This window comes from Phragmites australis, chromosome 8 (genome assembly GCF_958298935.1).
Source record: "Phragmites australis chromosome 8, lpPhrAust1.1, whole genome shotgun sequence".
In the NCBI taxonomy this organism is placed as follows: domain Eukaryota; kingdom Viridiplantae; phylum Streptophyta; class Magnoliopsida; order Poales; family Poaceae; genus Phragmites; species Phragmites australis.
The window spans coordinates 4,804,614-4,876,109 of NC_084928.1; the positions used below are offsets into that span (position 1 = coordinate 4,804,614).

General features: G+C 45.5%; 4 protein-coding genes across 8 annotated transcripts in view; all 4 read right to left on the minus strand.

Annotated features, from left to right (window-relative positions):
* Window positions 1-16,739: 16,739 nt before the first annotated feature.
* LOC133927548 (putative leucine-rich repeat receptor-like serine/threonine-protein kinase At2g24130) lies at window positions 16,740-21,250 on the minus strand. The gene is made up of 2 exons (XM_062374016.1): window positions 18,534-21,250; window positions 16,740-18,349 (listed from the first exon to the last, which is right to left on the minus strand). Exons 1-2 carry the CDS (start codon window positions 21,211-21,213, stop codon window positions 16,740-16,742), a joined length of 4,290 nt encoding a protein of 1,429 aa, XP_062230000.1. The 5' UTR covers window positions 21,214-21,250.
* A 13,567-nt stretch (window positions 21,251-34,817) lies between these two features.
* Window positions 34,818-35,342, minus strand: LOC133927549 (uncharacterized). Its single transcript, XM_062374017.1, has one exon. The coding sequence runs from the start codon at window positions 35,340-35,342 to the stop codon at window positions 34,818-34,820; it is 525 nt and encodes a 174-aa protein (XP_062230001.1).
* An 11,629-nt stretch (window positions 35,343-46,971) lies between these two features.
* Window positions 46,972-55,183, minus strand: LOC133926379 (serine carboxypeptidase II-2-like). 3 transcript variants are annotated; one of them, XM_062372304.1, is made up of 10 exons: window positions 54,804-55,182; window positions 54,039-54,146; window positions 52,653-52,748; window positions 52,469-52,561; window positions 52,281-52,366; window positions 50,579-50,845; window positions 49,823-49,956; window positions 49,264-49,359; window positions 48,745-48,853; window positions 46,972-47,506 (listed from the first exon to the last, which is right to left on the minus strand). In XM_062372304.1, exons 1-10 carry the CDS (start codon window positions 55,069-55,071, stop codon window positions 47,342-47,344), a joined length of 1,422 nt encoding a protein of 473 aa, XP_062228288.1. In that variant the 5' UTR covers window positions 55,072-55,182; the 3' UTR covers window positions 46,972-47,341. The 3 variants fall into 3 exon arrangements, with proteins under 3 accessions (XP_062228288.1, XP_062228291.1, XP_062228290.1); XM_062372307.1 differs by lacking the exon at window positions 54,039-54,146 and having other exon boundaries at window positions 54,804-55,183; XM_062372306.1 differs by lacking the exon at window positions 49,264-49,359 and having other exon boundaries at window positions 54,804-55,183.
* A 14,668-nt stretch (window positions 55,184-69,851) lies between these two features.
* The window catches only part of LOC133926380 (serine carboxypeptidase II-2-like), an 8,210-nt gene continuing 6,565 nt past the window's right edge, over window positions 69,852-71,496 (minus strand). For all 3 annotated transcript variants that reach the window (XM_062372309.1, XM_062372310.1, XM_062372308.1), the window contains one exon: window positions 69,852-70,422. In XM_062372309.1, the coding sequence (XP_062228293.1) occupies window positions 70,258-70,422 (165 nt within the window). In that variant the 3' untranslated portion in view covers window positions 69,852-70,257. The remainder of the gene's footprint in view (window positions 70,423-71,496) is intronic.

Below are 71,496 nucleotides of genomic sequence, written 5' to 3' on the forward strand. Positions count from 1 at the left end.
TCTATGAAACTATTTAGGAAGACACTCTTGATATCCATTTGGTACAACTTAAAACCTTAGGATGTCGTAAATTCTAGAATGATCCTAATGGCTTCTAGTCTAGCTATTGGAGCAAAGGTCTCTCCAAAATCTATCCCCTCTATTTGGGTGAAACCTTGAGCCACAAGTCTAGCCTTGTTTCTCACTACAGACCCGTTCTTCCCCTGTTTGTTTTTGAAAACCCGTTTAGTGCCTATGGTTTGAACACCCGTGGGTGGCCCTACAAGGACCCAAACTTGGTTTCTCTAAAAAAAGTTGATTCTTCATGCACAGTATTGACATAATTTAAATCAGAAAGAGTGTGTCCAACATCATTGGGCTCAAAAGAAGTAATGAATGTAGAATCAGTAAAATAAGCATAATGAGTAGATTTGGATCCTGTTACCCTCTCACCAAGTGCGTCGATCATCTGTTGAGGAGGATGTATCTGCTGAATGTGCCAAGGGGCCTCACGTTGTGAGACCATCTCCCCCTCTACATCTGCAGGTGCAAGCTCGAATGCAGCTAATGTAGATGTAGAGGTTGTAGGGCCCTCTGCCGGTGTCGAGGAAGCAGGAGCCAGCTCAGAAGAAGGTGTGATGATAGAAAGTAGTGGATCATCCTCATCATCCCTGAGAGCTAGAAGGTCACCATCTACGAAGATGCTTTCACTCATCTCTTGTTCACCTGCATACTCAAGAACAGTGCTAGCACAAGGGGTTAATTCATCAAAGGTCACATCACAGGATTCCATAATGGTATTAGTGTTAAGATTATAAATACTGTAAGAATGATCATGAAGCAAATAGAATGATCATGAAGCGAATAACCTAAAAAGATCCCATCAGAAGAATGCAACTCAAACTTTTTAAGATTGCCAGGCTTCAGGATGAAGCAACGACATCCAAAAACTCAAATGAGAAACCTTTGACTTCCTCCCAAAACACAGCTCATAAGAAGTCACATTCAAGATCAAACACGAGAAAATCCAATTGGAGATGTAGCAAGCGGTGCTAATAGCCTCAGATCAAAACTTTCTAGGAGTCCTATGCTCATCGAGCATTGTCCTAGCCATCTCCACCAAAGTCTAATTCGTACTTTCAACCACACCATTCTACTGAGGAACGTATGGGGAAGAAAATTGATGTTCAATGCCATGTTCAAGACAGAAAGTATCAAAGAGATAGTTCTTGAACTCGGTGCCATTATCACTGTGAATAGCTCTCAATGCACTAGAGAGTTCCTTAGACAATGTTAATGCTAAGCTCTGAAAGTGCGAGAACACTTCATCCTTGCTCACAAGAAAGAACAGCCAAGAGTAGCGCAAGAGGTCATCAACAATGACAAGTACATACCACTTCCTACCCGCCGAACGAACTTGGGAAGGACCAACAATGTCCATATGGAGAAGTTCTCCTAATCATTCATTCATCACCAGATTGACTGGTGGATGAGAAGCGGTAACCATCTTGTCATGCCGATATGGAGTACAAATCAGGTTCTTCTCAAATTTGAGCTTAGGCAATTCTCGAATCAGGCCTAGGGCACTCAAATGAGAAAGCAAATCAAAACTCATGTACCCTAGTCTCCTATGCCGCATCCAAAGTTCAGAAAAGGGTTGAGCAATTAAGCATTGAGAAAACCAAAAGACTCAGAAAAATTAGCACCAAAGACTCTCTCTACTCGAGAAATTTAGCAAATCAAAGCGTTCAAGGAATCAAGAACTCTAGAAGTATCATGCCTGAAGCGCACTTCTAAGTCCTCATCCAGCAACTGAGATATAGAAAGCAAATTGTATCTCAGATGTTCCACCAAAGCCACATCCTTGACAATGAAACTCTCACTCACTCTTAGCATATCTTTGGCCTTCACTCTACATTTTTTGTCATCCCCGAATGTGATGTATTCGTGTCACTTCATCGGGGTGAGGCTGAAGAACCATATTGCATCTCCGATCATATGGCGCAAACAACTGGACTTGATAAGCCACTTGTTCTCCAGGCCTCTGTCTGCCACCTACATATGAGAGGAATAATAGGTGGATGACTCAGTACTGGGGTTAGCAAAAAACCTCTTGGAAATCCAGTACTGGGTCATCTGCCCTGAAGCAGTAAAGTAGGTGCAGGAAAATCAACACTAGTACGCCTGGGGGCGTGTACCACAATGAGGAAGACGTGGACCACCAAAGCGCTGTGACTCAAAGCCTACGATACGCGAACAAAAACCATATGAATCATGGTATGATCCACACTGGCTGACACCTCTAGGAGGAAACTGAAGAGCACCTGAATCCTGTGAGTAAGAGTGAGGAAAAGGCATATGTACACCAAAGGATGGGTGGTACATGTTCCGAGTACTCCACTCCCACTCACGCTTCTCATCTCTCCAATGGCAAAAGCAAAACCCAACTAGGTGACCCTCTCTCTCACAGTAGGTGCAGTGATAGCGTCTCTCAAGAACTGGACTGCTAGTCACTCTAGGCTCTCTCACAGAGGCTTTCATCTTTTGGTTGTAGAGCTTTCTTAGATTGTGCTGTGAATTTCTTCTTTGTGAGTTGTGGTGTGGGTTTCTTCTTTGTGGGTTGTGGTGGGGTATTGCTCTTGGATTTCTCAGTCTCAAGGGTAGTAGGTGTGGTGAAAACAGTCTTACCATCTCTATTGTAAGCTACCCTCTCAAAACCCAACCCCAAAGCTAAACCTGCCTTTCTACGCACATTTTGGTCTTGGCCAAAATCAAGTTCATCTTGCCCTTGCCTTCTGAGCATTTCTCCACAAGAGAAAGGAGATAATCATTCTCGGCCCTTTCCCACTTGCTCTCTAACCTAGCTGATTTTGTCCTTAAGGTCAATCCAGGCAGAACAGTTCGACTGCACATCCTTAGAGCTCTCAGCACTCTCCAATCTAGATTCTAACTCCTTGACGTGCTTGTCTTTCATCTCAATATCCTTTGCAAGCAAAGGGCAATTCTTGAAAGCACCCAAGAGAGTAGACCTAGACTCCTCCTTAAGTAGCTTCTTCTCAGCAATCTGAAGCCGACTGGTGTGAGCATGCAAAGTCTAAAGCTCAGTAAGCTCACTCATGACCACAAGTCAACTCTCATACTCTTCATCTTTTGCCCTAGACTTAAACAAGACAAACTCACTTTTCACATACTCATATCTAGACTTGACCTCCTTCAACTCACGAACCGCTTTCTTAAGGTTCATTCAAGTTATCGACCTGAATAGAAAACTGGTCATTGGAAGGGGATACATCAGAAGGATCATGCTTGGGGTAGCTGTCGTTGTCATCCATCGTGAAGCAGAGACCGGTGAAGTCCTTGTTCCTTTTCTTGTGCTTTACGGTCTGTTCCTCCTCCTCCGAGCTCTCCTCCTCACTTAAGGAGGTGTCAACATAGCTGAGCACCACCACGAAAGCTCAAGATGCCATCTTGGCTGCATTCTTGGTCAACTTGTAGCAGTTCTTGAAGAAGGGCATGTTGGACTTCTTGTGCTTGTCATGGTCGTGGCCATGATCTTCCTTCTTCTTGAGCTTTGGGCAATCTGTCTTGAAATGAGTTGTATCACCACACTCATAACAAGCCTGAAAGCCACCACTCTTCTAGTCTTTTCTGTTGTTGTAGAATTGGGTAAACTTTTTTACAATCAAAGAAAGATCCTCATCATCGTATGTGTCCACCAGCTCCTCTATGATAGAAACCAAGGAAGACAAAGCAAAGCCACTGGGTGAAAGGTTAGCACAAGAAAAACTAACTCTAGCAGGACTACCACCACTAGCTCCTGAAACCATCACCATGTTCTGAGACAGGGGGTTTCTTAGGTCTATTCTAGCCGCCTTGGCTATCTCGATGGATTTGAGCTTACTAAAGAGTTCCTTATATGTCAATATGTCACAACTGGATGACTCTTCAATGCTCGAGATCTTCACTTCTCATATGCTATGCTTAAGAGCATAGAGAAGCTTAATCGTCCTCTCATGGTCAGAGTAGGGAAAAACTCCAGTTGATCTAAGATTGCTAACAATCCTATCGAATCGAGCAAACATGGCATCCAAAGACTCTCCAGGGCCTTGCACAAACATCTGATATTCTTGGTTATACATGCTTTGGCACCGAGCCTTGATTTGGTTAGTGCCCTCATGAAAGACACTAAGAGTGGACAAAATATCACAAGCGGTACGAATGTGCTAAACTTTGTAAAACTCATTATGACTCAGACTGATGAATAATATATTTTGAGCCTTGTTGTTGGTTTCATATTGTTCAATTTAGACCTGCGAAGTACGAGCAACATGAATCTCATAGTTGGAGTCTATAGTCTTCCATATTGTACTTCCTTGGCTTAGAAGATAAGCCTCCATATGCACCTTCTAATAAGAAAAGTCATGACCTTCAAAGAGTGGGATCTTTCCATGTCTCTCCATTGTCGCCTACGGATCACAAAGCTGGTTAAGGTCAACAAGTGATCAAACCAACTTCGATAGCAATTGTAGGACCGAGATATGCGACTAAAGGGAGGTGAATATGTGCCTTAAAAAATTAAAATTGATGATCTTCTCCTATTCTGGAACCCAACCCACCTCAAAATCACTTGCGGGAGCAAGAGAGATAAGAACAAATGCAAAACTTCCAAAACCAACGCTCCTCTTAGATGAATGTGAACACTAGGTTCCTATTAAGACCATATTAAGAGTCGTAGCGTAAGGAAATCAAGCAACTTGACGAAAAAAATCCTAAACACAAGAGAATTAGCCGCTGGAAGAAAGGATTCTTCAAGTTGAAGGATCTAGAGGGTTAGGAAGGTTCAAGACCAACTCATATGAGATGATTAATCCTCTAGAAACAAGAAGAACACCCCTTACACGACCTAAAAGGAGTAGCTCTCTAGGAAAATAAAAATCAACTTGAAAACACTAAGAACTTGCACAAAAACATGAGATCCAAAAGCAGGAGACTAGAAGGAGATGAACTCAAGCATATGCAAAAACATTCTCTTCATTAAGCTCAGAGGAACACCCTCATTTGGCAAAATACAAAGTGTTTTTCTTCACAAAAGCTCTCACTTAAATATAGGCTAAGCACTCATCTCTCTCTCTTCACACAACACAAGTGAAAACTCTCAAAACTCTAAAAAACTCTTCAAGGCCTAGGGAGCTTACTTAACCCTTGAGCAATCGTGTCCCTAAACTGCCCTTACATTACAATGCATTTCCACCTACCACTGGGGGTAGCTTCGTCCAAATTTTTGTCTGTCCATTGGATGACCGTGGCTCCTTCATGACTTAGCTTCGCCTTGATGCAAACTTCATGATGATGCCACTTGCACTCCATCCTCCTGCATTTTTTGCGCTCAAACCGGGAAACCACCTTGCACGCTTCTCAAAGCGTGACTCACAGCCACTTGCATACACCTTATGTAGGCATTCCGATGACGACACATGTACTCCATCTTGCGGTGCTGACCACCAGCAAGTCTCTCCCGCTTCCAATCCCTTGGGCCGCCTTGTCACTTGCACCGGCATCCCTTTCGCTTGACTTTATCAACACACCATCTTCGTCCTCCATCTCATACTTTGCTTAAACTCCACATGTACAGCTGGGATTACCCTTGACTTCGTTTGGTTCCCTCGATCGTCTGGCACCAAGCTCTCCTCTTAGCCCCGATCTTTCCGCCGTCGGCCACCAAGTTTCATTCACCACCTACACATCATAGACAAGCAAACATGTACATCCAACACCATTTAACTCCATCACAAGTTAGTTGAAATAAAAATCCCTGCAAAAATGACTCATCTGTGAAAAATCATGAACGCCAAATGATCCGATGTTCACTCCTCCTGAGCGTCGGACCATTCGGCATGTTCAACTCAGCAGATCAGGTGCTTGAAATCCTCTCTACAAGAAATAGTCTGGCATGTATTCTTGCTCATAGCCGAATCATCCGGCGTATCCATTCTTGCCAGAACCTGTTTTGCACCCTTTCTGGAAAAATTACTCCAACGAAGCATCCAGTGTACACATTGTCCAGCACCGGACCATGCAACATATACAAGTCTGCTAGAGCCAGTTTGCAACCTCTCTGCAATAAAATCTCCGAAATTCACTGATGCTCAATGCCGGACCATCCGGTGTGTACTTCAATTTTTGCTTCTTTGTTGAAATGCTCCGGCGTGTACTGCATATGAACACCGAATCATCCGACGAGTTCATTTTCTTCAGCGTCGGATTATCTAGCGTGTACAATTTTCCTAGGCTCAGAGACAAACATATCAACTCTATTTTCTCTGCAACTTTGGTTAGTTATGATCATAATTGCAGTACATATCCATGCCCTTACAATCTCAAAATCATCAAACATAATCAATATAATTGTCAATCACTCATCACATATAAACCAAAGTATATTTCAACTTGGTTTATCATAAGGGAAATATCCTAAATCATGTACTGCGGTCTTTGTATTAACCCTAAATGTCTTATATCCACATCTATCTATCAATAAAAATGATAGGTTCTACTATTCGACAAAACTGCTTCTTTACATATTAAAAAAAAATCTTCTTGTGTTATATCAAATTTGCTATCTTTGGGGGTGGAAATTGCAAATTGTATATAAAACACCCCTTCTTGTCCATGGGTGAAAACTATTTCTCTCTCTCTGGATGGGTGACAAATGTTTCTCACCCATTCAGAGGATTAGAAATATCTTCGACATGGATTCTACATCATATCTCGCCCGTTTAGTAGGCAAGAAGCACATATTTTGTAATTTTTGATATATATATATATATATATATATATATATATATATATATATATATATATATAATGTGCATCTCTTTGCATGGTGGGCTGACCTATCTACCAGTCAACCGACTAGAACTCTGGAAGCACATAAAAGTAGTATAGTACACAAATACATACATGTTTAGATATTGACATGGTTTTAATTTTGCCGACCAATTTTCATATTATTTTTAACTAAGTAACATTTTGATATTATGAAATTCTGGACATATCTTTTCTTATGCAATCTTAATATTCACCAAGATACCAATAAAAAACTTTAAAGTATTTTTTGGAATTCAAATGTTCGACTGCACAAATCCTAAAAAAAATACATTTTCTCTTAACCTGTAAGGATCAAATGTGCAGTGCATGCAACTTATAACCTGAACTTGAAGCGCAGTTAAATGTCAGAAAGATGAATCCGTGGTGGAGCACGACCGCTCGCTAGCTGTTTTTTTTTTTTAAACAGTGGCAGGTGTGATGCCATACATCAAAGAAGAACATAGGGTTTTTTATATTAACATAACAAGTGACAAGTAAAATTGGTAGGGAGCAACGACTGAAAAGAGAACAACTTGTGATGGCTACAAACAAGAAAAATTAACACCGAAGGAATGATATATAGATACAACATGGTAGCAGCCTTAGAGGCTTGGCGCCATATGTGCTCCTAGTTTTGGCGTGACCTCATCTATCATCAGAGAATACAACCTGAACTAGCTGCAAGCGTTTGTTCTGAAAAATTCGTTTGTTCCTTTCTTTCCAAATTCTAACATGTATAGATAAAAACTGAATTGGCTACTTTCTGATCATTCTTTGGGATCGCTGCTATCATCTCTTCCGGCCTTGCTCCAACTGAGGCATGATCATGCAGGAGCATCGCTCTGAATTCTTGTCTCTGTGACTAACAAGTGACATGCTCCCAAGCCTCTTTTGAGACAATGCACTGCAATACAAGGTGTAAAGCTAATTCTTGTGTTTGATCATAGAGTGGGCATAAGTTGTTATGTGGCCAATTCTTTTGTACTAGATTGCCCGACGTGTTTAGCTTCTCTTGAACCAACAACCAAGAAAAAAAAACTTACATTTGTTCTCCACCTTAGCCTTCCAAATTTGAGTAGCTCTGAATGTGCAAAATGAACTGTAAAATTGTATAAGATATGCAGATTTTGCGCTATAAGTACCATTTGTTGTCCATTTCCAAACAATATTATTTGGGGTGTCCGGCTGTAGGACAACACCTTGGATTTTCACCCAGAGATCGATGAACTCGTGTATCTGCACGTATGTCGTGATGCCTCTCACCGAGCAGATCCAGTTATCGTTATGCAGCTCATGCTCCATTGTTCGGTTCTTTCTTGTAGCGATGAGAAAAGATTGGGAGCTACATCCTTTGGAGCTTGACCCTGCAACCATCTTGTACCCCAGAATTTTGCTTTGCTACCATTGCCGATGGTGACAACAGTAGAGGCCGCAAATAGGTGTCGATCGGTTTCATCACAAGGAATAGTAGCTCCAAGCCAAGGTCTTTCTAGCTGTTGCCATTCAAACCACAACCATCTCAACTGTAGCACTCTCCCAAATGCTGTCAATTTTTTAACCCAAGCCCACCAAGCTTCTTGGGGTGGCATACCCTTTTCCAGTTTACTAAAAAATATCCTCCCTTCACTTGTTCATCCCTTCCACATAAAAGCCCATCTTATTCGATCCATGCTTTTTATAGCCCACTTATTTAGCTGAAAGACAGAGAGATGATAGATGGGATGTGATGATAGACCCGAATCGGTGAGTGTCAACCGTCCGACTCTCATGAAAATCTTGGCTTTCCAACCCGGAAGCTTTCCTACCATTTTGCCGAGTAGTGCTTGTATGTCCAGCTTCCTCAACCGTTGTGTGGATAGAGGTAACCCCAAGTATTTGCATGGAAAATCCTGCTATTGGGCTGGGAAGATTTGCAAAATTTCCTCCATATTGAGGCCATTGCAACTTATGGGATATATCTCACATTTCTCCAGGTTTGTAACTAAGGCCACGGTCTTTCCAAAGGTCTCCAGTTTGCATTTAACAGCCATAATATCTTCTTTATTTGGCGCAATAAAAATAGCTGCGTCATCGGCATAAAGTGAGAAACACAACCGCTCTATTGTGGATTGGTTTAAGCAAACCTCTAGCTAAGGCCGAATCAAGTAATTTTTGTAGAGGGTCAATTGCTAGGATGAAAAGCATTAGAGAAAGTGGATCACCTTGTCAAAGGCCTCTCTTTTGGAAGAAGCGATCACCTGGCGTGCCGTTCAATAGGACATGGGAGCTAGAAGCAAAGAAGAGCAATGCCATCCAATCACACCATTGTTGACCGAATCCCAGATTCTGCAGAAGCTTCAGAAGACATTCCGAACTCACTATGTCAAAAGCCTTTGCAATATCTAGTTTGAGAAACAAGGTTGGTTCTTTCTTCCTTTGTAAACTCTTCACCAAATTTTGAGTATACATAAAATTATCTTGAATGCACCTCTTCTTTATAAAAAGAACTTTGATTCATTGAAACCAAATCATAGAGATGATGGGCAGCCTATTTGCTAGAAATTTCGTGAAAATTTTAGCTATGCTGTTTATTAGACTGATTGGCCTATAGTATTTAACGTGTAATGCATCTGGTTTCTTTGGCAGAAGAAAAATGTGGGTGGTATTAATCAGTTGAAGGTGGTCCCCTCTGAGTTTATATATCTGATGTATGGCAACCACCACATCATCTTTGCTAATGTCCCAACATAGCTTGAAGAAAAGGCCTATAAAACCATCTGCACCTGGCGCCTTTTTGGTTGGCATGTCTAAAATGGTGTCCCTAATCTCCTGCTCATGAAAAGGCATTTCCAAATGAAAGAGGTCTAACGCATGCACATCCAATGCCGCCCAATTTAGTGAAAGTTCCATGTGCACTTTCCTTCCCATGTGTTCAGAATAAAAGTGCTTATGAAGTTCTTGGGCCTTTTCTTCATGTGTAAAGGCTAAACAGGATGGTGTTTTCAGTTGCTTATTGTAATTCTTTTTTCTTCTCTCGTTTGCCTCGAGGTGGAAGAGCTTGGTGTTAGCATCGCCCTCCCGTATGGTGAGTTCTCGGGCTCTTTGGCACAATCTCGTTTTCTCCATGGTAGCCAGTCCAAGGCAACGTAAACGTAATTTATTCTTGAGTTCTCTTTCAGCCGAGGATAACTGTCTCATTTCTTGTGCTTTGTCTAATTGCAAGATGACCTCCCTGGCCACAGAGAGCTGGAGTCTTAAATCCTGGATTTTGACATGCTCCATTTCTTGAGAGCTTTGGCAGTCCGGCAAAGCTTGATGTGTACTCGGTGTATTGTGTCTTGCTCATGAATTTGCTTATTCCATGTCCCTGAGACCACCTAAAAAAACTCTCAAGCTTTGTCCAGAAAATCTCAAAGCAGAATATATTGGTCGGTTTGAATTGCATATCTCCAACAAGAAAGAGAGGGGAGTGAGATATGATGCTTCTAAAGAAAGAGCATGCATCCGGCAGTTGAGGAAAAGAATATCCCAGTCAATTGTGCAAAAGGCCATGTCGATCCTTGTAAGAGTGGGTTCTTCATGCTGACTAGCCCAAGCCCATGTGTACTTTCTACCAATGAGGTCAAGGCGTCAAGCTCTTTTAATTCCAGCTCGTCCAAAGTGCTCCAAAATTCAGACATGAGCCTCCTATTAAGACGTGTCGTGCTTTTATCAGCTGCTTGATATATGAGATTAAAATCTCCAATTATTAGCCACGAATCAAGAGGTTTGAGATCTTTTAGCTCTTCTAGAAAAGCTCTTCTACTTGTTTCATCTTGGAGGCCATACGAGCTGATGGTCCAGCATACACCATCACCCTTCATTTTCAGTTTGGAGAGGGAGAAAAAATTGTTTTTTTTAACAGTGCGACTCTATCTGCACGTTCTTTATTGAGACTCGGGGCTAGATGCGTTACGGGGGATCGAATCCCTGCCGGCTTAGCTCCTACATTGGAGCTTTGCCACTGGCTCCGTGCCTGTCCGTGGGAGAATAAATTGTCATGACAAGCTAGAATGATTCCACCTCTAGTCTCTTGAGCTGGTAGGACCATACAATTCTCCAAGAACTCGTCCCCCACAATTTCCTTGAGCACATTTCTGTCAGGACTGCCATCTTGGTTTCTTGAAGACAAACAATTGTTGCTCCGTAGTCCCTGATCAGTCTCCTAATTGAAGCTCTCTTAGCCAGGTTGTTTAGCCCTCTGACATTCCAATCTAGAAGCTTACAATTATGTTGAGACATGGGTCCATTTATGTAACACCTGATGCAACTTCTGAATACCAAAAGTGCATGAATCTACAAAACACAACTTGCAAAGCAACATTCGCTAACCGAGCAGCAATGAAGCGAAAGGCCCGTTTGAGTTTTTGCCCTGTACGCACAACATGAATGAGGGAAAACATGGCACTCCAAAAGAAAGACAAAAGCATTATGGGAGCATGCTGCTTTGAAACAAATCATCTCTAACCTATTGATCCCAGTTCAACTAAGCTTCAATTGTAGTACGGAGAACAACGACTAAAAAGGGTGGATAGATATCTTACAAATGTCTTGCGAATAAATAGTCTACTTCTTGTTCACCTAACACTCCTTAAAAACACACAAAGAAACATAAACTTTAGAGAGACAAAATGAGAAAGAAAGTTTTAACACAACATGACTCCACATATGAAATATGAACCATATGCTCTATTCAAGACCATTTCATGTGTCTTTCAGTACAAAGTTTGAAACTTGAATGAAGAACAAAGCAAAAAACTAGTCACCGAAAGAAGCAACTCTTCAAGTTGATGATCTAGAGATAAGGATATTCAAGACCCTATCAACTGCATGAGTATATGAACGTTTATGCCTCTAGCAAAAACTTTTCAAAATTGAAAAATCGCAACTCAAAGGAAAAAATGAAAAATAACAATAAAATCACAACAAAAAAAAGAAAAACTTGTAAACTTGCAAGGGAACCGATAGAGAGAGACTAGAAGGAGAGGAATTCAAGCATATGTAAAAACATAAATTTCATTGATCAAAGAGATCAGTCATATTTTAGGCAGATTATAAGGATTGTCTCTTAAAAAAACTCTCACCTATTACATAAGCTAAGCACTCATCTTATTCTCCTCTAAAACCCTAGCACCAGGCTCTCAAATGGATGGTACACGGGACTCAAGTAGCTAGTTCAAACTCTCTCATAGCCCTACTCCTCTATTTATAGACGTAGAAAACTTGACCCCTAAGTTTCCTACTTTGTTACCAAAATACTCCTCTCTTGTAGTACACTTCTACCTACCATCGAAGGTATTTTGGTCCATTTCTTACTCCGTTCATCAAATGGCCACAACATCTTCATGACTTAGCTTTGCCTTGACGCAAACTTAGCGATTGTGCCACATACTCCTCTAGCCTCCCACGGTTTTGAGGCCCAACCGTGAAACCCTCTACACGCTTCTTAAAGCGTGACTCGCTACTTGCTTACACCTTAAGCAAGCACTCTGATGTCGACACGTGTACTCCATCTTGCGATCTTGACCGCCGACAAGTCCCTCCCGCTCCCGATCACTCGGGCCGCCTTGTCACTTGCACCGGCATCTCTTTCGCTTGACTTTGTCAACTTGTTGTCTTCATCCTTCGTTTTATGCTTTGCTTGACCTCCACGTGTACAGTTAGGATCACCCTTAACTCCGTCTAACCTCCTTGATCGTCCGACACCAAATACCTGCTTAGCAACTTGGCGTTTTGATCACCCGCTGTTGACCTCCAAGTTGCATCCATCACCTGCACACCATGAGACAAGCAAACACATTTCTCTAACTCTAACTCCAGTTAGTCCATAATCAAAATGCTCAAACCAAGTTCAAGCAATCCAAAACTTGACAAATGAAATTGATAACCTTATCAATCACTCATCACATATAAACCAAGATACATTTTAACTTGGTTTCTCATCAACATCATCTCAGACAACACTACAATCATGAGAAGGAAGGACACAACAAAAGGTGAAACCACCTGCCTCCTCGATCTGCACTGATTATCAGACTTCATCATCAGGCGAGGCATCGACAGGGACCCGCATGGAGAGAGAGCTTCCATCCAAGCCGTAGAGTGCCAGATTGCATCGATGGCCGCCTCGGTCAATGGAATTGTGAACAAAGTGAGCTATTTTTTTAGAGCAGTCTCACTCACTTTCTCTTGTGGCGCAATGATCCCCATTTTTTCATCTAAACCTCTCAGGCTTTTTGCTCAGAATTCAAATTGTAGCCATGATTGTTAGCTAACCTCTCACTTCTGCGTGCAGGGATTGAAGTGGGAGACTGGCGCCTTCTTTGAACACCTCTCGCTGGTTGAGGTGAATGGAGAAGGGGTGGTGCAATGTCAGTGGATACATGCGCCAAGAAAGATGCCAAATGGGCATCCAATTGTTGAGCATCTAGCATCTCCTTAGCGTTCCACTGATTCAATTCATCTCCTGCATGTTCTTCCTGGGGCTGACCAAGTTCCATCCTGTGTTCTGCGTCGTGACCTTCACAACCATCATGGGGTTGTGAGTTGCGACTCCGCTTCAACATGGTCAGATACATGGGAGAGCGAAGTGGAGAACCAAGCAAAGTTCCCTTAGAAACTGTGTGCTACACTCGTAATAAATCATCTTCATATGGTGGGGCTAAAGAGGGTGATGGCAGGCTTGGTAGTCTCGACAGCGTAATCTTCAATAGCATTGGATAATAGGTACGAACAATCGGGCTAGGAGCCCGCACCTTGTGCTCGAGCAGGTCTACCTCAACCATTGTTGTGTCTCACCTCATCAATGGCTGTGAAGAATGACCGAGATGAGAACCCTTCACCGGCGAATCGAGCCTCGACAAGTGGGAGCAGGATGCAGACCACCCAAAGCACGGTGGAGACCGCCCACGAGGCGGGTCATCGCGAGAACACCCATCATGTCCACACGCGAGGGTCTGCACACCAGCACTGGGTCGCGCCGAAGGCTGTGAGCATCAGCATGAACGCCCGCAGCATGGACAAGACCATGACACACGTGGCCGCATGCTGCTTGTAGAAGATGGGGATCACACGTGTCCACGTGTCAACACATCGTGCAAAGAAAAACGAGCACATGCATGTGAGTGTGCACTATGCATCAGTAAGCGGCATGTGCGATAGCTGCCTCCCTACGCCAGGGACTGGGAACACGTGTGGGAGCATGCGGGAGGCACCATCCCATGCGTGTACTTGCCGCACGCAGCGAACTGAAGGCACGAGTGTGAGTGTCCATAAGGCGGGCCAGCCAGACGATGTCACCCATGGCCCCCTCTTGCCTAGAGCTATTGCGTCCACTGCCACCATGGTCACCGCCAGTTGGCGAATATAGAAAAATTGAAAGGGTATGCCTATTCTAGCACCACACATCTTCGACACTACTAAGTCTAGGCTGTGCAGGTAGGAGATAAAAGTAGAAAGTTGACAGTCCAACAACTCAATTTGGATAATGCAACAGAAGCAACACTGGTTTTACACCCATATGCTCTAGTTTGCAAGGGTAAATAACTTCATGTCAGGATTGAAGTTGGAACACAAGAACAGGCTTAGAATGAACTCTTTAAAGCTAGACAAGAATAATCATAGACAACCTTTATTACTTTATAGTATAATAGAATGAGAACTACCTCACAAATAGTTTAGAAAGCAGGTGAATCCAACAAGAAACTCTACATGATTGTGTCCTCGTTGCACAAATCAAAAGTCACACGATGGGTAGATCTATGGTAACTAGGACATCCTCCTTCGCCCAATCCAGCTTGGACTCTTCCTTCTCTGACAACCACCTCTCCTGATGCTCCTCCAGGCTGCTGCTTCATCGACCCACTGCTCGATTGCCTATTGCCACCCTAATTCTATGACCTCGACTCGAGCGTGACTGTAACACCCACAACCCAAAACCACAACCATCTCGGGCTGTGAGGGCGGAGCGGGCCAACACTCGGTGGTCGGTCTTGGGCATCTGATTGTTGTGCATCTAGCGTCTCCTCAGTGTTCCTTTAATTCAATTCATCTCCCACATATTCTTCCTAGGGCTGACCAAGTTCCATGTCGTGTTCTGCGTCGTGACCTTCACAACCATCATGGGGTTGTGAGTTGTGACTCTGCTTCAACGTGGTCAGATACATGGGAGAGCGAAGTGGAGAACCAAGCAAAGTTCCCATAGAAACCGTGTGCTACACCCGTAATAAATCATCATCTTCATATGGTGGGGGTAAAGAGGGTGATGGTAGGCTTGGCAATCTCGACAGTGTAATCTTCAATAGCATTGGATAATAGGTACGAACGATCGGGCTAGGAGCCTGCGCCTCGTGTTCCAGTAGGTCTACGTCAACCATTGTTGTGTCTCGCCTCATCAATGGTTGTGAAGAATGACTGAGAGGAGCACCCTTCACGGTGAATCGAGTCTTGGCAAGTGGAGTAGGATGCAGACCACCCAAAGCACGGTAGAGACCGCCCATGAGGCAGGTCGTAGCGAGAACACCCATCATGTCCACTTGCGAGGGTCTGCGCACCCGCACCGGATTGCGCTAAAGGCTGTGAGCATGAGCATGAGCATGAACGCCCGCTACATGAAGAAGACCGTGACACATGTGGCCAGATGCTGCTTGTAGAAGCAGGAGATCGCGTGCGTCCGCGTGTCAGCACACCGTGCAAAGGAGAACGAGCACATGCATGTGAGTGTGCATTGTGCACCAGTGAGCGACGTGTGCGATAGCTGCCTCCATGCGCCAGGGACTGGGAACGCGTGCAGGAGCGTGAGGGAGGCGCCATCCCATGCGTGTACTCACCACGTGCAATGAAATGAGGGCACCAATGTGAGTATTCATGCAGCGGGCCGGCCAGACGATGTTACCCATGGCCCCCTCCATGCCTAGAACTGTTGCGGCCTCTACCGCCATGGTCACCGCCAGTTGGCGGATCTAGAAAAATTGAAAGGGTATGCTTATTCTAGCACCAGACATCTTCGACACTACTAAGTCTAGACTGTGCAGGTAGGAGATAATAGGAGAAAGTTGACAGTCCAATAACTCAATTTGGATAATGTAATAGAAGCAACACTGGTTTTATACCCATATGCTCTAGTTTGGAAAAGTAAATAACTTCATGTCAGGATTGAAGTTGGAACACAAGAACATGCTTAGAATGAACTCTTTAAAGCTAGACATGAATAATCATAGACAACCTTTATTACTTTATAGTAGAATAGAATGAGAATTACCTCATAAATAGTGTAGAAAGCAGGTGAATCCAACAAGAAACTCTACATGATTGTGTCCTCGTTGCACAAATCAAAAGTCACACGATGGGTAGATCTATGGTAACTAGGACATCCGCCTTCGCCCAATCCAGCTTGGACTCTTCCTTCTCTGACAACCACCTCTCCTGATGCTCCTTCAGGCTGCTACTTCATTGACTCGCTGCTCGATTACCTGTTACCACCCTGATTCTACGACTTCGACTCAAGCGTGACTGCAACACCCACAACCCAAAACCACAACCATCTCAGGCTGTGAGGGCGGAGCGGGCCGGCGCTTGATGGTCGGTGGATCCGTGGAGCGGAGCACGGCTCACGCCGTCATGATGAGTCGGCGAGCAGGGCGCTGGACTTGGAGGGCGACAGGGCACTAGAAGGTGGCATGGTGCGAGCACAACGAGGGCACCGGGGGTGATGGTGTGGCCGCCCAGGCATGACACACTCACTCGCTAATGTGGTGATGGTTGAGGCGGGTGGCTAGGGCGAGCAAGTGAAGGGCTTAGGGGTGTCGACGAGTAAGAGAATGACTTGGAGGCGTTAGGCAATTAGACGAGTTGAGTTGGGCTAGGAACCAGGTACACTAATTTCTTTTTTTCTGTGCCCTAGCCCACCCGGTGACCCTGTGGATCCGCCCCTGATCACCACGGCGACGTTGGTTGTGGTAGAAAACGCGATCGTCGACGCGCTGACTGCGGTGCTGAGTAGGCCCCGCAACATGCCACATAAGGGAGCGTTCGGAACACTCTGTGGACTTCGAGAAAGGGATGCACCTTCGGACTGGTTCCGGATGGTGATGTGCCACACCGGGGATGTGGTTCTCCAAGCGTCGTGGCAGAGGACGGAAAGCCACCGAGTTGAGGGGTAGGGCAGGGGCCTGCTGAATTGGCGCTTTCCGCATCGGCTCGATGTGGCGCCAGCTGGCCGTCCTGGCCGCGCGGTGCCTAGCAGGCTTCTTCTTGGAGGGACACCAGCTCGAACGATGGCCAGAAGCAGAGCGCAGGATGCAGCGAGGTGGGTCTCTGCAATCTGCAAACTTGTGGTCTGACGCTAAACATCTGAAGCATCTCCCACTTGATTTCTTCTTGAACAAAGACAGGATTGCCATGGCATTTAAGCCGGAAGAAGAGGCAGGTGGCTGGCGCCTTGAATTCTTGGCATTAACTGATCTCCGCCAAAATCTCGACTTGACCTTCACCCAGCCCAGGGAATCATCCATACCATCAGATGCCTTCGCAGCATGTGAGCCTGACGGACCAACATCCAAAGCAGCAGGGGGCTCGAGGTGCATAGGGGCATCACGAGCATTGAAGCTGGAATGTGGAGGAACAGCCACCACTGAGCTGCGTTGTTGCCGCATCGCAGGGGGAGGAGGGAGTAACGGCGATTTCCCCTTTAGATCGGCGGGGATGCGAGCAGCATATAGCTCTTGCTGCAGTGCGTCATCGGATAGCTCCTCCTGCTGCAAGCAACGACCAAGCCTGGGACCCCATCCGCAACCAGGGTCGCACGCGGATGCGCCTGAAGCCGGGTCCGGGCTGCGGGAGAAGGATAGATCTAGATGATCTCGGTGGGCTGATGCGGCGGGGAAAAAAAGGCTTTTTGGTGGCTGCCGGGAGCCGGAGTGGCCACGCGGCAGGCGCCCAGAGAATTCTGGGTTGGGGGAGGGGGAGGAGGGTGACGGAACGGGCAGCGGCCGACGAGGGGAGGCCGTCGCCGTTGCAGTCGCCACGGGGTCGTGTGGGGAAGGAGAGCTAACGGTCATTTTTTTGGGCACTTGCTCGTATCTTCCGCCAGCTTTTGCTCGCTCGCTAGCCGTCATCGTCACCGATGCCGCGCCCCGATGCTTGGCGAGGTTTTCCTTGAGGAGAGCGATCTCGTGGCACACCTCCACCATGGTCGGCCTTGCCGTCGGCGAGTGCTGCGTGCACACGAGCCCGAGGTCGATCAGCTCGACCATGACGTCCGCCATGATCCTCTCGTCCGCCACCGCCGCCGCCGCGTCCGTCAGCCACGACCGAGCGACGATCGCGCCGACGTCATACGGGTAGTGCCGCTTGATCCAATCGTGCAGCGTGAGCCCCTCGTGGAAGATGACATCGGTCGGCCTCTTCCCGGTGATCAACTGGAGAAGCATCACGCCGAAGCTGTACACGTCGCCTTGCGTCGAAGGGTGACCTCCCAATCCGTACTCTGAACCATGCAAGAACAGAGCACAAGAAAAATGATAAGCAAACGTCGAAGGGTGACCTCCCAATCCGTACTCTGAACCATGCAAGAACAGAGCACAAGAAAAATGATAAGCAAACGTGACATGTTTTTGATTAATGAACATGATTAAGTGTAAATTAATGTGCAAATCGATGAAACTAGCCACCTGGTGCGATGTAGCCGACTGAACCTTTTAACAATCCGGTTATGGAGTTGGACCGATCATCTGAGCCGAAGTCACTGTCGCCGACGTCCTTGAGCAGCTGCGCGATGCCAAAGTCTGCGATGACGGCCGTCATGTCGTCGTCGAGGAGGACGTTGCTCGGCTTCAGGTCGCAGTGCACGACACGGACCGGTGCGTAGTGGTGCAGGTAGGCGAGCCCCTCGGCGACGTCGCCGGCGATGGCGACCAGCTGAGCGAGGTTGAGGCCGCGGCCGGGCCGGCCGTCGTGCGGGTAGAGGCGGCTCTCGAGGCTGCCGTTGGGCATCAGCGGGAGCACGAGCGCGTGGAAGTCCGGCTGGCTGCACACGGTGACCACGCGCACCAGGTTCCGGTGGCGCGTCCGCCTCAGCACCTGGCACTCCCGCTTGAAGCTCCGGGAGACCTCGCCGCCGCTCTTCGGGTCGAGGACCTTGACGGCGACACGCGTGCCGTCGCGGAGCGTCCCCTCGTAGACGCGCCCAAACCGCCCTGCGCCAATGAGGCTCGACTGCTCGAAGCCGCGCGTCGCCTCGGAGAGCTCCCGGTGCGACACCCTCGGGTGGTCCCTCTTCGTCGGCTCGTCAGCGTCAGTAAGCAGCATCGAGCGCCGCGCGTCCCGCCTCACGTCCGCTGTCGCCGCCGCGCGGCATGCGACGACGCCGATGATAGCCAACGTGAACCCGACGACCGTGATCACCACGCGCCGGTCACAAAGCACGCGATGCCTTGCGCCGCCGCACCGAGCCAAGCCGGCCACGGACCCGCAAAGGCCAGTGTCACCGAGGAATGCATCCGCCGGGAAGCTCGCGAAGGCACCGGTACCCGGCACCTCCCCGGAGAAGCCGTTGTAGGAGAAGTTGACACGCCGCAACGACGCCGCCGTCTCCAAGGACAACGGCAGCGCACCCGTCAGGCCATTATACGACACGTCAAGAATTTGCAAGAACGGCAAGGCGACGACGGTGTCTGGCAGGCCGCCCTCCAGCGCGTTGCCGGAGACGTTAAGGTACTCGAGCGCGACGCAGCTGCCGAGCTGCGGCGGGATCGTGCCGGACAACCTGTTCGACGACAAGTTGAGCACTTGCAGCATCATCATCTTGCTAATGGTCGCCGGGATCGGCCCTTCCAGCAGGTTGCCGCTGAGGTTCAGGTAGAGTAAGCCACTCAGTCTGGACAAGTCTGCCGGGATCTTGCCTTGCAACGCATTGTGAGAGAGATCAAAATCTTGCAGGTTCACGCATTGGGCAAGGCTCGGAGGTATGACGCCTGAGAGACGGTTGTCACGCAGCACGAGCACGCGCAGCTGCGTGAGGTTGAAGAGCGTGGCCGGGATGGAGCCGTTGAGCCGGTTGTGCGAGAGGTCGATGAGCCCGAGCCGTGGGATCGCACCGAGGGACGGCGGGACCTCGCCGGTGAGCAGGTTATTCGAGAGGTACACCCGCTCGAGCCGCTGCATGCCGACGATGCCCGGCGGGATGGAGCCGTTGAGGAAGTTGTGTGACAGGTTCAGGGCGGTGAGATTGGTGAGGTCGGAAAGGTTCGCCGGGATCGGGCCGAAGATTTTGTTGTACTCCAGGTAGAGCTGCTTGACGCCAGGTGAGAGGCGACCGACAAGCGGCGGGATCGTCCCGGCGATCCCGTTCCCAGCGATCCCGAGCTCCTTCAAGTTGGTGCAGTTTGCTAGGGAGGCAAAGAAAGGCTCAAGGTTCGTGTTGTTCTCTGGACTCTCTAGGTAGTTGTATGAAAGGTACAGAAGCTCCATGTCCCTCATGTTGCTGAACATGTCGGACGGCAGCTCGCCGGTGAGGAAGTTGGACTCCAGCAGCAGCCATTTGAGCTTAGTCGAGTTGGATATCGAGCGGGGGATGCCGCCGACGAGGTTGTTCGACCACAAGACCAAGAACATCAGGTCGGGCAGCGGGCAATCTCCTCGAATGGGGATCTTGCCATCGAGTGAATTTGAGGAGAGGTCAATGTACTGCAAGCTGGACAAGTTGCGAAAGATGGCCTCCGGGATGTGCCCAGACAAGTTGTTTTCGCCGAGGTTGAGGTAAATAAGGTTCCGAATGTGTGTGAGCTCGACCGGAATCGGCCCCTCCAAACCGTTATTGCCAATGCTCAATTGCTTCAGCCGAGAGAGATTCCCGAGCTCCGGAGGCACTTCTCCGGTGAAAAAGTTTGCAGAGAGGTCAAGGAAATTGAGGCTAGAGAGGTCGCCGAGCTCCGGCGGGACTTCCCCGGCGAATGAATTCGCCGATATTTCTAGTAAATTGAGGCGAAAGAGGTTCCCGAGCTCCGACGGAACCCTCCCGGTGAATAGGTTTCCCGAGAGACTGAGTATGTTGAGGTGGGAGAGGTTGCCGAGTGCAGGAGAGACCTCACCGGAGAGCTTTTGATCCCTTAGAATCAACTTCACGACACGCTTCGTCGCCATGTCGCAAGCAACGCCGGTCCAGTTGCACACATCTGCTGAACCCCAGCTATCGAGAGCTCCTTCGGGGTCACTAGACACACCAGATTTGAAGGACAGAAGCGCAGAGCGGTCATCTGACCAGCCAGCTGAAAGAGTTGGGATCGGGGCATGGGGGAGGAAGAAGAGAAGGAAGGTGAAGACGACGGCGGCGGAGATCGGCGCAACCTCCATGAAAGCATGAGGTGCTGGAGAGCTCAAACTCAAGTCTTAAGACATTGGAGGCAAATGCTTGCTGATGGCTACGTTTGCTACACCGCTGGGGCTCTTAAAGGATGGAAGAGAGTCAACCATGCCTAGCTGCAGTTTGGCTGCAGCCGTTACACATTGGCGCCAAGGTTTTGACTTTGGCACCCCACCACCCCCCCCCCCCTGCCACGTGGCGGAACATGACTGGTTCGGCATCTACAATGTTTCACTAAAATGTGGGGCCATGTGGTATGGATACGGTCTCCTATGGAATGTAATCAGAGTGTGGATTAAGGTGTGGATTAGGGAGGGACGGTGGATTAGACAGGGTGATTAATGGGCGCAATCATGTGTCATGTGCGTGCACCGGCGTGGGGCCCGTCAAAGATTTGCACGCGTCCATGGTGGAACAGTTCTAGGTTTGTTATTTGATCCATATTTGATACTGATAAAAGTTCAAAAATAAACTAATAGATGTGTTGGCTATGTGATGTAGCTTTGTAGAACTATGTAAAGTGTGGTAATTAGGTGGTTGAGATGCGTGTTTGTGATGTGGACGGTCATTGTTCCGAAAGTTGGGTCTATGTAGGTTATCTTTGGGGATATAGGGATCTTTCTAGCATTGTTTTCCAAAAGGAAACAACGTTCAATTGTGGCACAGATTCTTCCTCAGAGAACAATTTTAATGGTTCATTCTAGATTGCTGCAATTAGAAAACAACTTGTATAGAGGTAACTAGGTTAAACCTCCTCTAATAATTTACTTGCATAGGCTGAAGTGCATTCAGACAGGTTCGTGATTATGATTTGGACAACTTCAATGCTACGGGTTAGCGTATGGTCCTTTTGGATCTATTGGGCCAGCCCGGCTAGGTCTGATCCGGCTAAGACACGGTTTGACAGGTCCAGCTAAGCAAATGGGTCGTGCCATGTCAGCTCGTGTGTCAGAGGCACGGCCCACGGTATGACCCATGGCCGACCGTGCCATGCTAGGTTGGCCTGGGCACGGTTGCAGCACAGCGGGCTTGCTGGGCGGGGAGGGGTGGCGCAGCGGGGGCGGCCGGTCAGGCGGAGGCGGGGGCGGGGGCGGGGGCGGGGGCGGGGGCAGCTTGCCGGCGGGATGAGGGTGGCTGGACAGCGCGGACTGGGGCGGGGGCAACCGGGCGGCGTGGCCGGCGGGGTGCGAGGCGGCCGGGGCTGGGCGGTGGGGCAGCTATGGTCGGGCTGGGCCGTGTCGGCACGCCGTGCCGAGGCGTCGACCCAGGCATAGTCCGACTAGCCGTACCGTGCAGGCTCGGCCCGTCTGCCCCTCGGGCCATGTCTTGCCTGGGTCGTACCTACAATATCGTATCTCGGATCAATCTAGTAGGTACGACCCAGATGGCCAGTACTATTTTGGCATAACTTCTCTATGTGCATAAACCAGCTTAGGTCTCTCCTAGTACTCCAGTGTAGCTAATTTTTTAGGCATTAATTAGCTATCCAGCGAGGCGAAAAAATTGATATGACAAGCAATTTAAAAAGAGAGAACATGTTTATTTCTTACAGAAGAAACTAGCATTTTGAGCGATCCTAGACAGAAGATATCGCCTTGTGAGAAAATTAACTGCCTTAGGAGACCTCAAAAAACTAGCTGCACACATGCATGTGCACAACAATTTCTCACTCTCTCTCTCTCAGACATCGTCTAAGAAATAAGGCATTGGAAGTAGCCTTATAAAGAGAAGATAGTGGAAGACAATTTCTTCTTCTTTAAAAGTTGACTAAGAATCCCGTCGTTTGGCACACCACTTACGATATTTTTCTATGGAGAGGATGCAGCAGAGGTCACTACCTTAGAACGGGCTGTTATAGACGGTTGTTAAACTCTATCATAGACGGGTGTGGTTTTCGTCTACGCAAAAGTGTCTGTGATATCGAGCTTATCACAGACGGGTAACACTCCATCTGTAACATAGCTACACACAGACAATTTTTGTTAATATATGTGACACATCACAGACAGTTTTTGTTAATCTCCGCCTATGTCTTACACATCACAAAAGGTTTTGTTAATGTCTGTCTGTGTCATATGACACATCATATACGGTTTTTCTTAATATCCGTTGGTGATACTATTTTCAGAAAAATAGGATTTTAGATGTAGAAAAAATAAAAAAAAACTTTTTGCACTTAGACCATTGTGTCACTATTCACAAGACCCATGCCATGTCATCACACAAGTCACACGATTTTTCGTACGAGATACATGTGACTGTGGTTTGCGAGCATTGAACTTGCAACCAATGGCCTCGCGTGTAGCTTCCTTACCATCTCACCTATACATCATTGCTTATAGCAATAAGATAATTTATACTTTTGACCCTTGTCCGAAACTATAGACAATTATTTGTGCATCTAAATAACTTCAAATGAAAATGTTATAGACTAAAAAGTTGTAAATCTTGTAGAAAGCTATAATTTTCATATAATTTTTTCCTTCATTTGATGCCATTTGGAACTCATTAAATATTTACCCTATAGACACAGATAGTTTTTCTTAATGTCCGTCTGTGTCTTATGATAATATCACATACGGTTTTTCTTAATGTCCGTCTGTGTCTTATGATAACATCACAGACGGTTTTTCTTAATATCCGTTTTTTCTTATGACACGTTACAAATGATTTTTTGTTAAAGTTTGTCTATGTCTTATGACACATCACAGACGGTTTTTTGTTAATTTTAGTTTATGTCTTCACATCAAAGACAATTTTTCTTAATATCTGTCGATGTCTTCATATCACAGACGGTTTTTCTTAAGTTCTGTCTGTGTCTTATGACACATCATATATGATTTTTCTTAATATCCATCTATGTCTTATCACACATCACAGACAATTTTTCTTAATATCCGTTTGTGTTTTGTCACAAACGGTTTTTATCAAAAACCGTTTATGACTTCTGTCACACCAAGATGACCATTCATAATACAGACACATCTATTTTATCAATCATTTCTAGATATTTTATCAATAATGGGTCTTAAGAAACAATCTATGATACTCCATCTTCTTTTATTGTTTATGTGGTAGGTGGGTTGTACAGACTACGGCCTTTAAGAAGGGTAATGCCGCCTGAACCCATGACCTTAACCATCACAGCATTGTGTTATACCCCTACCACTTGTTGGGAAAAGATGGCAGCAACTAAGTACCAATTAATCCCTCATCTTGTGATGAACAATGAGGATAGCTTCTACTAACAGATAAGCAGAGGAATAAGAACAATCACATGTACAATTGACATAACAATTTACGTGGAAAAACCTCCTCAAGGTGAGGAGACAAAAAAAAAACCACGGGACCAACCAATCCACTCTAACTTTCACCATGATCAATAATAGATACAAAGAGTCTTCTCTAGAACCTCTAGAGGATTACAACAGTAACAACACCTTCATCAACTTACAAACTTGGCATCAACAACAATAATCATACACAAGTAATAAGAGGTATGACAACAGTCAAGAAGAGATGACACAAATTTTGTCCACTTTGGTTATCAGCTCATGTCTCACAAACCATAGACAAACATTGTATGAAATTAAGTAGAAATGTAGCTACGAGTCCCAATAGACTATCAAAATTTTAGCTCAATCGGACACCATTTGACTACCCCAGCTGAACTTCTCTACTAAAACTGCTCTGTGCTGAAACTGCGGTAACCCAAACTGACAACCCCCTCTCAAATTTGATGCTTCACTCAACCAATGCTCAAATCAAATTACCAAATCGAAGTACTCTAAGGTAGAACGAGCTCACCAAGTTTGGTGCAGATCCAACCACATTTGAGCTTCTGATCATAAGCTTAAAAAACAATCGGTCTGTACCCACCAAGTCTGGACATATTCACCTCTCATTTTTCCTCTCTTCTCTCAGGTTGTGTTTTCTTTGTGTTGCTCTCTCTCTCACTCACTCCAAAAGCCAGCAGTAGCTGAGGCAAAGGAGCTAGAGTTTTTCTGCCCACCTTTCACAAGATGAGACAATCTCCACTATTGATAATTCAAGAAGCAAATCACAGGCACTGGGCTTGTTGGCTATTTTGCTGGGCTCCTAATCAACCTCCATGTGGAGGGTTAACCAACATCTGCCATATGCATGGGTGTGCCATCTACGAAATTAAGTATGCATCTTCTGAGAAAAACCTTTTTGAGAAAAATTTTAGCTCAAAACTTTTGAGAAAAAGTTAACAAGAAAATTTTTGTATCGAGGCACCAGTGAGCTCTGTGGGTCGTCTTGCTTAGATGCGCGACTTGGGCTGCTAGCGCACGCTCGCGGAACAGGATTTTTCGTGTCATGGATAACTTTAATAGACAGCAATTGACTATTGTCGGGGGATAATCCCTGACAATGAATCTAGGGTATACCTATCGATGGATGCGTTGATCTACATTTCTTGCGGTTGGATCGAATGGACATAAGAACACATGAATTTATCTAGATTTAGGTCTTCCGTGGGATAATAGCCCTATGTCCTGTGTATTTTCTTATGGATTGGATGAACTTGTTCCTGAATGTCCATTAGAAACCGGGTCCTCCTCCCTTTATATAACAAGGGAAAAGGAGAGCATACAAATGGACCGTGCTAAACTCTGTAGCAGACCTACACTTGACGAAGCCAACTACTTCTAGCTCATCATGATCGGGGATAGGCATGCCCATCCTGCTCTGGTCATCCTGCAAGCCCTGTCCCCTCCACCGGACACTGTCACGCACGCTTGCGAGGCCATCCAGTAGCATTCCAATACGCTAGGCCTGACGACATCACATGGGAGAGCTATGCAGGTAATACCACAACCATTTCCCTGGCGTTTTTTGTTAGGTGTGCGACCTCTCAAGTCTCCCTATTATCCAGATCTTACTGATGTGGTTGTAGACTCACGGATCCGAATCCTAATATTGGCTGCCCCGAGGAAAGATAGCCCTCTGTCTGGCACTCCTCCACTGTGTGATCTACCTTTGTCTAAGAGGGCATGACTCAGGAGGGTAAGTTCAGCATTTTCCATAATTCTCGCCTCCAAGCCTTCTCCTGGGTTAGGGTTTCATGGTTTGCACTGCTGTAGGGTCTTCCTAAGGTCGATGTCCTGCATCGGATAATCGACGAGGTCATGGGGATCATCAGGGACATCAATCCTGGTGCTCAAACAATCTCTCCATCGCCCAGTACTGCCCATGTTGGCAACAAATCTGCCTAACAGTATAGACTCATCTGGTCGCAACGATGACCAGACTGCTCGTGGTTGGCTATCAACCACGGGTGGAGGCTCTGTGAGCAGTGTCAATTAGCAGAGGGACAACCAGGCTCGCTCCGAACCAACTAGGGATGACTAGGCCGCTGCTCATCAAGCCTCAGGGCAAGAGGGGAAGAGATCAGTGGGGGATTCAGCCTCCCCAAAAGCGTCCAAATGCGCCTGTGGGACACCAACCACCGGCGGCTCTCTGGTGGCTATGACCTCCCCCCCCCCCACGCCTATTCTTAGTGACTTCGCGAGACCGTCGATGATCACCTGTTTGAGATCAGAGTTTACGACTCTTGCCTTGACCTTGCCTGCGTCAATGAACACTTCCCCGACCTCAACCTTGCTCTGGCAGTCTCTGAAGGCTTCGCCGGTGCCTGGAAGACCACGAAAGTGCTTCACGACCTTGCAGACTCATACATTTTCATAGTTTTCTCCCTTGTATGGACCATATGGTTCGAACCGTTGAGAGGCGCCTTCAGATCCTAGGGATATTGAACAAAATTGTTAGAATCGGCCCCTATGCATTACCCGGGTGGTCAATTTGTAGCCCAATGACTTGTTTCTTAAATTGTTTTCATGTGCTCATGTGGAGAGTAGGTTTTGGTTGCTTGTTACTTCTAGAGGGGACCAAGGTTTTCTGTGCCACATGCTAGTTAGGTTTGTGGTGCCCAGGACAGCTTTTAGCACGACAAGCCCTTTGGTGGTGACCGCGACTCGACCCAAAGTGGGACTTGCAACCACTTGGCCATTTTCCTCCGGTCGCCTACATCCCTGATGTTGCACGAGCGGCAATTTTTCTTTCCCCTCTAAGAGACTTGGTACTCACAATATGTGTGAACAAGCAAAATAATCTAGGTGCGCCAATCCAACATTATTCTAGCCCCCGACCGTCTAGTTGGCAGAAGGGCTGCCGACCAGGTGGTCTAACCTTTGAATCGGAAAAACTTACAAGCTGAGAGTAGTTTGGTCTTGATCAGGAGATCCTACAAAATAGAGTGACTGGTAGGGCAGGACCTTTGAATCGAAAAAACTTACAAGCTGAGGGCAGTCCGTTCTTGTCCGGGAGATCCTGCTAAACAGTGAAACACGGGCTCATGCTCGAGCATCCTTACACATAGAACTTGTACAACTAGTTTATGTTCTAGGAATTGTGTAATTCATAGCCGTATTCCATGGCTAATTTGACCGCACCAGGTTAGGTAACCTCAACCACTGTGTAGGACCCTTCCCACTTGGAGGACATCTTGTTCTGACCTGCCTTATTATGGATTTTTCCTTAGGACGATGTCACCTACAACCAGGGTCTGCTCCCGCACTTTGCGGTCGTGGTAGCGCCTGAGGCTTTGTTGGTATCACGCTACTCGAATCAGAGCACGATCGTGTAACTCTTCAATCAGTTTTATGTCATCCTCTCATCAAGCCACCTGATCATCGTCCGAGTAGCTAGTTACTCAAGGAGACTAGAAGGCGATCTCAGAGGGGAGCATTGCTTCAGCGCCAAAGACCAAGAAGAACGGAGTTTCGGTCGTGGCTTTGCTGGGGTCATTCATAGTAACCAGAGTACTATGGGGAGTTCATCCACCCAACGTCTCGAATAGCTGTGAAGCTGATCAAAGACTCGGGTTTTGACTCCTTGTACTATCACCCCACTTGCCCTTTCGACCTGCCTGTTACTCTGGGGGTGTGCCACCGACGCATAGCATACTTTGTCATGATCTCTTCGCAATAATCTTTAAAAGTGCTACTAATGAAGAGACTCCCATCGTCCACAATTATGCGATTTGAAATGCCAAACCACACTACCAGCCCCTGTATGAACTTGATCAATGACGTGGCCGTGATCTTCCTGACTGGCTCGGCCTCAATCCACTTAGTGAATTTGTCGACTGCCACGAATAGAAATTCAAAACTGCCAGGGGCCTTAGGGAATGGTCCCACAATATCAAGCCCCCAAACAGCGAAAGGCCAAGAGAGTGGTATGGTTTGTAGTGCTTGGGCAGGTAGATTGGTCTGTCGGTCATCGTACTAACACGGCTCGCACCGTTTCACTATCTCGCAAGCATCATGAAGGCCCGTGGGCCAATAGAATCCTTGCCATAATGCTTTTCCGACCAGAGTATAGTATGAAGCGTGGCTACCACATATGCCTCCATAGATATCAGAGAGCAGGGCGCTTCCCTCTTTATGATTGATGCATTTCAGTAAAATACCATTGCTCCCCCTGCGGTATAGGTGTCCCTCTACCAGGAAGTATCTGAGGGCAGAGATGGCCAAATGGGTCTATCAGGCTGGCCCAGCACAGGCCTGTTTAGGCATGGACCAGCTACGGCACGGCCCGAACGGCCTGACAGGCCGTGCTGTGCCGGGCCAAGTCCCTCCCCGGGCCCACAGCATGGCTCATTGGCCACCGTGCCATGCCAAACTAGCCCAGGCACTATTGCAGCCTAGTGGGCACAACAGGCATGATGCCACAGGCGCCCGACGCTGCATGGGCGGCTCGTCGGTACAGCCGGCTCGAAAAAATAAAAAAATAGCTGCAAAATTAAAAAAAATATAAAGAAAATAGATAAAAATAGATAAAATAGCTACAAAATTAAATATATATATATAGAGAGAGAGAGAGAAAATAGGAAATAGCTAGGCCCAGGCGGGCCGGGCCGAATCTTGCCTGGCTGTGCCGTACTCGTGCCGGCCCGGGCTGGGCCATACCCGTTCTGGCCTGACTAAGCCGGGCCATGCCGTGCCAGCATGCCGTGCCTACAATGTCATGCCTTGGGCCAGCCCAGTAGGTACGGCCCATTTGGGCATCTTTATCTACAGGCTTGCCGCGTGACCTTTTTTGTTGACACATCATCGTTCGATTATGAAGGTATGTGTCACGTCCCAATTTCTTAATCAAGTCTTTAAGCATATTTATGCATCAAGCATCATGTTTCATTGTTGAGCATTGTGGATTGTTTATTATTTCAAATGGTGGTTTAATGTTTATTTTGTATTTTGAGAATAACCGACGTTAGAGTTTTCGTTAATTTAAGTCTCGCTTAGAAGTTATTATCACTGCGCTTGTTTTTATAATAGTCACGCAGCTAAAATTATCTTCTCTCTCTAGCTCATGGGGCCCACCTTGGCCGGCCCCACCCCTTTTCTCTCCCTCCCCCACTCGGCTGCCTACCCCTCCAACAGCCCCTCCCCTCACTCTCTCATGCCCTCACTCCCCCTTTTAAACGAGCAGCACAAGAGCTGCTGCTCTCTCCTTTCCCTCTCTCACAAACTCCCTCATCTCTCCTCAAGAATGTGCCTTAAAGAAGCTAAAGCAAGGTTTGCATGTTATACCACCGCATTCCCCACCTCTCTAGCTCCACATCCACCCAAGAATCTCTTACATGCATGAAGACTTGAAGGTTTGGCATCCAATTTCATCACCTCCCTTTCTTCTGAAATTTCAGCAGCTTGGCATCCCTCTTCGCCAAGCCTTTCCCTTCAAATCTTCCCCAATTAATGGTCACAAGTTTCGACAAGGATGTTAGGTAAGTCCCTAGGGTTTCTATGGTAGCATGTGCACGTCTCAGTTGGTTTTGGGGATGGATATGTGGACTGCAATCGAGGAATGGCAGAGCATGTCATGTTCTTGAGGCATTAGATCTAAAAGGGTGTTGGATGAGTTAGCGCTTGATTCATGGGTGTAGAGTGAATAAATTAGGTCTAGAACTAAGGTATTAGTGCCATTTCATGTTAGGTAGTGTGTATTTCAACAAGCAAGTCGAATCGATTGATGAATCATCGTGAAATCATGTTCTGTAGGAACCCGGACACTCCGGGTAGAACCCAGATATTTCGGGTGGCCCAGTGGACAACCATTGATTTGTTCTCAAAAATCGTTAGGATTTAGGGTGTATTTTGGGTTTAGAACCCTTGTAGTAGATATTATCCATGTTTAGGTGGAATGGATTTAACATGCACGATTGAATCGACCGCGAGAATCACTGAAAGAATCTCCGCAAGAATCTAGTCTGCCAGCATCCGGAGTATCCGGGTCCACCCTGAGACTCCGGGTAATTTAGTTTAAATTTAACCGAGAGCCTCTCTCGGAGTATAATTCGGATAGTTCGGCTAACCCAGAGTATCCGACCTAGCCCGGATAGTTCGGATTGAATTGAGTTAGGAGTTAACCGAGAACTAGACCAGAGGTTGACCCGGAGGGTCCAGCCTCACCCGGAGGGTCTGAACCCGAATGCTCTGGCCTGACCCGGACTATCCAGACTGCTATCAACTTCCAGCGTAGTTTAGTTCGCAAGTCTTCTTTGTTCCTTTGTATGTATTATGCTCTTAGCTTGATCTTGTGATGCATTATTTACTTTTATACATCATGTAGCACATATCATTGCATCTCTCATACTCATCATTACACATATTCTCTTTAGTGAACAAAGGACCAAAGGTTAACACGGGCGTGATCGAGGGCGATCCGGAGGTTGCTTCTTTTGCTGTTTGTGATCAAGTTGAACCACAAGGCAAGCATCTAAGCATTTTCACCACATTATTTTGGATCCTATATTGTGTCAAGTGATAAATTATGCTTTATATATGTTGCATTGTCAATAAGTCGTACGTCGGTTTTGGGAGTAGATTCTATTTGTTGCATTGCCTTTCCTTAGTATTGTTATCCATTGATCCTTTGTAACCCTGGGTATAGCTTTGAATGGTCTGACCTAAAATAAGCACATTATGCTTAGCAAGTCTTAGGTTATCAGTAGAAGTCACGCGGTGGTTCGGCCATCGTTCGTGAGCTTAGGGCTTACTTCTATTGCACAAAGATGATGATGGGATATGTGAGTCAGTGAGAATGAGACGAGATTCGAGCGAGCGATAGGGATGGCTTGAGAAGGGAGTCTCAAAAGCTTTAGGCCCCTTGAATCAATTAAGCACTGTCCGTTGTTGCCATTGGCTTTAGCACTTTCCGTACTAACCACATGTCGATATAATGGCAGATAAGCCTAATAACTTTTGCAGCTATGACCTTTTAGCTTGTGGGCCTATGGTGTCGTGGGCATAATAGGCTTGTAGAGGTAACGTCGTAAAGGTGGTGTGGGCATAATAGGCTTGTAGAGGTATCTAGCTTGTTTGGGGAGTACTTCTAGTTACCTCCACACCTTTAGATGTATCTGGGGTGCTCCGGGAATAGCCCTAGTGGACCTCTGCACCTATAGGTGCATGTTCAAACGGTCGGGGCTCAATTGGGAAAGGTTGTCACGAGTACCCTCTTATGTGCACTTTAGCGGGTGGCACAAGCCGAATGGTCCTCGTGTCATGTGAGTAAAGAGGTACCCCCTTGCAGGGTGTAAGATCAATTTGAATTTCCGCGCTCTCGGTCATGAGCAAGCTATTGTCCATCCGCATCAATCTTAGAGATTCGATATTGGGATGTTATTGTGGTATGATGGTTAGTGGATGGTGATGTTGATGATGAGTTGCTACGGTTCAAGTACAACTATGTTATGTTGATGATCTCGTGGTACAAGGATGTTAAGTTAGGTGTAGGTGCTTACACTTGAGTCCAAATCGCTTTCGTATGGTAAATGTCATTTAACCCTTTTGTGACTGAGTCCTTGCTACTTTACCCAAAAATGCATTCTCCTTAGAGTCGGGCTATTTATAAATGCCCACTATAGATTAAATTTTGCGAGTACCTTCATATTCACGTGCTTATTTTGCTTTCTAGGTGAAGAAGAACTTGTATTTGGCTACATTACGCCCGCCAATGTTGGCGATGGGCAGGAGTAGTTCCTACTACTCGTATGTGGATATTTTGGGGTGGTGCCTTAGGGCAACCGACGCTACCCATCTTTTGTAGTTGTGTACTTTCCTCTGCGTAATTACTCTACATATGTTCGAATAATGTATTTTGTTGTAAGGCTTGAAATACCTAAAGACTTGTAACTAATTTTTAATTACTCGCTCTTTATTATATCCCGTGATGATGTGCTTGTTGTAAAGGTGTGTGTTCCGATCCTGGAAGAAAACACATGCTGGGACTACCGGAGTCATGATTCCACAAATGATCGACTTAGTGACTAATTGAAATATTATCCGGATGGTTCCCCATAGTATGCCAAGATCTGATACATCCAAATCATACCCGAATCAAGCTAAGAGACCACATTATGACCACCAGAGGACTATGCCAAGGGAGGCGTTGCCTCCAAAGGTGTTACCTCAGGGGCTCTATTTCTTAGTGGATCATCCCCTTCACCTTGTCCCAAAACTACGGTGGATGGTCATGTGAGTCTTTCTTCAAAGACTCCGACTGGAAAAGGTATGTGAGAAGAAGCTAGACGGTCCAACTCATCGGCGAGGAATTTGTCCCTACGCAGAACATGCTTAACCTCAAAACCGATAAAGTGTCGCTTGAGCCTTCTTACTTTAGCGAGGTACGCCATCATTGTTGGGTCAGAGCACTGAAACTCCTTCTGCACTTGGTTTACAACTAGTAGTGACTCTCATTTCACTAGCATGCATTTTATACCAAGTGCAGAGGCTACTCTCAATCCGAACAAGAGGCTATCATATTTTGCAATATTGTCAGTGGCAGGAAAATATAATTGAACTATGTACCTGAGGGTGTCACCGGTTGGTGAGGTCAAGATCACTCTAGCCTCCACTCCCTTCAGCGTGAATGACCTATCGAAGCGCATGGTCCAGTTCTCTTTTATCTCTGATCACTATTCTTGCTTGGGCTCAAATGATGACCACTCAGCCACAAAATCGACCAATGCTTGGGGCTTAATGGCCGTCCAGGAGACGAACTGAGTATCAAACTCCCCGAGCTCCACTACCCACTTGGTTGTTCTTCCTGCTACATCCTTGTTGTGGAGGATTTCCTTAATCGGGAGCGAGGAGACTACCTTAATTTTGTGGGCCTAAAAGTAGTGCCTGAGCTTATGAGAGGCCATCACCATGGCATATAGTAGCTTCTATGCATGTGAGTACTGATCTTTCGCGTTGTGTAGGATTTTACTGACGTAGTAGACTGGTCACTAAAGACCTTCACGCTTGATGACTAGGACTGCGCTCGCGACATGTGGGGTAGTTGCAACATAGAGCATGAGCTCCTCGTCGGGTCAAGGAGCGGTTAGCACAGGAGGGGAAGAGAGGTACCTTTTGAGATCTTGGAAGACCGCCCCTGCTCCTGGCATCCACAGGAAGCACTCGCTTTTCTTCAGGAGCTTGAAGAGCGATAGCCCCTTCTCTCCCATCCTCGAGATGAACCTTCTCAAAGCCGCCACACACCCTGTCAGTTTTTGGATTTCCTTTAACCTGGTCGAGGATCTCATTTGGTCGATAGCTTTGATCTTATCAGGGTTTGCTTCTATTCCCCGACTGGATACGAGAAAACCGAGCAACTCCCTAATGGGACTCCAAACGTGCACTTCTCTGGGTTCAGCTTCATGCGGTACTTCCAAAGGTTTTCGAACGTTTCCTAGAGGTCCGCGACCAGATCATTCTCAATCCTGCTCTTCACAACCACATCATCAATATACGCATCGATATTTCTATTGAGCTGTGGTCGAAGGATGAGCTGAATGCATCGCTGGTAAGTGGCACCGGCGCATTTCAAAGCAAAAGGCATTTTTACATATCAAAAGACCTCGAAGGGCATTACAAAAGCAGTTTTCTCCTCATCTATCTTAGGCATGCTAATCTGATGGTACCCCAAACAAGGATCTAAGAACTTCAGCAGATCGCTACCGGTGGTCAAGTCAACAAGCTGGTCGATCAGGGGTAGAGGAAAGAGATCTTTCGAGCACGCCTTGTTGAGGTCAGTGAAGTCGACGCACATCCTCCACTTACCATTGGTTTTTTGGACCATGATGGGATTAGCCAGCCACTCCGGGTATTGTACCTCTCGGATGAAGCCTGCTTCCATGAGCTTGTCAATCTCCTCATGAAGTGCTTCCTTTTAGTCGAGTGCGAACGGATACACCTTTTGCTTTACTGGTCGCGCATCATGTCTCACTAACTTGTGCTCAATCACGTCCCTAGGGACTCCAGGCATATCAAACGGACTTCAAAAAAAGACATCCGCATTTGCTCGGAGGAAAGTGATGAGCGCGAGTTCCTATTTTAGGTCCAGACCGGCCCCTATTTGGCCCGTTTAGGATGGGTCGGTATTGTTTAGGCATATAACCTTGAACCGATCATCAGGTTTAGGATGGGTCGGTATTGTTTAGGCATATAACCTTGAGCCGATCATCAGGATTGATGATGAAATGTACCTTCTCCAAGTGACCACTGGGCCCGGTGTTCTCAGGCTATGACCCAGGAATTAGCTCAACCATGTCGAGGTTCCTCTTGTCGCAGTGCAAGGTCGCCTTTTGGTTGCCCAAAATGGTGATGGCTCCCTTGGAACTAGGGATCTTGATTGCCTGGTATGCATAGTGGGCAATGACCATGAACTGGACCAACACTGGTCGCCCTAGGATTGCGTTGTAAGCAGTCCCGAAGTCCACCACGTCGAACAAGACCCTCTCGGTCATGAAGTTGTTTGGCAAACCGAAAGTGACGGACAGCTCAATCTGCCCCAACGGCTTGACTGAAGAGTAGTTGGTAATCCCGAAGAAGGAAGGAGATGGTTTCAATGTACTCGGGATTTGCAGGGCATCTAGTTCGTCAGCGAAAAGGAGGTTGATGGAGCTCCCTCCATCGACCAGTACGCCCCCCATGTAGATATTGTGCATTGTGTCCTTTACCACGACAGGGTAACGTCTGCGCTGGCTGAAGGTGAGGGGTACCTCCGACCATTTAGTCATGAACTCGGACCTGGCATGGTCGCGCATACCTCGCGGACCACCGATTTGTATTCCCTATTTGAGAAATACCTCGCGGCACCCTCAAAGATATGGTGAACCAGGTGCTTGGCCTGCTGTAAACCCAGAGCCGACTGGTCGGGGTTGGTCTCATCTTCACCATCGTCGTCACGCTCGGGTTTTTGGCCCCTGAGCTCTTTGTCGATGATGCCTCGCATGACATTGCATTCACTTAGATCGTATGCGTCGGTGCATTGGATCGAGTAGTAGCCTATGCCCTTCTTATGGTCCTTCTCAAAGCATCAGTGCAGTTGGTTGGTCTGCTCGATCGCCATAATGTCAGGTGGCCCGACCTTGCACTTGTTCTTCGTTTTCTCCTTCCAACCGATCCCTTTGGAAGAGGCAGGCTTTCCAGGGGTTGGGTGCTACTTCGCGCAGGTTTCACGCTCTCGGGCCTCGGCAGCCTGCACTCACATATCCGCAAGCTCAAAGAGCTCAATAGTGCTCTGGACCTCCTTGGTGGCTAGCTTTTTGACCATCTTTTGGTCTTTGACCCTCATCCGGAACGCGATGACCACGGACTCGCCTGTGATCTTTGGAATGGTATTCCGGAATTCGGTGAAATACCGAATGTAGTCTCACAACAACTCGCCCTGTTGCTGCCTGACCTGGTACAGGTCATCCTTGACCTCTGGTTGGACGTAGGTTCCTTGGAAGTTAGCTATGAACTAGTCACATAAATCTTCCCAGGAATGAACTCACCCGTGGGGGAGGTTCATGAGCCATGACCGAGGTGAACCGGTCAGGGCAGTCAAGAAATAGTTCGCCATGACCTTCCCATCGCCTTCCGCAGCCTGCACCATGGTGGTGTAGATCTACAGGAACTCCTCCAGGTTTGTCGAGCTGTCGTATTTTTCGGCTAGGACCGTGCCAGAACTTGTTTGTCTAGAGCACCTCTCACAATCAGGCAGAGAAAGCTTTACACCCCATCCCGTAATGGGGAGCCGCTTACCGATGGGCAGCTTCACGCGACTAGGGAGAGAGCTGATAGTCTCGCGGCCCTAGCGAGGGGACGGAGGAGTCCAACGTCTCCCTACGAGGGGAAGGCCAGTGACAGGGCTGCTTGTCCTTTTCCCGCTATGTCGGGTGCGGTCCTCCTATTTTCGGGTGGCCCTCTAGCCCTGGATTATGTCATGGAGGTCATGGTGGCGAAGCGAGTCGCGCAGGTCAGCAGGTGGACTGTCCTGACATGGTGGGGGTCTCCTCATACTCCCTGTTATTGAGGGAGCACGAGTTCCCTCCTGCCGCAGAGTACACTGCCAACCCTGCCGACCACTACCTTGACCACTCATTGTGGTGGATGAGGTGGTGGTTGCAACGGTCTGGCAATGGGTGGTCTCTACTAGAGGGCGAGATCGTGTAACCACGGCGCTACCCGTGAACTCTTCAGTACCTCCAACGGTGGGTGGCTAAGAAGTACTCGCTCGGTATGCAGGTTCTACGCAGGGGTCATGGCCTCGTAGTAGAGCCGTTGACCGCAGAGCAGTGAGATATTGTGAGGGGGGAGCCCCCAACACTCGTGTTCCGAGTGCAGTGCAACAACCTTGAAGAAAATGCCGCCAAGGTCTCAACCTCAGGCGAAGGCTCCTCCAGGTGGCGTTGCAGTTGCTGGGGCAATATAGGACCACCTCCATGCTTAGCGCCGAGTTGGTTTCCCTCTTAGCCTATGGCCTGAGGCTTGCCTTCGTTCCCGCGACACGAGCATCTCTGTTTCTCCCCTCCCCCCCCCCCCCCTCCCTGTTGCATGGGCCGTCATGCAAACTTCACGTTCGGTCTTGGAATCCTCTAACTCTGTCTCGATCTCCCATGCTTGGAGCACACTGAGCTCATCTAGGTCGTACCCCATGAGGAAAATCTCGCGACGGTCGGGGGCCTCGAGACGAAACTCCATGACTGTAGCAGATCCGGACATCGGTAGCCCAACCATGGTTTTGAAGCATGAAGAAATGCGAAAAAACACGTCCCTACCTGGTGCGCCAACTGTCATGGGATAATCCCTGACAATGAATCGGGGTATACCTGTCGATGGGCGTGTTGATCTACGTTTCTTATGGTTGGATTAAAATGACATAAGAACACAGGGATTTATCCAGGTTCAGTCCTCCCGTGGGATAATAGCTATACATCATGTGTATTTTCTTATGGATTGGATGAACTTGTTCTCGAATGTCCTTTACAAACCAGGTCATCTCCACTTTATATAATAGGGGGGAAATGAGAGTATACAAACAGACTGTGCCAAACTCTGTGACAGATCTAGACCTGAAGAAGCCAACTACTCCTAGCTCATCATGACGGGATAGGCATGCCCATCCTGCTCTGGTCGTCTTGCAAGCCCTATCCCATCCACCGGACGCCATCACGTACGCCTGTGAGGCTATCCTGTAACATTAAATTCTATGGGACAGGTCACTGCACAGCACGCCTACCACGACCCCGCTCGCCGAAAGAGAGTAGCTAGAGAAGGAAAAACACTTGAGTGGATGACATTAAATGTGATTTGACTAGTTCGTGAGTACCTGTCCTGTGACCAGTATGGGCTGATCACAGGATTTTACCCTCGACCAAAGGGCAGGTCGACGGAGTCCTATCCTTGTCGCAAAATGAGGCCATGGTCTTTAAGGTAGTTGTCTGTCGGTTGACACGTGGTAGCGTGGGACCTGCCCAGTGGGGCACCCTTTACCCATTGCACCAACAGCTATAATGTTAGAGATGCCTATGCTGTTCTACATACTTGCACATCAACTGTATCTTAGTTTGTTCTTTCAATTAATAAGCTGTTGATGTAATGCTACAAACTAAGTGTTATTTTGTGAAGGCATGCACATGGTATCATACTAATTGACACCTGATAGAGTGATACATCTTATGCTAATATACTGAACTCTTTTGCTTTATTTATAGAACATAGTAGTCCACCACAGCCTTTTGCTGACTGAATTAAAGCTAGCAGACGTGCAAATTAAAAAGCCTAATCGATCTCCATGGTAAGAATATGGAAGTTCCTGTCAAATCTCGAACAAACATTAAACTATTACAATGTTGGTGGTGAAGAGAGCATTCATGCGCGCATGATCATCAGATGCATCGAACAGTGCCGACTTTGTCGCGTTCTGTTTTTGTTTGATCGTGAGCACCTGAATAATGACCTAACTCAAGAGCCTTTTCTCTTCCTACGGCTAATGGAGTCCACATGTTTGCAACATGTACAGATTAATCGAGGGCCTTCTCCATTGCAGAATTTACAACTCAAAGAAATTGCACTAGTTTGGTAGGCAACTCCCAACCATCCAATGATCCAATAAACTAGGAGTAATTCATGTCGGCAAACCAGAGGAGATCGATGTTTCCTGGCGTGTGTGCATGCACCAATGGAATAATTAATCCTAGTGTATTTTAATTTAATTCGAGAAACAGGAGAGTGCTGCGTGCACAAGAGCCCGAGCTCGCGCCCCCGCACTACTACAGAAAGACACCTCACTGCTGATTTAAAATGATAACCGCCGGTTCTACTCGGCTCATAAATAGGAGAAAAAAATATATAAAAAATATTTTTGATCTCTGACCATCCTCTCTGGACTGCACATGGTCGCAACTCGTAAGTTTTTCATGTGTATTATGTACGCATGCGGTTCATAGGAGTTAAACCTCAAAAAATCTTATCTTACGCGTAGCCTTCTTACCATCTCATATATCACTGATTGTTGAGAGTAATATGATATATTTTCCTTTTGATCCTTGATTGAAAATTGTGACGATTATTTGGATATCAAAATGATTTTAAATGAAAAAGTTAGCAACTACAAAGTTGTAGACCTCATCGAGAGCTATAATTTTCATATAAAGTTTATTTCCATCTAACTCTGTATGAAAAGGTTATTGTCAGTGATATGGAACCAGGGGTCCCCGAATCCCGAGGCCAGGACAGCAGAATGCCACGTGACGCTTTCCCTCGGGGACTATCTCCCCGAGGTCCGAGAAGACCCAGTTCCGGGAGAGGGCGCTCGGGGCTATGAACAGTGGTCCTCGAGCACTCGAGTTCCCCGAGGACCTGAGAAGACAGTTCCGGGAGAGGGCGCTCGGGGCCATGAACAGTGGTTCCCGAGTACCCGAGTTCCTCGAGGATCTGAGAAGACAGTTCCGGGGGAGGGCGCTCGGGGCCATGAACAGTGGTCCCCGAGTACCCGAGTTCCCCGAGGATCCGAGAAGACACAGTTCTGGGAGAGGGCGCTCGGGGCCATGAACAGTGGTCCCCGAGTACCCGAGTTCCCTGAGGACCGAGAAGAGACATATCTGGGAGAGGGCTCTCGTGGCTATGAACAGTAGTCCCCGAGCACCCAAAGTTCCCCGAGGACCTGAGAAGCCCCTTGCTGGTGGACCCCACAAGGGCTCAGCGGTGAGGTGTCAATTGGTGAGAGGTCCGATGCTGCATTTAAGAGGGAGCGTGGCCTATCACTTCCAACCACTACCCCCACACCTACTGTCAGTCCCTGCCACCGCCTGGCAGGGAGGCGTGGGGACATTTATGGCGACGGGTCCCATCGCGCGTCATCCGACGCAGCTTGGAGATATCGTCACTGGGCTCGAGGCTTATCGCCTGCCCCCCCCCCCTGCTATGTCAGGCCCGCTCTAACCGAGCGGGCATGCGGGGTGGTTCGGCGGCTGCCCGATGGGTCCCCCTCCTGCAAACGGCTAAAGCCGTGTGTAATGGGTGACAAGACCGGTCGGGGATGCACTTTTCAACCCCTATAATGCCGAGCTACAGCCCATGATGGTTGCTTTCTATTTATGGCTCATAGGGACTCGTGCCCTCCTTTCTGGGCACGCCAAGCCTCCCTGACGGTATAAGAAGGGGGTGGACACCCTGGAGAAAAACAAGCAAAAAAACAAGGCCAAGTAAAGACTGAGACACGCAGAGCAAGTTCAACGGACGTCTTAGAAGACCGAAGCTGAAGCTCAAGCACAAGTCTGAGAGGCCGAGCAGAGGTTCACTCAAACCGAAGCTCTAGACTTAGACAGAGAATCTTGTAACACAAGAGATCCAGAGCATTTATAGCATACACACAGGAGTAGGGTATTACGCTCCGTGCGGCCCGAACCTGTCTAAAACCCCTCGACCATTTATTCCCACTAGCATCCGATCATCCGTCCCACCTGCATCTCCCATATACTCGTATTAATTTCACGTACGAGGTAGATTCAGAATCATCCCCCGGTCGAATCTTAAAGGGGGTCCCTCAGGATCCCCGCTTGAGGCGTTCATCCTCCGACAGTTATAAATTTCTGAAAATGAGTATAGTGTTAGTTTATCACTGTCGGTTCGTAATCCAATGAGATATTTTTCGAAATGACTTTTATTGTTTATAAAATTTGATTATTATTTGGATATCAAAGTGATTTCAAATGAAAAGATTGTCAATTACAAAGTTATAGATTTTATCGAGAGCTACAATTTTCATATAAAGTTTATCTTCATCCAACTCAATATGAAAAAGTTATAAATTTTCAAATATAGTATGTATTTTATTATCACTACCAGTTAATATAACGAACCGGTAGTGATAATATCTCTATTATCACTATTGATTCATAGCTAAAACTGGTAGTGATAATTAAGTATCACTATCGGTTTATATAATGAACTTATAGCGATGCTTAATTATCAGTATTGATTTTTACCGAATAAACTATTATTATCGATTTTTTAAGAACTAATAATAATATTATCACTATTGATTTTAACTGAGTAATAGCATGATAAAAAAAAAAGAGTGTTATGTGGTAGTGCCGCCACGCCGCGTGTGCGAAGACGGCTGCCTGACCGTGAGCCCCTCGTGGAAGGTCACGTCCGTTGGCCTCTTCCCGGTGATCAGCTCAAGAAGCATCACGCCGAAGCTGTACACGTCGCCTTGCGTTGAAGGATGCCCTCTTAATCCATACCCTAATCAAATCAGAACAATTAAGAGCAATTAATCACAAGATTAAAAGATTAGAAGTGACATGCCATTCGAGGCGATAAAACCACAAGTCACTCATACTCTGCTAGTATACGGTACGTTCACATCTCCCATAATGCTTTGCTACGTCATGTGGCAAGTGATGTGTGTATTGCGGTGTAATGTGGCGACCCGTTTTTGCTCTGAGCTGCATGCTGGTGCCGTGGTGTGGTTGGGGAGGCTTGTCTGCTCCAACGGTGACCTGGACGTGACATGCAGAGAGGCTACCAAGAGAATCAGAAACCGATAGCTACGAGTCACGTCAGGACGTGATCCCTTGAAGCAGTCACCGCAAAGTGACAAGGGAAGCTGTCGCGTCTGGGCAAGGGCGTTGGCACGTTTCGGGCTGCCGAGGAAATGGCCAGCATGCCAAAGCGTAGTGCAAGGGGATCCAAATCCCCTTAAGCTAGAGGTAAATAGTGATTTATGAGTAGTAAATAGTAGTCTGACAATGAACATTAGTCATAAAATACTGTAACAATACATCCTATCTATCTACTTACGATCCAACCGCTCACGGTGAAAAAAGTCAGATAATTCCGTTCATTCCGGTACAAGAGGTCTAACAAGTGGTACAAAACAAGGTACAATGATACCACAATTCTACTAACTTGAGGGACCGTCCATACCGCTCTTCATGCAACGGATCATCCAACTTGATGATTGAGCCTCACCCGTTCCCAGCTTCCTATGCGCATTCACAAATCCACCTCCATCCGTTCAATTTTTTTTCACAAATCCACCTCAATTCCTTCCAATGTGTTGAGTGGGATAGCGCGTGTCATGGTTAAACACTCACAGTGAGTGGTGCTGCGAATGGGATGGAAGTGTGATGGTGAGTTCGAAATATACTATTCTATTACTATCAAAGATGAAGCGAGACCAAGATTTTTACTCGAGAAAGGCTACCGTATCCGGTGAGAAAGCATAACGAGGATCACTCTAGCAACAAGCAACTTTATATATGTTGAAAAATTGCATAGAAGGACGACGCCTTCGATTCGTCGTAAGCTGTAACTTGTCAAAAAAAATTATTTAAGACGGTAACTTGTCAATTGAAGTAACATTGCATGTCAACAGTCCCACACTGGATGTTATGTTTATAGGAGGGATTGGTGTTGACTCGACAGGGTGAATGATATTTACAGAGGCCAGAAAACGACCGAGGAAAAGTTACTTGAGTGTAAGGTGAATTGGTCCTGGAGATGTGAAGATCAAACTTGCATTCCAAATGCTTGATGGAATGATAGCAAAAAGCATGGGGAAATATCTTAGCTAGTAGCAAAATGCAGCCAGAAAAATAGTTATCTACAGCAGTTTAGGGGCCTAAATGGACAGCCAAGACCGAATAGCAGAAATTGCAACTACATGTTAGCTGTGCTGAAAGAATAAATTTGCACCTAAGTGTGTGCATTTTCTTTTAAAGAATCCAGGAGCTTTGTCATTCACTAAAGGATATTCTTACTCCTCTCAATTTGAATTGGCAAAACTCTTGCTGCCTATTTTGTGGTGTTTGGGGGGGGGGGGGGGGGGGGGGACAGTCAAGATAGCAAGATGTAGTTATCTGGAAAGCTGATCTAGACTTGATAAAAAAGAAGTCTATCCGACATAATTATTTACTTAAAAAAATAAGGATGAAAAAAAGGACCAAGGATTTTTTATGTTTAGTTGCCAGTTCCTAACTGAAAATTCAACTCACATGTACTCAAACAATCAAATTACTAGAGACAAAAAAAAAAAAGGAACGAACCAGTCGTATTTATCTGTCAAAATGTACACCTTGCCACACTAGTTCATACAAGTAATCAAGTTAAAAGTTAAAAGAGTCCTAAAACGTTAAAATTTAAGCAAACAACATCAGTGCTCAGTGCTCCCTCTATACAACGATTTTCCATTCGTCTTAGTGCTGATCTTGGTCGGAAAGAAATTGACAATCAAAACAGGCATCATTCTCAAAATGCACAACGAATAGGATAGGAAAAATAACAATAAGGATTGTGCCCTAAAGACAAAAGAGCAAAAATGTGGCTTGGCTTTCTCCTCGGTGGAGGATGATGTTTCAATAAGTCGTAACACTTTACCTGAACAAATGATATGTACAAGCATATAGAGCACGATAAGGTATCCATAGAATGTATCAAGCGCTAGAGTGGTGGCTTGTTTCTGGAAAAGACTGGTGACAACTGAGAGGTGTTCATCTGCAAAAGGCTTAGCAAGATTGCAGATTTATAGCTGATCTGCTGATGGTGACAATCAGTATGCTCTGTGAATCTGAAAACACTCTGCACATAAACAGTAAGGGCTTGTTTGGATGCCCCAAACCCCGTCGGGATCCCAGCCCATTTCATGGGGACAATTTGGCCCGTAGTTTTGCTCCCCCTTCTATCCTGGGCTGCATTCGGATACCACATGGCCTGAAAATTCCTCCAGCCATTCCACACCAAAACCTGTCCATCCACGAGGAAAAAAATAAACACCTCGTGAAAACTTTTTCCGGTCACTCTCTCGCTGCCTTGGTCGATTCGCTATTTCCCATCGTCTCCGTTGCCAATCAGCTCACCGCCTCCACTGTAACACCTTGTGTTTTGGCATTTCACAAAACTCACTAAAAAATTGAACTTTTTTGAAATTTACAACAAATTCAAAACTTGTGTGATCAAATACGGGCAAAGTATCTCAAATATAGTCCAAATTTAAATTTTCAAATTTGAAAGCATGCACAAAGTTCATCATACTGCATTTCGGATCTTGGATTTTTATTGGAATTTTTGTTTGTGTTCAAGTTTGAAATGCTATTCAAATTTGAACCCTCCTCTCATTCTGAAATTATCAAATCAAATCTATTTCCAAAAGGTTCATCAGGCCAAATCCTCTCTCTTGGTCTAAGATTCCAGCCCAACCCAGTCATGGCCAGCCCATCTCAAACTCCTTTTCCTTTTTATTTTTTCTATTTTGCATTGGGCCCAATCCCCCCCCCCCCCCCCCCCTCTCTTTTGCCCCGATCCGCCTTGGCCTAGCACAGTCTTGCTCCGCAGCACCTTGCCCCAGCCCATCACACCGCACTTCGCCTCGTTAGCCCCAGGCCGATCGCCTCCGCCTTGGGCCCATCCACATGGTCATCCCCGACCTCCCGCCGTCCATCATGCCTACCTATTTCCTCTCCCTCTCCTCTCTCTCATCCCATCAACGCAAATGTCAGCTCGTCGAAGACCAGGTGCGCACCAAGAAGCTATCGGGTTGTCACGTCCCTCTGTCACACCTTTCGACCCCCCAAAACCCGCTGCCACAGCGACCCATCGAATTGTCACCTCCGCGTCCACCGTATGCCATGGACCACCATGCCGCGCCCATCCCCTCTGGTCCTCCCTCTCTCGTTGGATATGATCTCGGACCTCCTCTCCCTAACATATCCTAACTAATGGACCAAGTCTTGAGGGAGGTCCGTCACCCACACATTTTGATCAGGAGCGCATCCAAACCCAACTTGGTTACGGTCCCATCCTGTGTGACCGCTATAAAACTATAACGGGGGAGTCTGGCTCAGTTAGTCGATCTAAGGCGATCCCCTCCAGCCTATGTTGTTTATACTAATAATGGATGTGTTGAACTCGTTGATTGGTCAAGCTTGCCTGGAGGGTCTTTTGCAGCCGCTCGTGGTGTCGGGGCAGCATCACCGGGTTTCTTTTTATGCTGATGATGTGGTGTTATTTCTTCGCCCTATTGCTAATGATCTTATCTTGACTAAACAATTGTTGGATGTCTTTGGTGAAGCCTTAAAGACTAATATTCTTAAGTGTTCGGTGACTCCTATTCAATGTCAGGAAGTTGATATGTTCGTTATAAGGGAACAACTACCTTATGAGGTTTAAAACTTCCCATGCACTTATCTGGATCTTCCTCTTTCGGTTACGAAGCCTACCAAAGCTGAGTTGTAACCTTTGATTGACAAAACGGGGGATCATTTGCCAGGGTGGAAGGCCTCCTTGATGAACCATGCAGGTAGACTTGTTATGGTTCGGGTTGTCCTCTCCGCAATGCCCATCTATCACATGATCACGTTGGATCTTCCCAAATGGGTTCTAAAAGCTATCGATAAAAGAAGAAGAGGCTTTCTGTGGAAGGGTCAAGAACAAGTCAATGGTGGCAATTGTTTCGTCTCTTGGCAACGGGTGTGTCGACCAATTCAATTTGGTGGTTTAGGGATTCTTGACTTGGCTACTCTTGGATGGGAGCTTCGGATTAGATGGTTGTGGCTGCTCAAGACCGAACCTTCTCGGCCATGGGTTGGTTTGAAGGTCCAGGTCCTTTGTGTTGCATCAGCCTTATTTGATATAGCTATAGAGACGATCGTTGGAGATGGTACAAGCACATTGTTTTGGATAGATAAGTGGCTGCAGGGTAGGTCCATTTCAGATTTGGCTCCTAATCTATCCTCACTTTTCCCTCATGGGGTGCTTAATCTGAAGGTTGTAAGTCAGGCTTTCGTTCATCACCAGTGGGTGTCGAATATCAAAGGGGCTCTCTCCGTCAGTGCATTGGAGTAATATCTTAAGTTATGGGAGTTATTGAAAACGGTCATCTTGCAGTAAGGCGTGAGTGATCAACGTTTTTGGAGGCTCTCTGGGTCGGGCATATATTAAAGTAAATCGGCGTACAACTCTTTCTTCATAGGTTCCACCAGTTTCGCTCCTTGAAAACTTGTCTGGAAGTCTTGGGCTCCTCTTCGGTGCAAGTTCTTCCTTTAGCTTGCTATTCTCAACAGATGTTGGATGGCCAATCGACTGGCTAGGAGGGGCTTGCCTCATCCAGTTTCATGTCCGCTTTGTGATCAAGGTGCTGAATCCATTCAACACATTTTGGTCACTTGTGTGTTTGCTAGATAGGTGTGGTTCATCATTCTTCATAGCCTTGGTCTGCAAGCAGTGGCGCCCCAGCCAAACATTATTGTGTTCTAGATTGGTGGTTGGGCACATACAAGATGGTCGATAAGCTACAGAGGAAATATTTCAATTCTCTTATCATTCTTGTGGCTTGGAAGTTATGGAAGTATCGTAACAACTACGTGTTCAACAATGCAAATCCAAGTGTCAATTCGGTGGTGAGAACGGTGTCAGCCGAGAGTGCTATATGGTGTGCTGCTTGAGCTAGGGGCCTCTAGAGTTTATTAGAGAGTTAGTTTGTGGCCTATTCGCCTTGGTTCTTTGATCGTTTTTTCTCTCTTTTTATGTGGCACTTAGTTTTTCTAAGTGTATTCGGTGTGTATTTTGTTACTTCTTTCTCTTTAATAAAATGACCTGTAGATCTCCTGTGTGTTCCAGAAAAAAGATGGAACATCCCCATTTAAGTTTTTTCACCAGCTAGCCCATGTGTCCATTGTTTACAGCCTCCTCAGGAACAACTTAATCTAGTGGTGTGGCTGTGGTTTCACATCATGATCTTGCGGATAGATTGTTGCAATAGCTTTGCAGTCTTGGATAACAATGGATCATTTACCACAGTTCATCAGAGAGAGCCCTGTGTCTCTGAACCATAAAGATCCCAAGAGTGCAAATGATACAGCTCACACAGATGCAACAGTATTACAATTATCGAAGTCTGGATCATTATCGTGAACATCAGACATCACACCTTGTGCATTAAAAAGACCGTGATAGTAATATGTTTTCTAATACAGACATCAATACGAATTTATTTTTAGGTTCACATTAACATCAATACGCACTGTCAGTCGTGGCAACAAAAAACTATTCCACAAATTTGTCCCCTGTTTTCTTAAGGGCATAATTGGCACCAAGCACCAACAGAGCTGGTAAATAAACGGCTCTTGCAACTGGCACCAGTAGCTCAAATAGCTATAGCAACCCTCATATAGTGCAGGATGCGGAACAAGTGGAATTTGAACTAGTGACTGCCTTGGTTGAGCTGGAACTTTGTGATGCTGATCATCTCTTGAATCAAGTGTAGCAGTTCAGGTTACATGTCACTGCGTACATTGGATTGCACGGGCATTGGGCTCCCAGCCAAGAATGATTTGAAGAGTGTGAGAGCCTGTTTGGGCCGATGAAGAGGAACTTCATGACCTGCACCCCTCACGGTCACAAAGGTGAGTCCCTTGTACTCTTGACTCCAGCCACCAACCTGTTTAAACACAGAAGCAATCAGAAACTAAGGGTCTGTTTGTTTAGACTTCTGCTTTTAGGTTTTTTTTTAAAGGTTATGCTTTTGGTTTGTCTGAAAATCTGCTTTTAGAAATAGGTTGTTGGCTTTTACAATAAATTTTTAGCTTCTCAGCACATAGTTTCTAAAAAAAACGTCTCTCAACGAGCTTCTCAGCTTTAGTTTATTTTCCTCATAAGCAGGTTTCTGACTTTTTCAGAAGCCACTTTTCTAAAACCTTATTTGTTTTGGCTTCTGACTTCTAGCAGCAGCAAAAGCAGGAAACAAACAGGACCTAAGAATGGATACCGCAAAGAACACATTTTTGGAGCAAATACCTAATAAATGATAGTAAGAAATTTTGCATTATAAAGGCCCATGATACACAGTGGTTCCCAATAAAAAAGGAAAACATTACAGGTAGCATGTGACCAAGATTTGGGGATTTCCCGAACATGCATTCCAATCTGACCTAGGAGGTCAAGTAGAGTATACGTACAGGCTTCTAGAGGGCCAAGTGCTTACACTTAACGGGCTCAATTAAAGATCAGAAAGCCATATTATGTCTGAAAACATACTGTGAATTAAAACACCTTACGAATGCCAAATACAGATTGAGAGACTTCCCTCACCCAGGAACAAGTGTTCTACGTCCAGTGGTTATTTCCCACAAAATCCCAAAATTTGAGTAACATGTGACAGACCAAATTTAGGACCGACTAGAATAGATTATGTGCCTTGCTGCGAATTATGACCAAATGTTTATGTAAAAGTTAAACATGTAATATCAATGAATGGAGATGAAAAGTTATGCAATCAAAACTAAAATGAGGTCTCCAATATAAATACAATTGACAACTCATTCATGAATTATGCAGGGAAGAGGTGCCATAGTTACGGATGTACAAATCTAAGGTAGCAGTAATGGATAGAAAACAATAGAGGAGGTCTGAGGTCTACCCGATGGACTACATAATTATCCCTTATTTTTCTTTTTGCAAGAATATTTTTCTTTTTGCGAGAATGGACTGCATAATTCTGATGGCAAGGATGACTGCGGGGGATGAATTGTTCAACTTTGTAGGTAAAGCAAGATGTGCTAAATAGCCACATATAGAAAGGACAAATTATGCACAAACAAACCAGAGATTTGAACATGCATAAATTTAAGCTGCCACTAAAACTGAACACCCACGGATTTTACGTGAAGAAGCCCCTACCTCGCCATCATCGTCGTACCAAGCATGCCAAGGAGTTACTGTTGGAAGCTTGAGAGCATCGATACTGTATCTAGTTGATGTCACTGGAATCACTGCATCTGTATCTCCACTGGACAAAGTTGAAAAATAAAAATTAGAACATGAGAACATGAGAAAACATTCCTGTCTATATCTATCATCTATGTAATACTTTCTTTTATGATTTTCATATACATAAATAAAGTGGTTCCTTGAAAGACGTGTTACCTCTTGGTTACACCAAACAACCATGTTAATTGGACAAAAAGTACTAATGGTAGAATTAAGCTATTACCTACGTATAATATAACAAATATATACCCAATTTTCTGGAGTCACATCATATTAGCAGCACCTCCAATGCTACAAAGCAATACATGGCATATTTTGAGCCAGGAATAACCAATTCCTAAAAGGCTAAAACTCTGCTAAAGAACATAATGCTAAACATAATTTAGTGTCAGATCTATATTTGGGTGGATAGAAACTTGTAGGAATCACCTGAACATCCATATACGAAGCCCATACTGCATAAGTTCATGGTAGATATGCAGCACAGATCTTTCGCAGTCCCCCCAATGAGCATTAACGACTTCACTGTGGAGAATGTCAATTCGAAAGGATAATAGAATAGACAAGAAAAAGAAATATGTTTGCTGATATGCTTATCAGTGTTTTGTGTCATTAACATTCATGACTCCCAATTCAGTTAGTATGAAATAACCATGAGAAATGAAAAGTTCAATCCCAGTAATGCATTCATAGTAAAAGGCACAAACATGTAGCAATAGAATTTTTAGTACAATCATCCGGGTCCATATATTATTGTTGTAGTAATACGATGAACAACCATACATCATGAGGTGGGAATCAAATCGATCATCTCTTATTCTTCCCAAAATAAACAGTATACCTACAACTACGAAAATATAGTAACCATATCAACACAGATGCAAAACTATAAGCTGAATAGCTTGTTAAATCATCATCCGGAATTCGGGATCCAACATGTCAAGGTAATGACAACATCAGATATCTAAGATATGATAATAAGAGTTACCTGCAGGTCTCCCATGTTGATTTGCCAATGACTGGACTAACATGAAGTGCCTTTTGAACCTCAGCTAGATTGAAGTATATAATTGAATGCTTTTCTGTGCATGGATCATACTGCTCTCCCATTTTTCCAACAGACTATTAAAAGACATCATGGCGATGAATCAGATAAACAGAATATATGTGAAACTGTCAATTCATCAGTGGTAAGAGTTTAAATATCATGAGCACCATTTGCACAATCGCACACAGAATGAACTATGTAGATCTGGGTTCACAATAAAGATTAAAACTCCATACCCTAGCCAGAACTAGATGCCAGATGGGATCCAATGAATTCCACCAGATTCTGGTGGATTTCCAATTTGTCCTTAAAAAAACGTGTTTTAAGCATCCTCCCTCATCTCACATTAATAGTGTTCTATGCAATCCATTTAAAAACAATATGCATGTACCCTGATTCTGCTGGAGTTGTATCTTCTGGATCCCATCCAGGAACCAAATCAGGATAGGGGTGTGAACCAGATCAAGACATTGCTTTTCGCTCTAGTTTATGTAAGTCAATTTTGCGCCTAAGTGCGGAACTCTTTTAAGATTTAAAAAAAAAAACCTGAAAACAGTGTGTCTAAAACTGCAATAATCCTTTTCATTTTCTGGAGAAAACAATAGCCATGCGATTTAGTTAGTTACACATGCATATGCAGTTGAGTCAAACTGAAATTATGTAATATGGCTTGAGGTTTGGAGCTCAAAAACATACATGTAGCCTTTTCATCACTTTGTTCTTGGAGGCGGCAAAAGATGCATGACAAGTAGGTGTGAAGATGCTATATGAATCGATGTTCCCAGCTTCAGCACTAGCGATATCAATAATCTTCTCACACTGTGGAGATGTATGCACAAAGGACTGATAGTCACAGAAAATATTCAGCAGCCTGTATGTTTGATCAGAGATCAAACCGGTGGTCCACATGAATTGAAATATTCCATAGTGGTCATGGAAATCATCCGTCAGAGCATTTCCTACCTGCACGAAATGGCATCAGACATAATGAAAAGAGACAAATTCTGGTTCCTGGTCTTATGTATCACATATTGATTTCAAAACACATCTCTATGTACATACGAGCATTAGATATACTTGTGGACACTTATTTACACCTGTATATTTTATAGCTCCACTGATAGAAAGATACAAGAACATAAATGAAAAAGAAAATCAAGTCGAAGGCAATCTTATCAAGTGATCTCCTTTGATATACCATGAAAACAATGAGGAAACATAGTAATTAGCATATGGGTGACAGGAAAAGGTCAGTCCACCATTGCATAAGGCCAGCATACAAAGTTTCCTTGACCACAGAAGATATGTACCAGATGTATTACTCTTGATTTGCAAGTTAAAAGTTCAGGGATCTTATATAAAAAGACACAGGACATAAGGGACAACAAAATTGCAAAGGAAATTATAAACCTAAGGGCAAATATCTATTTTGGGCCTTCAAAAAAGCATATTCCTAAATTATCAAAATGCATGATGCAATTGGCTCGCTGTCCTTAATCGTTGCTGGACGGCGGACAATTTGGCTAAGAGAGGGCTGCCACACCCGGCATCTGTCCCTTGTGTGATCAAGCTAATGAATCAATTCAACACCTGCTGGTTTCATGTGTGTTTGCTAGACAAGTGCGGCTTGCTGTCCTTCAAAAGATCGGGTTGCAAATGGTGATTCCGCAACCAGGTGTTTCCGGTTTCTCTTGTTGGTGGGGTTGCGTCATCAAGAAGGTGGATAAGCAACATAGGAAGGGTCTCAACTCCCTCATAATTCTTGCTGCTTGGGAAATTTGGAAGCACCGGAATGGTTGTGTTCCCAACAGAGATGTGCCAAATGTTGTTTCGGTCCTGAGGATTGTTGCTGATGAGGCCACGCTTTGGTGTGCCGCCGGAACTATTGAACTCCGAAATCTGCTTCTAGGGTAGTCTGTGTTGGTGTTGTGTTTGGGTTTCTAGGTTCTATTTTAGTGCTTGTTTTCTTTGTGTTGTGTCGAGGTTCTTGTTGTTAAGTCTATTAACTTTCTTCTTTAATGAAATGACATGCAGTCAGATCTGGCTAAATGGGCGGCACGGCACGGCCCAAGCCGATTTAGGCACGAGCCTATTTAGGCACGGCCCAGTTAGGCCCATTAGCCAAGCGGGCCGTGCCGTGCCGGCCCAGGCACGGCCCACTTAAGGTCGAGCTGTGCCATGCCAGCCCGTGGCACTGTAGGCACGGCAGCGGCTCGGCGGTGCAGTGTAGTGATAGGGCGGCACGATGGGGAGACGGTGCAGCAGGGCAAGGCGTGCTGTGCCTACAGTAGCGGGCCTCGTGCCGGCCTAGTTGGCCAGCTTTACATGCAGTTCTCCTATGTGTTCAAGAAAAAATGATGAAATTGGAGAAATAAAGGCAGAATCACCAAAACCATACCATGTAGCCCTTTAGATTAATTGATTTGTCTCCAGTAGCCTCATGGTGCCTCTTTATGGCTTGAGCCAATTGAGGAACGTAGTGACCTAACCAAATTGGTGTTCCATCAAAGTTTTGAATTTTTTTAGAGAACAAAAAAAGTTGCAGATATACAAGAAACAGAAGTTCATAGAAAAAAATCTACTGACCAGCATAACTCTCTCCTGTCAAATAAAATTCACGACCCTTGTACTGTGGAAATCGTTCAAGCCACTTCAGTAAGAACGCCAATGAATCCTTGGCTGCACCAGTGAGCAAAATCTAATAACATTACATTCAGGAACCAGGAACCTCATGTAAACTAGATGATAAACAGTACAGGGACTACAATACCAGTCCTCTCGTCCCCATTTCTTAAAGCATCGTCAGAGGTGTTTGAATATGAATAGCCAACACCAACTGGTGAATCAAGGAACAATATATTTGCAACTGCAAAATTAAAGAGATTATTAACAAATCTGTCATTGAAGTATGAAGCTGGAGTTCAATAGTATATAAGAACTGATTAGTTTAGCTATAGAAAAGTAATACTTGTAGTTTCATGAAAACAAGGAGGGATTGTAAGAATGAAACTAAAGCTTTAATCCGATTTGGTTATGCACAACAACCCATGGTCAAGTTGTAGTTTGCATCCAACAGAGCCGGAATCAATTCCTCGACAATTGGAGGCAATTGTGCCAAGAAGGCTGAGCTTACAGTTTAAGGATGGACAAACTATCAGTTTACAAGTGAAACATGGACAGGTTCAGTCTTTGATTCTCCATTTTATTGTCTATTCTTTTAGAGGAAACGTTAGCTCGGCATTTAAATATAACCACAGTTACCAAGCTAAGTTTAAAATGTAGAAAAATTAATTGGTAGGTATCTTTGGAAACCCATTCACAGTTGTGAATGCTGAGCCTACCAGTTTAGTTTGCCCATCAATAATGCAGTTCCCACTGCCCCACTGCCAAGAATAAGAGTGCTAGCTATTACTGGAGTTGAGCGAACTGAGCAGTAGCTCAGTTGGTTAGTGCCTTCAGTAGAGGGGATGGCCACCCGGGCTCAAACCCAGGGCGCAACGGTTTGTGGGCACCTCCCTGAGAAACTGGTTTCAGCCAGTTTCCTGGCCAACCAGAGTTCGGTACTCCCCTACCTTAAATTTAAAAAATGCCCGGGGGAGTCTCTCCTTGTGGTCAAGAAAAAAAATTACTAGAGTTGAAGAATTTCTGTAAAATATAGTACTATTGCTGCCTAAGAGCGGTTTATCTTTTTAATGGATTTTTTTGCTATTTACTGATAGCATCTGCAACCAACAATCTGTGCAGATCAGAAATGTAAGGTTAAATCAATGATAACATATCGAGATATTAAAAACTGAAAATGGTGGTCTTCCTGAAATCAACCCCTAGGGGTAATGGCTTTATCTGCCCTCGATCGCATCGAGGTATTTACATTCCCTGACAAGGGAGGGCTAAAGACTTGAGCTTTAAAGGACAAGAAGGCACTGGATTGTGGTTTTCAGGCAGATGCTAGTTGTTTGATACCACTGGGTGGCGCCTATGAGGAAAGCCATCCTGCGAAAGCGAAACGACACTGGCTCCATACCGGGTGGTAACACAAAGGTATGGAAAAACGTAAGTTGCTTTTTCTAAATATTCATATGGGTAAGAATAGCTCAGTTCGAGAGGAACTAAAAGGTTTCCCCCGGTAAACAAATTTTCTTTAATTGGGTGCTACCTTTGTTCCAAGAATAAGGATTCAGATGTACACCCTTTCCATCTGCATTAACATGGAAAGGTCCCACTTCTTCTCCAAGTCCAAAGGCAATTGACGAGCACCCAGGCCCTGGAAGATTACATACAGTAATTTAAACATTACATTCTCAATGCAGTATAACAGATGAACTTCAGTAAAGATGTTAATACCCCAGATAAGTTTATCAATATCCCAAGGTAAATGTTTTACAAATTCAGCCAACCACTTGCATCAGATAGAGAGAGCTGCTCCGGTAATCTCGTAAGTACTGCTACAGTTAGCTAAATAAGCTATAATAGGGCAGGATGGGTGGAGAAAAAGTACACGAGTGCTATTTATAGTTACAATAATTTTCCCTTTCAGTGGATAAGTTTTCCTTTCAGGAATCAGTATGTTTAAGTAACTCACAGGCCAAATTCCCAAATGCATCATTCCCGATAGGATTGAAATAGTACACTTGCAACTGCAAACAGCACACGCAAGGCAGCATTCGCAGTTCCCAGTTTCCCACCGTTCCCAGGTAAGCTGAAGCCTTCAGATCACCCCAACTCCCCAAAATAATGCATCCGTCCAATCCAATACCCCAAATCCTTCGCCCAAACATGAATCATATACACCATCCCGATGATCGACTCCTACGCCGCTGTCTTGCCACCCCCCCCCCCCCCCAAAAAAAACCCAACAATTAATGGTAGTAGAGTACCAAACAAATCACGCACAGCGCCCAGTCGGTCGGTGGGTACCTACCTCCGTTGAGCCAGAGCACCAGGGGCTTGGACCCCGGGTCTTGCGCGGCCTCGAAGAACCAGTAGAAGAGCGCTGCGCCCCGCTGCTCGCTGACGGTGACGTACCCGGCGTAGTGCGCGAAGCTCGTGTTGAAGGCCTGCCCCGGCACGCGCGGCACCCGGTCCCCTTCCTGCTCCCCCCGCCACGCCGCCCCACCCGCTGCAGCGCCGGCGGCGGCCAGGAAAAGGAGGAGCCCGATGGCTCCGGCGGATCGGGAGGCGCTCGGCATAGCGGCGACTCCGGCGCGGGCACCGCGGCTAGCAGCGGACTAGTGGTAGCAGCCGCGGCACGGGGAAGCCGCTGCGGTTGGGTTAAGCGAGGTGGGGAAGGAAAAGAGCAAGTGACGGCCTCGAGGGAGTGCGGAGGAAATGGATGGTAGGAAATTCGAATTATTTGGTTTTGTATCTGTTAAAATATGAATGTATATTTTTGTTTTTATTTTTTTAAAATGAATACTAAAATGGATATATCCGAATTCGTTTTCGAGATTAGGTTCAAATATGGATATCCGAATTTGAGATATATTCGATTCGTACCCGTATCCGCCAACAAAATTCCGCTAAAATTTTAGAAATTTCATATATGAACGAAATTCCAACCCAATCAAATTGGAACAAATTTCAGTTAAATTTGATCAAAAATTTAAATTTTCAACATGAATTTTGAACAAAATTTCTAAAATTCTGGCCCAATCAAATTAGAACAAATTTCAGTCGAATTTTATCAAATTTCAGTCAAATTTTTTCAAAAATTTAAATTTCTGACCTGAATTTCGAAGATCGAGTAGATATCCGAATGCGGATTCGTATTCAAACTATCCGATTCGTATTCGTATTCGAGGATATCCGGATCCGTATTCGCATTCAGATTAAAATGTGGTAAATCGTACTATCCGAATTCAATTCCATACGTATTCGATCCGTTTCCATCCCTAGCAGTGTCGTAGGCAGGAAGCGAATGGATACTTTTTTTAGGCACGCGGTTCATGCCTGCGGGCACAATCCTCTGCCAGCCACACAACCCGCGTGCCTTTGTCGGTGAGTCACGCACGGTACACTCACGGGGGCATTTGGTACAATAATAAATTTATCACTAAATTTACTATTAATTACTTAAGAGCACTTATTTGTTATCTTTAGCGATGAATTATCACTTTAGTAGTGATAAAAAGATAAATATTCTTTCCATGGGACATTCACAATGTATGGCAGATAAGACAGTAAAAAAACCTTAAAACTCCCGAGTTTTTAAACTTGACTTATTGTAGGTATGATTCAAATTCGGTTTGAAATCTTAACAAGCTAAGCTTAAGTCATAAGCTCGCGAGATGTCAAGCTTAAATAGCTCGGCTAAGTCCAACTACAATTCGTCGAGGCAAAGTCGGTGTCTATTTACTTTAGCCAAGTTCATTTTTTTCTAACCTCACTATCGAATCCAAAGTCCAATCGACCAACCTCAAAGTCATATGACTAGATATACATGTGGTTCATAGATAGAGTTATTAAAAAAGCTCGAGGCTCGTGAGCTACTCGAACTCGACTCGTTCTAAGCTCGATTTGAGCTCGGCTCGAGACCCTAACGAGTCAAGCTTAAGCCTAGTTATAGGCTCGATCAGATCTTTAGCTCGGATCGAGCTCGGCTTGAGTTTCTATCTAGCTCAAGCTTGAGGCAACGGACTCAATCGATCTTGGCTCGTTGACAAACGTAGTGGCGGACTCGTTGCCAAGAGTTTGTAATTGAACTTGTAAGCATGTTTTCCTCGTGTAACAAGTTTATTAGGGTGGTTTGACAGCGAGAATCCAAAACATTTCTAGCCAGAAACAGGAGAAACCTTAAACAAGTATGTTTTGGATTCTTTTATAAATGTTTCGTATTTAGTTTCTCCATATAAATGTTTCTATGGTGAATCAAAATCAAATTATGCAATTGTTTGGCTAGTTCTGTAGATTCGGATTCCTTATATTTGAAGGGGAAATTATTATAGTGAGAAACATCATTTTGAGGGTTTGTGTCGAGGGTAAATCCCTGACAGTGATTCTAGGGTATGTTGGATAGTAGACGGTGTTTCAGCAAACGGGTGTGTATTCGATGGACTAAGGGATGCAGGGAGTTATACAGGTTCGGACCTCCCGAGATAATAGCCATACATCTTGTGTAGGTTATTGTTGGGGGTCGTTATTAAGGACCCCCGACGGCCCCTTGGCTTAATTAGCTCAGCCTCCCAAAGGCTGAGCCTGTTCCCGCCTTCCAAAGCCCCAGCCTTCCGGAGCTCAACCTCCCAAAGGTTTGGTCTCCGAGGCTTCGGCCTCCCGAAGCCTCCCCTTCTGAAGCCTCAGCCTTCCGGAACTCTGCCTCCCGAAGGCCCGGTCCCCGAGGCTTCGGCCTCCCGCTGCCCGGGCCGACTTCCCAAAGGTTACTGGGTGAGTCATCAGGTCTCAGAAAAAATCTTTCAAAAGGTAAGAACCAGTCGTACTTTGCCTGCGAGGAAGTGACTAGCATTAAATGCCTAGGCTAGTGGACGCCGCTCTGACACCCAGCATGATGGTACCTATCCTGACACCCCTGGCAGTGCAGTGTCAGGCCGCAATTGGCTACCGGCTCACCCCCTTCAGGGGGCAGGCACTATGATAATTACCACGATGGATATTTATCTCCCGACAGGATAGAAGGTAGTCATCCGGGATAAGGCTCAGTAATTTGGCCGGATCTCGAATATTTGTACATTATGATAACTTGTACGTCAAGCTACGCATGACCCTATAAATAGGAGGCCATGGTCCTCTGGGCAAAGGACGGACACAGAACACGCATCACAGCAAACCTGTGATTCTCCCCCAGATCGATCCATTTTTCCTATCATCAATATACTCGTAGTGTTCCTTCCTCTTAAACTTTGTCTCTAAGCTTGAGTCTCCTCCTTAGAAGAAACTCTCGCTGTATTTGCTGGGGCAAGACGAACTCTTGCTCCAATAGCGCGCCGTCCGTGGGGACTCGAACACAGAAGTGCTAAGAGAGTTAGAATGTCACCCAAGAAAAAGACCACCAAGGCTGCATCGGCAGCGGCCAACCCCCCCAGTCACACCTTCGCGGCAGTCTAGCCGGCTATACGCGGCAGACATCGATGACAGCCCCCCAACTGGGGGGAACGGGAACCTTACGGCCACCACCGACCCAACCATAACTACAGCTGTGGGCGACACCAAAGGGTTCTCTACCCCGGGGACCCAGCAGCAGCAAGGTGAGGCCCCCGCTACACCCCTAGGGGCTGCGGCCGGCGATGCCGCCGGAAACACCGCGCCACCCGAGCAGCAATCACGCTTGGCAGCACTCATGGCACAGATGAAGGAGCTACGGACGGCCCTACAAGTCGAGCAGGAAGCTGCCCACACCTTCGTCGTTGCTCCCGGGACGACCGGCGCGTTTTCAACCCAAGCTCTACGAACAGGCGAGCCCCTCGGCGCAAGGACACGACCCGTTCGATCCCCGGAGCCTCGGGGCCAGCGTCGTGAGGACCCCCTACAGGACCACGACTCTCCCATGCGGGCCGACTTGTAGGCCATACCCTTCTCGAAGGGTTTTTAGACCCCGAAGTTACCCAAGTTTAAAGGCAATTCAGACCCCCGACGAGTTCGCCCGATCCTACACCCTAGCAATAGAGGCCAACAGGGGCGGACCAACCACCATGGCTAAATGCTTCCCCCTCGTTCTAGAAGGGATGGCCATACGCTGGTTCTGGGCACTGGACCTCGGCACCATTCACACATGGTCCCAACTCCGAGACCTCTTCCGTAGCAACTTCCATGGCACCTTCATCAAACCAGTAACCACCGTTAGCCTATTCACTATCAGGCAGTGGCCAGATGGAAACCTCCGGGACTACTTTCGAAGGTTCTCCCATACCAAAGCTCAGATTAGGGGCATATCGGACTCTTCGATCATCGATGCCGTAACCCAGGGCCTGACCGAAGGCCCCCTGTATGATCGACTAAACTGGCGCCCAATACGCATGGTAGAAATCCTCATGAGCAAGTTTGAGGAAGATGCGCGGGAAGAGGAGGAAAAGCTCTGCCGAAGGCACTCACAAGCTGGAGAAGCTTCTCATGCCAGCACCGAGAGATCACACTCGCAGGCCAGATCATCACACGCCCTGGCTCCCGCGACAAAAAGGAGCTTCGAGGAGACCCTTACCACCAGGTCCCAAAGGGGGCGGCAACGATAACGCCGAAACGTCAACAATATCAGCCCAAGCCGCGGGGCTCCAAACCAAAGCCAGCCCAGGGGACGCGGCCAAGGACGCTTTGGAGGCCTCCTAGAGCGAAGCCACGCCCCCAACCCGTGTTCCGAGGAAGAATCCTGGTGCACTCTACACGGCGCGGGACGAGGGCATAATACCGATAACCGCCGAACCCTCACCACCTTCTGAGAGGAGTACCTCAGGAGGCAGGAAGCCCTCGCCTCCAACGATGGGGCCCCCAAGGGGCAGTCCGAAGATTGCAGGCCATCGGCCAACCGACAGGTAGACCACCTAGCCCTACAAAATCCTCCGCAGCTGGCCCTACCTTCACCACCCCAGTCATCCCTAGAACCGCACGGTGACGAAGGAGCGCAGGTCAAACGGATCGTCCTCACCATTACCGGTGGAGGGAGCTCCGGAGGCACTTCGAAACGACAGTGATGGGACTACGCCTGCGGGGTGCACCACATCGGAGCAACTAGCATCCACCGACAGGCCCCCAACTGGGCCGACGCCCCCATAACATTCACCGTCGATGACTCCGAAGGGGTAAAATTTCCCCACTCCGATGCCCTAGTCCTCTTAGCCAATATCGCCGAAGTCGAGGTCCGAAGAATACTGGTCACGGAGGCAGCTCGGCGGACCTCCTATTCATGCATGCCTTCGACCAGCTCTGAATTCCGTGAAGCCGGCTCTCACCAAGCAGCAGACCCCTCCAGGGATTCAATGGAGCCCCCCTCAACGCCCTAGGACTGATAGAACTCCCGGTCATCTTCGGTAAGGGCTCTGCATCATAATCCGAGGTTATCACCTTCGACGTCGTGGACGTACCATACGCCTACAATGCCATCCTAGGACAGGGGACCTTGAACAGATTCGGAGCTGTACCCCATCACAATTACCTCTGCCTGAAAATACCCGAACCCCAGGGGCTAATAACCATCCACGATGACCAAGACCTGGCTAAATGCATCGAGTATAGGCACCCTGCTCTACTCCCCAGTCACCATATCCACACCATGACATGGGAGGACTCGAAAGATCCTCCGTCGGCGCACCCCGGGCACCACTGCCCTCTGTGGCCACAACCAAAAGGGGACATAAATCTAGTACCCATACACCAAGACCAACCCGACCGGACCTTCCAAATAGGGGTAGACCTCGCCTTCGGGCAAGAAACCCAACTTCTGGCCGTCTTATGGAGTAACCTCGACATCTTCGCATGGTCCTCACAGGACCTCCCAGGAGTCGACCGCAGCATCATCGAGCACTCGCTCCAGGTCGACCCGAAGGCAAGGCCCGTACGCCAGGGGCTTCGCAAGCTCTCCCTGGAGCGGGCAGAAGCCGCAAAAGAAGAAGTTCAGAGGCTGCTGAAAGCCGGTGTTATCCGAGAGGTTATCCACTCCGATTGGCTCTCCAACACCATCCTAGTCAAAAAACTCAGCGGAAAATGGCGTATGTGCATCGATTTCACATCATTAAACAAAGTATGCCCCGAGATCTGTACCCTCTCCCCCGCATTGACCAGCTGGTGGATTCTACCGCCGGCTGCGAAATGATAAGCTTCCTCGACGCCTACTCCGGATACCACCAGGTGTGGATGGCAACGGAGGATGAAAACAGGACCAGCTTTATTACCCCCTTCAGAGTATACTGCTACGTCCGGATGCCCTTTGGTCTTCGAAACACCGAGGCAATGTTCTCCCACCTAGTACACAAGGTGCTGCAACAACAGTTGGGCCACAACGTCGAGGCCTACGTAGATGATATCGTGGTAAAAAGCCAACTAGAACCCACCCACGTTGCCGACCTACAAGAAACATTCAATATTCTCCGAGCCGCTGGCGTATGGCTAAACACAAAAAAATGCATATTTGGCGCTATAGGTGAAAAAATGCTAGGATATCTTATCTACCGAAGAGGCATTGAGGCTAACCCGGGCAAGATTCGTGCTATCGCGGAAATATCGCCTCCCGCCAATCCTAAAGAAGTACAGCGCCTGGCCAGCCGCCTAGCAACCCTCAGTCGCTTCCTTACGAAATCCGCTGAGCACAACCTCCCTTTCTTTAAAATGCTAAGGGGCTCCGAACCGTTTAGCTGGACACCGGTCTGCCGGTTGACACATGGTAGCATGGGCCCCGCCCGGTGGGGCACCCTTTACCCATTACACCAACAGCTATCATGTTAGAGATGCCTATGTTGTTCCACATACTTGCACATCAACTGTATCCTAGTTTGTTCTGTCAATTAATAAGCTGTTGATGTAATGCTACAAACTAAGTGTTATTTTGTGAAGGCATGCACATGGTATCATACTAATTGACACCTGATAGACTGATACATCTTATGCTAATATACTGAACTCTTTTGCTTTATTTATAGAACATAGTAGTCCACCACAGCCTTTTGCTGACTGAATTAAAGCTAGCAGACGTGCAAATTAAAAAGCCTAATCGATCTCCATGATAAGAATATGGAAGTTCCTGTCAAATCTCGAACAAACATTAAACTATTACAATGTTGGTGGTGAAGAGAGCATTCATGCGCGCATGATCAGCAGATGCATCGAACAGTGCCGACTTTGTCGCGTTTTGTTTTTGTTTGATCGTGAGCACCTGAATAATGACCTAACTCAAGAGCCTTTTCTCTTCCTACGGCTAATGGAGTCCACATGTTTGCAACATGTACAGATTAATCGAGTGCCTTCTCCATTGCAGAATTTACAACTCAAAGAAATTGCACTAGTTTGGTAGGCAACTCCCAACCATCCAATGATCCAATAAAGTAGGAGTAATTCATGTCGGCAAACCAGAGGAGATCGATGTTTCCTGGCGTGTGTGCATGCACCAATGAAATAATTAATCCTAGTGTATTTTAATTTAATTCGAGAAACAGGAGAGTGCTGCGTGCACAAGAGCCCGAGCTCGCGCCCCCGCACTACTACAGAAAGACACCTCACTGCTGATTTAAAATGATAACCGCCGGTTCTACTCGGCTCATAAATAGGAGAAAAAAAAATATATATAATATTTTTGATCTCTGACCATCCTCTCTGGACTGCACATGGTCGCAACTCGTAAGTTTTTCATGTGTATTATGTGTGCGTGCGGTTAGTGGGAGTTAAACCTGAACAAATCTTATCTTGTGCGTAGTCTTCTTGCCATCTCATATATCACTGATTGCTAAGAGCAATGTGATATATTTTCCTTTTGACATTTGACTGCAAATTGTGACGATTATTTGGATATCAAAATGATTTTAAATGAAAAAGTTGGCAACTACAAAGTTGTAGACCTCATCGAGAGCTATAATTTTCATATAAAGTTTATATCTATCTGACTCTGTATGAAAAAGTTATAAATTTCTAAAAATAAATATAGTGTCAGTTTATCACTGTCGGTTCATAACACGAACTGACGGTGATAATCCAATAAGATATTTTTTGAAATGACTTTTATTGTTTATAAAAAATTTGATTATTATTTGGATATCAAAGTAACTTCAAATGAAAAAATTATCAATTACAAAGTTGTAGATCTTATCGAGAGCTACAGTTTTCATATAAAGTTTATCTTCATCCAACTTAATATTAAAAACTTATAAATTTTCAAATATAATATGTATTTTATTATCACTACCAGTTAATATAACGAATCGATAGTGATAATATCTATTATTATTATTGATTCATAGCTAAAAATGGTAGAGATAATTAAGTATCACTGTCAATTTATATAATAAATTTATAGTAATACTTAATTATCAATATTAGTTTTTACCGAATAAATTATTATTATTGATTTTTTAAGAATTAATAGTGATATTTTATCACTATCAATTTTAACTAAGTAAAAGCACGATAAAAAAAAGTGTTATGTGGTAGTGCCGCCACGGCGCGTGCGCGAAGACGGCTGCCTGACCGTGAGCCCTTCGTGGAAGGTCACGTCCGTTGGCCTCTTCCCGGTGATCAGCTCAAGAAGCATCACGCCGAAGCTGTACACGTCGCCTTGCGTTGGAGGATGCCCTCTTAATCCATACCCTAATCAAAGAAAAACAATTAAGAGCAATTAATCACAGGATTAAAAGATTAGAAGTGGCATGCCATTCGAGGCGATAAAACTACGAGCAAGTCACTCATAGTCTGCTAGTATACGGCACGTTCACATCTCCCATAATGCTTTGCTATGTCATGTGGCTGTGTATTGCGGTGTGATGTGGCGTCCCGTTTTTGCTCTGAGCTGCATGCTGGTGCGGTTGGGGAGGCTTGTTTGTCAGCTCCGACGGTGACCTGGACGCGACATGCAAAGAGGCTACCGAGAGAATCAGAAACCGATAGCTACGAGTCACGTCAGGACGTGATCCCTTGAAGCAGTCACCGCAAAGTGACAAGGGAAGCTGTCGCGTCTGGGCAAGGGCGTTGGCACGTTTCGGGCTGCCGAGGAAATGGCCAGCATGCCAAAGCGTGGTTAAAGGGGATCCAAATCCCCTTAAGCTAGAGGTAAATAGTGATTCATGAGTAGTGAATAGTAGTCTGACGATGAACATTAGTCATAAAAACACTGTAATAATACATCCTATCTATCTACTTACGATCCAACCACTCACGGTGAAAAAAGTCACTCTGTGACTTCACTCTACTGTGAAGTCAGATAATTTCGTTCATTCTGGTGCAAGAGACCTAATAAGTGGTACAGGTCAAAGCACAATCACACCACAATTCTACTAACTTGAGGGACCGTCCATACCGCTCTTCATGCAACTGATCATCTAGCTTGATGATTGAGCCTCACCCGTTCCCAGCTTCCTATGCGCATTCACAAATCCACCTCCATCCGTTCGATCTTTTTTTCACAAATCCACCTCAATTCCTTCCAATGTGTTGAGTGGGATAGCGCGTGTCGTGGTTACACTCACAGTGAGTGGTGCTGCGAATGGGATGGAAGTGTGATGGTGAGTTCGAAATATACTATTGTATTACTATCAAAGATAAAGCGAGACCAAGATTTTACTCGAGAAAGGCTACCGTATCCGGTGAGAAAGCATAACAAGGAGGATCACTCTAGCAACAAGCAACTTTATATATGTTGAAAAATTGCATAGAAGGACGACACCTTCGAGTCGTCGTAAGCTGTAACTTGTCAAAAAAAATTATTTAAGACGGTAACTTGTCAATTGAAGTAACATTGCATGTCAACAGTCCCACACTGGATGTTATGTTTATAGGAGGGATTGGTGTTGACTCGACAGGGTGAATGATATTTACAGAGGACAGAAAACGACCGAGGAAAAGTTACTTGAGTGTAAGGTGAATTGGTCCTGGAGATGTGAAGATCAAACTTGCATTCCAAATGCTTGATGGAATGATAGCAAAAAGCATGGGGAAATATCTTAGCTAGTAGCAAAATGCAGCCAGAAATAGTTATCTACGGCAGTTTAGGGGCCTAAATGGACAGCCAAGACCAAATAGCAGAAATTGCAACTACATGTTAGCTGTGCTGAAAGAATAAATTTGCACCTAAGTGTGTGCATTTTCTTTTAAAGAATCCAGGAGCTTTGTCATTCACTAAAGGATATTCTTACTCCTCTCAGTTTGAATTGGCAAAACTCTTGCTGCCTATTTTGTGGAGGGGGATGACAGTCAAGATAGCAAGATGTAGTTATCTGGAAAGCTGATCTAGACTTGATAAAAAAAAAAAGAAGTATATCCGACATAATTATTTACTTAAAAAAATAAGGATGAAAAAAAGGACCAAGGATTTTTATGTTTCGTTGCCAGTTCCTAACTGAAAATTCAACTCACATGTACTCAAACAATCAGATTACTAGAGACAAAAAAAAAAGAAGGAATGAACCAGTCGTATTTATGTGTCAAAATGTACACCTTGCCACACTAGTTCATACAAGTAATCAAGTTAAAAGTTAAAAGAGTCCTAAAAGGTTAAAATTTAAGCACACAAAATCAATGCTCAGTGCTCCCTCTGCACAATGATTTTCCATTCGTCTTAGTGCTGACCTTGGTCGGAAAGAAATTGACAATCAAAACAGGCATCATTCTCAAAACGCACAACGAATAGGAAAAGGAAAAATAACAATAAGGATTGTGCCCTAAAGACAAAAGAGCAAAAATGTGGCTTGGCTTTCTCCTCGGTGGAGGATGATGTTTCAATAAGTCGTAACACTTTACCTGAACAAATGATATGTACAAGCATAGATATAGAGCAGGATAAGGTATCCATACATTGTATCAAGCGCTAGAGTGGTGGCTTGTTTCTGGAAAAGACTGGTGACAACTGAGAGGTGTTCATCTGCAAAAGGCTTAGCAAGATTGCAGATTTATAGCTGATCTGCTGATGGTGACAATTAGTATGCTCTGTGAATCTGAAAACACTCTGCACATAAACAGAACGAACAGCAGTAAGGGCTTGTTTGGATGCCCCAAACCCCATCGGGATCCCAGCCCATTTCATGGGACAATTTGGCCCGTAGTTTTGCTCTCCCGCTTCTATCCTGGGCTGCCATTCGGATACCACATGGACTGAAAATGAGTTTTTTTTATATATTTTTTGGATTAAAAATTTAAATAAATAGATTCCTCGTAGAAAAAATTACAAAACAAGGACGGTAAGAGCCTAACCGTCCTCTGAGAGGGTGATAAGCAGTCCCACAGACTCTTACCGCCCTCTCAGGGTGAACAGTGCTCTGAAGTTTAATTTCCCCCTATCTTTTCTATTCAAAATAGTGATGTTCTGGTACTCTAAAAATTCTAAAAATTTTTGTACGTATTACATAATCCATGTGTAACCTATTTTAATTGAATTCACCCAAAAATAGTGTGTAGAATTTAAACTAAAATTCTCAAAAAAAAAGGCTACTTTTATAACTTCTAGTAATTGTTAGGGCCTCAAATAAATTTCTAAAAATCTGGTAAAATTCACTAATATTATTATTATGTGATGTGATAATTTATAAAATTATTTTCAGACCTATATTATATGGTAAAAAAGTGGATTCCTTTGTAATGCACCATTTATATGTATTTTTATAATTTCATGTGATATTCTTCTTTTAACTTAATTTGAATTCAACATATATAAAACTAGTGCTAAAGATAATTTTAGAAATTATCACATCACATAAGAAGAATATTAGTGAATTTTACAAGTTTTTTAGAAATTTATTTGAGGCCCTAACAATTGCTAGAAATTATAAAAGTAGCTTTTTTTTGGAGAATTTTAGTTTAAATTATACACAATATTTTTGGGTGAATTAAATTAAAATGGGTTGCACATGGATTATGTAATACGTACATAAATTTTTAGGATTTTTGGAGCACCAGAACATCACTATTTTGAATAGAGAAGATAGGAGGAAAATTAAACTTCAGAGTATTGTTCACCATGCTCATGTACTGTAGCTTACCGCCCCTTCAGGGGGCTGTAAGTATACCCGCCCCTGAGAGGGCGGTAAGAGTCTGTGGGACTGCTTACCGCCCTCTCAAGGGGCGCTTAGGGCCTTACCGCCCTCTGCATCTAGTTTTGTAATTTTTTCTACGAGAAATCTATTTATTTAAATTTTTAATTGAAAAAATATAAAAATAAAAAAAGCTCGACTGAAAATTCCTCCTGCCATTCCACACCAAAACCTGTCCATCCACGAGGAAAAAAATAAACACCTCCCGACTCGTGAAACTTTTTACGATCACTCTCTCGCTGCCTTGGTCGATTCGCTATTTCCCATCGTCTCCGTTGCCAATCAGCTCACCGCCTCCACTGTAATACCTTGTGTTTTGGCATTTCACAAAACTCACTAAAAAATTGAACTTTTTTGAAATTTACAACAAATTCAAAACTTGTGTGATTAAATACGGGCAAAGTATCTCAAATATAGTCCAAATTTAAATTTTCAAATTTGAAAGCATGCACAAAGTTCATCATACTGCATTTCGGATCTTGGATTTTTATTGGAATTTTTGTTTGTGTTCAAGTTTAAAATGCTATTCAAATTTGAACCCTCCTCTCATTCTGAAATTATCAAATCAAATCTATTTCCAAAAGGTTCATCGGGCCAAATCCTCTCTCTTGGTCTAAAATTCCAACCCAACCCAGTCATGGCCAGCCCATCTCAAACTCCTTTTCCTTTTTATTTTTTCTATTTTGCATTGGGCCCAATTCCCCCCCCCCCCTCCTCTCTTTTGCCCCGATCTGCCTTGGCCTAGCACAGTCTTGCTCCGCAGCACCTTGCCCCAGCCCATCACACTGCACTTCACCTCGTTGGCCCCAGGCCGATCGCCTCCGCATTGGGCCCATCCACATGGCCATCCCCGACCTCCCGCCATCCATCATGCCTACCTGCTTCCTCTCCCTCTCCTCTCTCCCATCCCATCAGCGCAGATGTCAACTCGTCAGAGACTAGGTGCGCACCAAGAAGATATCGGGTTGTCGCGTCCCTCTATCACACCTTTCGCCCCCCCCCCCCGAAAGCCGCCGCCACAGCGACCCATCGAATTGTCACCTCCGCATCCACCGTATGCCATGGACCGCCATGCCGCGCCCATCCCCTCTAGTCCTCCCTCTCTCGTTGGATATGATCTCGGACCTCCTCTCCCTAACATATCCTAACTAATGGACGGAGTCTTGAGGGGGGTCCGTCACCCGCACATTTTGATTAGGAGCGCATCCAAACCCAACTTGGTTACAGTCCCATCCTGCGTGACCGCTATAAAACTATAACGGGGGAGTCTGGCTCAGTTAATCGATCTAAGGCGATCCCCTCTAGCCTATGTTGTTTATACTAATAATGGATGTGTTGAACTCGTTGATTGGTCAAGCTTGCCTGGAGGATCTTTTGCAGCCGCTCGCGGTGTCGGGACAGCATCACCGGGTTTCTTTTTATGCTGATGATGTGGTGTTATTTTTTTTCCTATTGCTAATGATCTTGTCTTGACTAAACAATTGTTGGATGTCTTTGGTGAAGCCTTAGGTCTGGAGGCTAATATTCTTAAGTGTTCGGTGACTCCTATTCAATGTCAGGAAGTTGATATGTTCGTTTTAAGGGAACAGCTACCTTGTGAGGTTTAAAACTTCCCATGCACTTATCTGGGTCTTCCTCTTTCGGTTACGAAGCCTACCAAAGCTGAGTTGTAACCTTTGATTGACAAAATGGGAGATCATTTGCCAGGGTGGAAGGCCTCCTTGATGAACCATGCAGGTAGACTTGTTATGGTTCGGGTGGTCCTCTCCGCAATGCCCATCTATCACATGATCACGTTGGATCTTCCCAAATGGGTTCTAAAAGCTATCGATAAAAGAAGAAGAGGCTTTCTGTGGAAGGGTCAAGAACAAGTCAATGGTGGCAATTGTTTCTTCTCTTGGCAACGGGTGTGTCGACCAATTCAATTTGGTGGTTTAGGGATTCTTGACTTGGCTACTCTTGGATGGGAGCTTCGGATTAGATGGTTGTGACTGCTCAAGACCGAACCTTCTCGGCCATGGGTTGGTTTGAAGGTCCAGGTCCTTTGTGTTGCATCAGCCTTATTTTATATAGCCATAGAGACGATCGTTGGAGATGGTACAAACACATTGTTTTGGACGGATAAGTGGCTGTAGGGTAGGTCCATTTCAGATTTGGCTCCTAATCTATCCTCACTTTTCCCTCATGGGGTGCTTAATCTGAAGGCTGTAACTCAGGCTTTCGTTCATCGCCAGTGAGTGTCGAATATCAAAGGGGCTCTCTCCGTCAGTGCATTGGAGTAATATCTTAAGCTATGGGAGTTATTGAAAACGGTCATCTTGCAGTAAGGCGTGAGTGATCAACGCTTTTGGAGGCTCTCTGGGTCGGGCATATATTAGAGTAAATCGGCGTACAACTCTTTCTTCATAGGTTCCACCAGTTTCGCTCCTTGAAAACTTGTCTGAAAGTCTTGGGCTCCTCTTCGGTGCAAGTTCTTCCTTTAGTTTGCTATTCTCAACAGATGTTGGATGGCCAATCGGCTGGCTAGGAGGGGCTTGCCTCATCCAGTTTCATGTCCGTTTTGTGATCAAGGTGCTGAATCCATTCAGCACATTTTGGTCACTTGTGTGTTTGCTAGACATGTGTGGTTCATCATTCTTCAGAGCCTTGGTTTGCAGGCGGTGGCACCCCAGCCAAACGTTGTTGTGTTCTGATTGGTGGTTGGGCACATACAAGATGGCCGATAAGCTACAGAGGAAATATTTCAATTCTCTTATCATTCTTGTGGCTTGAGAGTTATGGAAGCATCGTAACGACTGTGTGTTCAACAGTGCAAATCCGAGTGTCAATTCGGTGGTGAGAACGGTGTCAGCCGAGAGTGCTATATGGTGTGCTGCTTGAGCTAGGGGCCTCCAGAGTTTATTAGATAGTTAGTTTGTGGCCTATTCGTCTTGGTTCTTTGGTCGTTTTTTTTTCTCTTTTTATGTGGCGCGTTGTTTTTCTAAATATATTCGGTGTGTATTTTGTTACTTCTTTCTCTTTAATAAAATGACCCATAGATCTCCTGTGTGTTCCAGAAAAAAGATGGAACATCCCCATTTAAGTTTTTTCACGAGCTAGCCCATGTGTCCATTGTTTGCAGCCTCCTCAGGAACAACTTAATCTAGTGGTGTGGTTGTGGTTTCACATCATGATCTTGCGGATAGATTGTTGCAATAGCTTTGCAGTCTTGGATAACAATGGATCATTTACCACAGTTCATCAGGGAGAGCCCTGTGTCTCTGAACCATAAAGATCCCAAGAGTGCAAATGATACAACTCACACAGATGCAACAGTATTACAATTATCGAAGTCTGGATCATTATCGTGAACATCAGACATCACACCTTGTGCATTAAAAAGACCGTGATAGTAATATGTTTTCTAATACAGACATCAATACGAATTTATTTTTAGGTTCACATTAACATCAAAACGCACTGTCAGTCGTGGCAACAAAAAACTATTCCACAAATTTGTCCCCTGTTTTCTTAAGGGCATAATTGGCACCAAGCACCAACAGAGCTGGTAAATAAACGGCTCTTGCAACTGGCACCAGTAGCTCAAATAGCTATAGCAACCCTCATATAGTGCAGGATGCGGAACAAGTGGAATTTGAACTAGTGACTGCCTTGGTTGAGCTGGAACTTTGTGATGCTGATCATCTCTTGAATCAAGTGTAGCAGTTCAGGTTACATGTCACTGCGTACATTGGATTGCACGGGCATTGGGCTCCCAGCCAAGAATGATTTGAAGAGTGTGAGAGCCTGTTTGGGCCGATGAAGAGGAACTTCATGACCTGCACCCCTCACGGTCACAAAGGTGAGTCCCTTGTACTCTTGACTCCAGCCACCAACCTGTTTAAACACAGAAGCAATCAGAAACTAAGGGTCTGTTTGTTTAGACTTCTGCTTTTAGGTTTTTTTTTAAAGGTTATGCTTTTGGTTTGTCTGAAAATCTGCTTTTAGAAATAGGTTGTTGGCTTTTCAATAAATTTTTAGCTTCTCAGCACATAGTTTCTAAAAAAAAAACGTCTCTCAACGAGCTTCTCAGCTTTAGTTTATTTTCCTCATAAGCAGGTTTCTGACTTTTTCAGAAGCCACTTTTCTAAAACCTTATTTGTTTTGGCTTCTGACTTCTAGCAGCAGCAAAAGCAGGAAACAAACAGGACCTAAGAATGGATACCGCAAAGAACACATTTTTGGAGCAAATACCTAATAAATGATAGTAAGAAATTTTGCATTATAAAGGCCCATGATACACAGTGGTTCCCAATAAAAAAGGAAAACATTACAGGTAGCATGTGACCAAGATTTGGGGATTTCCCGAACATGCATTCCAATCTGACCTAGGAGGTCAAGTAGAGTATACGTACAGGCTTCTAGAGGGCCAAGTGCTTACACTTAACGGGCTCAATTAAAGATCAGAAAGCCATATTATGTCTGAAAACATACTGTGAATTAAAACACCTTATGAATGCCAAATACAGATTGAGAGACTTCCCTCACCCAGGAACAAGTGTTCTACGTCCAGTGGTTATTTCCCACAAAATCCCAAAATTTGAGTAACATGTGACAGACCAAATTTAGGACCGACTAGAATAGATTATGTGCCTTGCTGCGAATTATGACCAAATGTTTATGTAAAAGTTAAACATGTAATATCAATGAATGGAGATGAAAAGTTATGCAATCAAAACTAAAATGAGGTCTCCAATATAAATACAATTGACAACTCATTCATGAATTATGCAGGGAAGAGGTGCCATAGTTACGGATGTACAAATCTAAGGTAGCAGTAATGGATAGAAAACAATAGAGGAGGTCTGAGGTCTACCCGATGGACTACATAATTATCCCTTATTTTTCTTTTTGCAAGAATATTTTTCTTTTTGCGAGAATGGACTGCATAATTCTGATGGCAAGGATGAC

Bases quoted from the DNA above. Each gene is read 5' to 3' on its own strand.
- LOC133927548 (XM_062374016.1), bottom strand. From the start codon at position 21,213: ATGGAGGTTGCGCCGATCTCCGCCGCCGTCGTCTTCACCTTCCTTCTC. The intron at 18,350-18,533 runs GTGGCTAGTTTC...TGCATGGTTCAG, and splicing joins AGTCGGCTACATCGCACCAG to AGTACGGATTGGGAGGTCAC.
- LOC133927549 (XM_062374017.1), bottom strand. From the start codon at position 35,342: ATGCGCGACCATGCCAGGTCCGAGTTCATGACTAAATGGTCGGAGGTA.
- LOC133926379 (XM_062372304.1), bottom strand. From the start codon at position 55,071: ATGCCGAGCGCCTCCCGATCCGCCGGAGCCATCGGGCTCCTCCTTTTC. The intron at 52,367-52,468 runs GTCAGTAGATTT...CAATTTGGTTAG, and splicing joins GACAGGAGAGAGTTATGCTG to GTCACTACGTTCCTCAATTG. The intron at 47,507-48,744 runs GTAGGGGCTTCT...GTGTTTAAACAG, and splicing joins GGTACGACGATGATGGCGAG to GTTGGTGGCTGGAGTCAAGA.